General features: G+C 34.6%; 2 protein-coding genes and 1 long non-coding RNA gene across 4 annotated transcripts in view; all 3 read left to right on the top strand.

Annotated features, from left to right (window-relative positions):
- The first annotated feature begins 2,631 nt into the window (after positions 1-2,631).
- LOC111056668 (putative aminopeptidase W07G4.4) lies at positions 2,632-25,606 on the top strand. Of its 2 annotated transcripts, none has more exons than XM_039434865.1 (12): positions 2,632-2,948; positions 4,735-4,870; positions 7,486-7,628; positions 8,104-8,212; positions 8,687-8,811; positions 10,919-11,097; positions 13,401-13,588; positions 14,900-15,082; positions 21,292-21,387; positions 22,698-22,824; positions 23,077-23,189; positions 24,748-25,606. In XM_039434865.1, the coding sequence occupies exons 1-12, from the start codon at positions 2,764-2,766 to the stop codon at positions 24,880-24,882; spliced, it is 1,719 nt and encodes a 572-aa protein (XP_039290799.1). In that variant the 5' UTR covers positions 2,632-2,763; the 3' UTR covers positions 24,883-25,606. The 2 variants fall into 2 exon arrangements, with proteins under 2 accessions (XP_039290799.1, XP_022199748.2); XM_022344056.2 differs by lacking the exon at positions 10,919-11,097 and adding an exon at positions 9,936-10,114.
- A 1,993-nt stretch (positions 25,607-27,599) lies between these two features.
- Positions 27,600-62,481, top strand: LOC111056665 (frizzled-4-like). Its single transcript, XM_022344054.2, has 5 exons — positions 27,600-28,867; positions 29,824-30,278; positions 44,785-44,951; positions 50,849-51,108; positions 59,220-62,481. The coding sequence occupies exons 1-5, from the start codon at positions 28,466-28,468 to the stop codon at positions 59,448-59,450; spliced, it is 1,515 nt and encodes a 504-aa protein (XP_022199746.2). The 5' UTR covers positions 27,600-28,465; the 3' UTR covers positions 59,451-62,481.
- Positions 62,482-71,118: 8,637 nt separating this feature from the next.
- LOC120352753 overlaps positions 71,119-72,089 on the top strand; it is a 1,035-nt gene continuing 64 nt past the window's right edge. The window contains exons 1-2 of the long non-coding RNA XR_005572089.1: positions 71,119-71,544; positions 72,085-72,089. The exon at positions 72,085-72,089 is cut by the window's right edge and continues 64 nt beyond it. This is a non-coding gene — a long non-coding RNA (uncharacterized LOC120352753). The remainder of the gene's footprint in view (positions 71,545-72,084) is intronic.

Raw genomic sequence — 72,089 nt, 5'->3', positions numbered from 1 at the left:
TACACTCTGACGCCACTTTTTTCCCGCGCTAGCCATCTTGGATTGACCATTATTCAAATTATGTCATTCCAATTTATTCATTTTCTTATCATTATTTACGAATGATTAAGTTATTATTAATAGCTCTAGTTGAAAATAAGTATTTGGACAAAACTGATAATACCAATGTTATTATGTATAATATATACTTATAAAGCTGGAATATCACTGACTTCTCACTGATAACGATTTGTGGAAAACTACTGTAGGCTACCTTATGGATTGCAGTGATTGGAATATAGCTTTCTTATAGGCCCGCCCTAGGTGCTCACTAAGAAATAATATTCTCAGGATATTTTTACTTCACGTTATGATAGTTCTGAAGGATTCAAAATGGACCATATGCATTGATGAATTAATACAGTAATGTTGACAAAAGCCATATGATTTCAAACTAGTTTAATGCTTTGTAATTCTAATGCGATTCATGTTTGAAGTATGATGTAGGATAAAAGGAAAAGGTGGAGTCACCAAAACATAAAATATGTTTCCAACTCTGAGGAGAATCTTTGAGTGTTATTAATACTAGGATTTACTTGAGTAAATCACCCATTTAGGTGATTTTGTTTTGTTGATGGAATTACAAATCCGTGTTTATGTCCTCAATGGATTTGAACCCAGGCCTCTGAATCATAAAGCCAGCATCTAGTCCAATTGACTACGGCCAATCCATATCATGTTTAAGTTTCAACATACCTCTGTGCAACTTAGCATATGTGTTATTCAATCAGGAACATATGTGTAGTTTGTACTGTAATCTTGACTTACCTTACATACTTCAAAATAATTGAACATTCTTCTATTCTGCATGATACAGTATAGCCTACATTTAAAACATTATAATATAAAATAAAAAAAAAACAATTATTGCAGATTCACAATAAAAAGTATCTGGCTACTATGAATTTATTCGTTGAAGATGTCATTCCCATCTGAAGTTGTCAAATTTGATTTAAAAGCTTTACTAAAAAATGGTTTTACACAATAAATGAGTGAATCAGCTCCCCTATAAAAAATGAGAGGCTATTCAAAATTCATTACAAATTAATTATTCCTTAAAATCAAACAAGGCTTGGCCGAGCTATAATGTTGATACATTTGAATTCTACTTCTATAGCTTGGCCTTGGTTTAGGCATACTTATTGCAAAGACAGACAGACAAATGCCAAAGGCTCTACTTGAAACAAAGCTTTCACTTCTCAGTCAACTACTGTTTATTCATCCCATATGTTTATTATTCTTTTTATGTAATACCGGGTGATTTTTTAGTCCTGTTATTCTATTTTCAATACATGGTAATTTTTCCCTAATAAAGGGAAATTTTGTTTTGTTGCACGAAGTTGGTAGCCCTACTCACTCAGTATACACAAGGCAGTGTGAGTTTATTATCCTTAAGCTGTGTAACTTTGTGAAATTTTATGATGATTCCAGTCGTGTTATGAACAGAATGTCTTTTACCATAGAACAACGGGTTTTCAATAATAAGCAAGGGTTTATGGCCTCCAAGGTCTCCAGACCTCACATCCCCTGATTACTTTTTGTTGGGCCTTCAAGTCTGATCAAGGGCCTGATTAAGTCTGAGGCCTTCAAAAACAATCCTCACAATATTGATGAACTGAAAGCTAATATTACAGACTTAATCACGAATATTTCCAATATAAATCTGAAAAAGGTTTCTGATAATATGGTGAAAAGAGTCCGAGCGTGTATAACCTCAATGGGTGGACATTTTGAACATATGGTGTAATAATTTTAAGTAACTAAGAAATGTGAGTAGTAAAATATCAATTTTCTTTTGTAAATAACAAATATTATCTTTTCATTAATACCCAAATTTCCATTTATAAATTACATCAAAAATTGGGTAACAGGACTAAATAATCACCTTGTATTATATGCCATAACTAGATACTGTTCCAAGCTCTCTGTAATATCAGAATGAATTCATGCACAGTGAATAACCTGATTCTATGAATAGATTATTGGTAAAATGATTGATAAACAGAAAATGGAAATTTAGTGGAAATAATATGACTATGAGTGATATAGTATTGATACTGTGATCTGAACTTAATATTTGTTAATGGGAGTGTACCTATATCAACTCTAGCTCACAGCTTCGGCCATGCCTAAGAATTTTTTATTGTGTTACTTTTGAATTACTTGGATGGAACTTGTATTTATTGTATTTAATTTGTATTGTTTGCTTGAACTGGACAGTAAAATTATTTATCCATCGATCTAAGTGTAAATAGAAGGTATTTATCTAGGCCTATCTATCCATCTATCTACATGTTAACCTTAACAAGAGTGAACAAATTAGTGAATTTATGGATTATTATCTGTGGAAAGTCACTCCTGGAGTCTTCTTTGAATTTCTGTTTATACATCCAAATGCACAAAAGGTTACCGTTTCCATGAAAACTTTTATTTTATTAATCAAAAATCAATTAAATGAACACATTAGCACAGATTTCAATGCTATGACTGCAGTGCAAGTGCAATGTTTTGGTCAAACCAAGATGGCCGAAAAGTTGCGCAAGCCTGAATGCGCGCAGACAGCCAAACTTTGTTTTGCCTACTCCATGATCCTCCTTGGTCCAAGCCCGACAGTCGACACCAAATCAAAATCAGCTGAGTGCTAACTTGTAAGCTATGACTGTTCTGTGGTTCTGATTCTAATTTTTTTATCTATTCTCTTCTTCACTGACACGACCGCATCTGATGTCAGTTATTCTTCTGCATTCAGTTCATAAAATATTTACTGTTTCTGCTTTCAGTTCTGCAGCTCGTTTCAAAGCAGTAAAACCAGTAATTCATATTTTAAAACATTTAGAATTAACTGCTAGTTTTTGTGTATCATCGCATCTAAAAATGAAAACCGGTACTTATTTGATTTCAGTGCCTGGGTAAGATATATAACTATATATATATATATAATAAAGAAGTGGCCTGTTACAGTACTTTAACACTTATTTATCTTAGAATAGTTACTATTAACGTTACAAATAAATAAGTACAGAGTGTATCCGAACTCCCTATTCTAGAGCATTGTTCCTTGGTTATAAACAAAATAATTATGTAAATATCATTTCCAAAAGTCCTTAGTTACTCACAGTGTCGCCATTTAGATTAAATCTGAATTTTTTCATTCACAATTTTTTTAAATAATGATTAAATATAGGGAGTGAAACTGCACAAACAATTATTTATGACAACTAGACAGATCTACAGGACAATATTAATTTTGAAATTTTTTAATAGTATAACAAAATAGCGGTCCTTAAAAATTACATTTCTTGAATTACAAAAATAATTGCATGTACTTTTTGTAGTAAATTTAATTAATAATTGATTGACATCTTATATTTCAAGATTGTTGATTTAGATTATTTCAAAAAATGATGAAACGGTTTATAACCCTCTAAAGCTAGGTCATTTATCACTACAGCTGCTATATCTCACTTGGTATTTGTTCAATCATAAAACATAAACTGTCAATCAATTTGTAATAAAAGTTACTAAATAAAGTTATTCTTGTATTTGTAAAATTAACGGGTTTTCAGTTATTCAAGAAGTAACATTTTAATATACCGCCATTTTGTTTTATAGATTTGAAAAATATTTGTAATTTTTTGTAGCTCGTCTATAGTTGTCATAAATGTTTGTGCTAAGTTTCACTTTGTCATTCGTATGAAATTGACAAGAGTTGAGCGCTGATAGTAGGAGAAAAATTGAAATCTCTTGAAATTCAGTATGGCAAGCAGAACTTCATATTTTTAAAACTTTAGATGTAACCTTTAACCTTAATTCCATGTTGAAAAATGATGGTCTCCTACTTCAATTGTCCAAGTTATAAAAACCCTCTGATCGCCCCATCATCTGGGAAACATTCCTTGGAGGATTGAGCTGTTGTAACTTTGCTGAGAAAGAGTAGAGGTAGAGGCCTCGGGTCGGGACTAGTTTTGGTTGCTGGCCCCCCAAACGCCGAAAGAGAGCAAATAGAAGTGGGTCCAACTTTCTCACTCCTACATATTATCATTCGTTATTTGTTATCTCTCAGCGTGTCCGCAAATAAACATAGAATAAAACCACCATTGGGCTTGGAGGAGAGGAGTGGGCTGCCGAGTTCCTCAACCGAGTTCGCCCACCTAACAAAAATGCATGATCAACATTAAAAAATTTGAGATTTTACACAATCTGGCAAAAGCGGATACTTGGTCTACTAGAAGCATATTTTATTCAGACATCTCTCTAACTCTGGGCCAGAACTAAGTTGAACATGAGATCTCTAACACCTTCCACTAAGTTACAAGTAAAGCTCTCAAGATGGGAAACGCTTGAGTTCCATCCCTCACTAAGTTGGTTGCTGGAAAAGGGTGTCAGTCTCAAGTGCAAGTATTTCAACTTTTTGTTATTTGTGTTTATTATATAAAATTATCAACACATTTTAAATAATATAAATATATTGCCATTTAAAAGCCAAGGCCTTTCTATTAGGTACCTTTAAAACCCAATTGAACAGAACCTTTTAGATTATGCTCATCCATGGGACAAATTGAAACTCCCAGTTCAAATTTGAATCTAATATACTTTCAACAGTTATAGGATTAAGTCACCTCACACTAGCACCGAAATACTTATTATAATAATTACTCTATTAATAAGTGCTGCGGTCTGTATTATATTTTTCAGATTTCAATATCAAATAAAAGATGAGAAAGATATCAATGCAGGAGGATATGATTGTGTTGTCTACACTTCAGGGGAACCTCCAAACAGCGACAGTCATCCTGAAGCAATAAAATCGGTCCTTGCTCGAGCATCGAAAGTAAGTTCTATTTGACTTTGGGTCTCTTTGGTTATCATAATAAATAAATGGGTACTTTGATATTCACTTCCAGGTAGTACGAAATTTAATCCAAACTGAATCATAATCCGTGGTTTAGGAAAGGTACACCAATTGGCAGCATTGATTTGAAATAATTATACTACAGCAAACCAATTTCTAATTAACTTATTTTATTCCAATTATTATTAGTTTTTTTGTTGACAAGAAGGCCAAAGTAATAGACCAGGAATCTTCACATTTACATGACTCAATCAATTTTTTATCCCACTTCTAGCAGTGCTGCTTTCAAACTGGATTAAATGCTGAATAAGTGGGTTTGCCTCGAGAGACATTGCCCCAACAGCTGAAGATGCTGAATTGCTGAAGATTAAATTTCTAGGATAATAAAAGATATTGAATGCTCACTCCAAGTATTTTTGATAATAAGGGATTCGTGTAGTACACGATTAATTGTTTCAAATTCCACTCATTCGATTTAAACTTGACAAAATAATATTGAAGAAACATTTTCCATTATTGTTGAACGTATCTCCCAGTTTGAAAGTTGAATATATTCAGATCATAATAGGTGAAGATGTCGGCTTCTCTTTTCTGTGTGGCCTTAGTGGTGACTGGTGAGTGCCCCAGCCCCAGCTCAATCCGGCCACTACTCTACAACCTCACTTTCAACAAACCACAGTTGCAAAAAATGAAGATTGAATTATTCTTAATATATTTTTAAGAAATATGGAAATGCATACTGTCTTTGTGTCTTTGTCAAGAACTGCATAGGCTAGTAATCCCGAAAGCACGAAAATCATAATCAGTAATTCAAACTGGTAAATTGAGAGGATATTATTTATTATATATTTTCTCTTCTTGATAAAAACTAGAAATCATAACCTATTTATATCAGTCACTCGTAATTTTAACTTCGATTTCGAAATAATTTCATCATAGAGCTTCTGTCAATTAAAATAACTTAATTCTACATTCTTTGATAAATAGAAAATCTATTTTTGCTATCAGTAGAGATACAAATATGGTATTGTCAAATACAACTTGTAGACGCATTACATTATTTCGAAATCTAGCTATGTTGTGTATCCTAAAAATTTGTTACCATGATTTGTCTTTCAATTTCCATGGAAAAAATGTTATTTTGTCAAATTTTGCCCAGGTAAGCCTATTGTATTGTTCAATATTTCACAACTAGTGTACTTCATCAGCGTTATTGAAATGTTTATCTGCAAAATTGCATTCAATTTCATTTTCGGTTTTGAAATAACTACGATTATTGAAGGCCTATTTACTGGAATTTGATAGCATAGTAACCCGGAAATACTCTGTTAATAACAAGATTGTTGAAACCATGAAATCATTTTGAAACAGACCAAAGTACTAACTCCCCTTGGGATTGATTACGCTGCTATTTTATCTATAATTCAGTACATTAAACATTAATATAATATTTATTAGTATCAAACAAATTCATCATTATGCTAATAATAGGCCTGTTCTTATCGGGATAAATTCTAAATGTCTCTATTGGTTTCCTGACAGATTTCTTGAAGTTTTTCATTAGATATGAGGATGAATATTTAATAAGCTCTGTAGATCCAAAAAATTAAAAATATTAAGAATTTGAGTGAAATGTGGGAAATTGATTAATTACTATATAGAACAAAGTTTATGGCAATTTGAGGATAAAAAACTTTGCAATCTCGGTTTTTAATCATGAATTATGTTGACCTTTGTCTGTTGATAGGTAGACTTACGAACTATTTTATCAGTCAACAATTTCAGTAGCTAAAATTTTTAATCTAGAGATACTCAAAAAAGTTTTTCAACACCACTTCAAATAACAAGTACTGTACTTTTCAAAGTAGCTTAAACAAGTCTCAATCCTGGATTTTCCAAGTTTGTTGATTTAATTTTTATGAAAAGATAAGGGTTAGAATCTATTGTAGTTTTGCCGATAAACAATACATAGTAAAAGTTTGAACACTGGACGTAGTGATGATTATAAACCTTGTTAAATTCACGTATTCACATTTTTCCTACCGAAAGAATTTCATTTAATGCTTATTTAGTCTACTCCTAAGTGATAGTTTTATAATGTTGTTTCAAAGATAGGAGAAAGTTAATTCCTTAGTACTTGATACTGGTCAATGAAAAATATTATTTTTTAGATATTAAATTAATTAATTTGTGCTCAAACTTTTGAATCCTGCTATTGAAGTATACTTCTTAACTCGATATGATTCCAAACCCCTTTTGTAATATTTGCTGATATATTTCGAATTTTGACTTAGTTGATGTTTGTAGTGAGGTCAGTAGACATTGATTTTTTAATTGGGTTTGAATTTCAAATCATTAAAAATTTAAGGTACTCTGTAAATTTTTGAATTCTAACTAAACATGTATTAATATTCACTGATTCAATTTTAACCTCACATTCAGGAAGATTCAACAGTTGTAATTAATTTTAATTTTTTTGAACAGACCTTCCACTTTTGATGACTTATTGAAATCAGAAACGTTCGTACTGCACAAGTTCATACTTCAAAATTATTCATGGATATAACAGTTTGACTTATAAATTTAACTTTCAGTTGGATGAAGCCCTATCAACTGAAGGAGGATTATTTGAAGTGAACCTTACTGCTGGTAGATTGGTTTATTCTCCAACCGGACCTCTTTCAGACTATCATGATGTCCGAAGCTACGGTGAAGCTGTCAAGCAAGGAATTTTGAGGTAAATATTGAGAGTAAAAGCGTGAAATGGTTTTTAATCGAGGATCATGACAAATTTTTGTAATATGATTTGATATTATAATTACATAAATAATTTTCCATTTCAATTCATGAGCATTTAGAAAACTCAACACCACTTGAGTAAAAAAGCTATCTATAAACTTGATTTTTGTATGTAAACGAGTCAGTTTAATCAAGTTTCATAGATTAGGATTTACATGTTTGTGTGTTTGATTATTTTGCCATGAATAGTCTTGACAAGAAAAAGTCTGTTGCTCTATTCCAAAGCATTCTTCTCATTTCAATACCCAACGAAATATTAAGTCGGTTTCAAACTAAAATATTCAAGTTATTCTTAATTCAAAGTATAAGAGTATCACGTTTTCGTTTTTTTAGAAGAAATTGAAACCCATAACTGCATTAACAAACATGATTCAATTCACATTTCTCACTTGATGCTCTTTCACTGTTTTCAGAGCAATAAAGGCTGGATCTAAAGCTCCTCTGTTGGTTTTACCTCAGTCCTCAGCATTTACACACACACAACTAGTATCAGTTCTTGGTGCACTTGAAGCCCTGTATCTGGTAAGTCTATCTTCCGCTACTAATTCGTTATTTCGTTAATTAAAATATAACATAAATATTTCTCTTTCAATCTCAGGAAAATAATACGGTACCATCTTTGTATCACCTTTCTTTAAAGAATAATTGCCTCATCAGGCTTGGTACTTCACACAAAAAAGATAAATGCCTCAGATTATCTCTCCAAGATAACTTGGTAATTTAAAGGGATTGAGCTTTGTTAAATAGTTAATTTTTTATAACACATTAAACCTTAAATTCTCACCCAAGTTCTTGAGCCTCTACCTCACGTATGATTCTATTTTATGACCAGTGGATTAAGAAACTTATGAATGCTTTGCTTCAAATATTCGATAGGAAGCGAAATTCAGCTATTTTAAAAAAGAATGCCTCTATGAACCTGATCATTGTGTTTCGTTATTTAATCCCTTCAATTGTGACTTGATTTCTTCAGGTTAACACTTTTTATTATTCTAGAGCATCCAATACCGTGAAGACTGTCCAGACAAAAATCCAAAAATCAAATCCCTTGGTGTCTGGGGTTACAAAGGAAGCAATGCTGATTCTTTCTTCAAATATGTTGTTGCCTTGGAGAATGGAAGGTTAGTGTAACTTTCTGCCTTCTATGTAATGTATATGTATTGTGCCTGTGAGAATACATTTGATAATAGATATCAATCTCAATTTAATTAAGTATCAATCTTGGCTTCTCTATCTAAAGCTGATAAATTATTTCAAAAATACTTCTTCCAACATATTTTAATTTTAAAACTATTCAATATAGATTGGATTACCATAATAATTCAATTTCACAGGAGAGCTAATAAATGAATTAGAAAGCCTTCGTCCATCGTGGAGTTTGTTGAAGGCATTGATTTTTTATAGTCACTCAACTTATAACTTGGAAATTTTGTTTGATAATTTAAAATTCTGCTAGTGAACACTCTTGACCGTCGATTATAGATAAACTGTGACTTGAAAATCTAGAATAATTCACCTTTTCAAAATAAAATTGTGGAATTTTACATTTAATATATACTATGTACTATGATACTATTATTCAATTATGATACAGATTCAATTTGTTTCTAAATCTCAGTGCTTCTTGAAGTTACTCTATCGATTTCCGTCAAACTCCTTCTAGAACTGTGCTAATTATGAGAGTGATAACAATCTATAAACAAAAAAAAATTTGAAAGACATAATTATCTGAGAAATTCGATAAATCTGGACTTTTTGAAAGCAACAGGAACTTGACAGACTGAAAACTGGACGTACTGAAGTTGCCTACCCGGGCTGATTATTGATTAACTGAAATCTTGATAAAGTGAATCTTACCCGAATTGACTACCGTATTTGCACGGTACCATGCGCACCGGTTTTCTAAAAATCCAACGCAAAATTGGTGCGTATCATAAGTGAGCTTAAAAATACTGAACAAAAAAAAGGCAAAAAAGGAGACTCAATCAATACCGGCATGAACAGTTTGTCACAATTTACCGTGAGTCTGTCTACGATGTTATTAATTTTAGTTATTTTACTACTAAATACGGTAATTCACGATTTATAATATTGAATATTCTTTAGATGAATAATAATTAAATAGAGTTTTCAATAAGAGCTTTAATTTTACCCATATTTTGTTTTCCATTAAAATTTACACTCGTTTCTGGGGTGGGCGTGGTACATGAACAAATACGGTATATTTTGGATGATTTTGAATTAGGTGCGTGTGCCGTGACATTGGAGGAGGTGACCCCGAGCGCATGGCTCCGCCCAGAGTGGTCGACTATGTCAAAGAAGCGTTTCCAGCCAACTCGGGCATCTCGATCAAAATTGAAGATCAACTGTCTTTTTTGGAGAAGGAGTATCCACTCTATGCAGCCGTCAATCGGTGCGCCAGTGGTGAGTCACCCAATCATAACTCAATGATTTTTCATTCTATTTAAACAATAATTGATTGTTGAGTTTCAAGGTTATAGTGTTGAAGATGGCTGGAGAAGTCTTAACTCCACCTAAAAAAGATTTTTTTTAAATCTGTTCAGTTTATTATGGATAAGTGAAAGCTGAGTTCTTATTGTTTCTGTATTGTCAATTGATAGTTAACAAGACAATATTTTTTGCAGAAGAAAAATACAAGAAGAGAAACTATTTTTACTTTCCTTGCCCTATTACCATAGGTAAGGAAAGTATTGCTTTCCGAAAAAAATTGAGGTACCCCAATTTCTAAATTTCTATACGTTTCAAGGTCCCCTGAGTCCAAAAAAGTGGTTTTTGGGTATTGGTCTGTATCTGTGTGTGTGTGTATGAGTGTATGTGCGTCTGTGTACACGATATCTCATCTCCCAATTTACGGAATGACATGAAATTTGGTACTTAAGGTCCTTACAGTATAAGGACATAAACAATTTCGATCAAATGCAATTCAAGATGGCGGCTAAAATGGCGAAAATATTGTCAAAAACAGGGTTTGTCACAATTTACCGTGAGTCTGTCTACGATGTTATTAATTTTAGTTATTTTACTACTAAATACGGTAATTCACGATTTATAATATTGAATATTCTTTAGATGAATAATAATTAATAGAGTTTTCAATAAGAGCTTTAATTTTACCCATATTTTGTTTTCCATTAAAATTTACACTCGTTTCTGGGGTGGGCGTGGTACATGAACAAATACGGTATATTTTGGATGATTTTGAATTAGGTGCGTGTGCCGTGACATTGGAGGAGGTGACCCCGAGCGCATGGCTCCGCCCAGAGTGGTCGACTATGTCAAAGAAGCGTTTCCAGCCAACTCGGGCATCTCGATCAAAATTGAAGATCAACTGTCCTTTTTGGAGAAGGAGTATCCACTCTATGCAGCCGTCAATCGGTGCGCCAGTGGTGAGTCACCCAATCATAACTCAATGATTTTTCATTCTATTTAAACAATAATTGATTGTTGAGTTTCAAGGTTATAGTGTTGAAGATGGCTGGAGAAGTCTTAACTCCACCTAAAAAAGATTTTTTTTAAATCTGTTCAGTTTATTATGGATAAGTGAAAGCTGAGTTCTTATTGTTTCTGTATTGTCAATTGATAGTTAACAAGACAATATTTTTTGCAGAAGAAAAATACAAGAAGAGAAACTATTTTTACTTTCCTTGCCCTATTACCATAGGTAAGGAAAGTATTGCTTTCCGAAAAAAATTGAGGTACCCCAATTTCTAAATTTCTATACGTTTCAAGGTCCCCTGAGTCCAAAAAAGTGGTTTTTGGGTATTGGTCTGTATCTGTGTGTGTGTGTGTATGAGTGTATGTGCGTCTGTGTACACGATATCTCATCTCCCAATTTACAGAATGACATGAAATTTGGTACTTAAGGTCCTTACAGTATAAGGACATAAACAATTTCGATCAAATGCAATTCAAGATGGCGGCTAAAATGGCGAAAATATTGTCAAAAACAGGGTTTTTCGCGATTTTCTCGAAAATGGCTCCAACGATTTTGATTAAATTTATACCTAAAGAAGTCATTGATAAGCTCTATCAACTGCCACAAGTCTCATATCTGTAAAAATTCCAAGAGCTCCGCCCCATCTATGCAAAGTTTGATTTTAGATTCCCAATTATCAGGCTTCAGATACAATTTTAACATAAAATTTCAAGTGGAAAAGATTGAGCATGAAAATCTCTACAATTAATGTTCAGTAACATTTTTACCTTAAATTGAAAATAAGCTTGAAGTTCGAGAAAATAAGATTATTAAATTGCAAACTGTTGGCAACTGTTGATTCTATTAAATCATTCACTATGAAGAGATAGCAGACTTCGTGTGTCTGCAGCGTTATTGTCCTGTCACCAGCTGGCTTAGATCTTTGAATAGTAGACTCTAGATGCGCGTGAACACTAGCGTCAGTTGATCAATTTTCATAACGGCAAGGAAAGTTGTGTGAGTGCGCCAGATTTTTGTGTTTTATCTATCATCATATTAGGCTAGATCAAGGTATATAGATGTAACTGGATGGCACAAACCGCCAACGTGACAATTGTCATACAAGAATGAAACCGTAAAGTCATGAGCTAATCATGCTACTTACTTAGGCTGTGCAACAGGCTAAAAAAACTTTCTAATGGTGACAATTTTTAAAGTTTTTTGATTTGGATACTATCAAGTTATCAAAATATAAAAAAATTCTCAGGAATTTTTTTCTGATTATTATTTTTTGATATATGAGTGTCTAAAGTTTAAATTTTTTAAATTGATCATTTAAAATTTGGTAAGATATTAATTCATCATATTTAGAGTATACATTCTTCACGGTTGTTGTTGATTAAATAAGAAAATATTTTCTCAAAATATAAATATTTGAAAAATTGATTCAAATTTGAAAAAATAGGTCATACTAAATTATTTCAAGTAATTATTTGAAAATGGAATAACCTTTTCAAAAATATATATTAAAAAATTCTCTATTCAATCAACAATACTATGAATAATGTACCCTTAAAATTTAGTCGGCTCTTGAAAAATCCAAAAATTTCAAAAATTCAAACTTTGAGCGCTCACGCACTCGTATAAAAAAAAGTAATAATCAGAAAAAATCCCTGAAAATCTTCTCTTATTTTGTTAACTTTATAGTATACAAATCGAAAAACTTTAAAAATATCACAAGTAAAACGTTTTTTCTTAGTCTTTTACACAGCTTCAATGAAACTACAACAAAGCTAATGATATTTGACATAATAATAATGAAGCTATGACATCAAGAAAATATCAGGTTATCATATCATAGTTGAATGAAAATAATGAAAAAAATATTTATCAAATACGAAGTTACTACTTTGAAATAATACGGGGGAATGAAATTCTTGATGTGGAAACGTTTTGGACATAACATTGGTTTGGAAAATCAATCTTGGACAAACAATGTTTAGTAAAAGATATGAAGGGAAGATGAAAGGGACAAGAAGTCAAGTTCAACTTATGATGTAATGAGTGATGAGTACTAAACTCCTGCTACAAAATCTTATAATTTATAGTAATATAGAGGAATAAATTTGACTGGATGTGAAATTTCTGTGATAGAAGGCGTAATTAGACCTGAGCTACAATTCAGGCTTTGCAACCTTTGCTGAAGATTAGAATTTGTTGATTAATTCCAGTATTAGTAGCCCATTGTAAAAAGGAACACATGTTGACTTGCAGTTGTGGAGAGACACAACGGCCGAGTGGTTTACCTGAGCTACGACGGGGGCAATGCGACCGAGAGCCTGCTGCTGGTCGGAAAGGGCGTGACCTACGACACGGGTGGCGCCGACCTCAAGGTCAACGGATTCATGGCCGGCATGTCACGTGACAAATGCGGAGCCGCCGCTGTCGCCGGATTCATGAAGGTCAGTTTTCAAAATCAAACTTCATATATAGGAGGCCAGCAACTGGGCAAAAAAGAAAAAAATGTATTTTATTGTATGTTATAATTTATTATGCTAAGATTATTTATAGGTCTTACTCCTCTGAGTATTTTTATTTGTGTTATCAGGAATAGTAGGCCTACACCCTAATCGGGCTTATGCCTAGGGTTGACGTTGTCCACTTTTATCTAAAATTTTTCTTGGTTATTATTATGTATTATGTTTGTTTTTGAAACAAATGAATTGATTGACAAAAAAAGTGCGGGAATTAATTCTGAACTGAGTGATCTTTTGTACAATGATTCTAGGCTATGGGGCAGCCAGGTCATTTGATATCATTAATATTATTCCTGACTATGGGGGACCATTACTCTATTATATGTTTTATAAAAGGTCCTCGATAAAGATGTTTAATCAACATCTAATAAAAATAAATTTGTTCTAATGTACAATACAGTAGAACCTCGCTAATCCGAACACGGATGGACCGACCGTGCCGCCGATACAATAGCCTTCCGCTAGACCGACCATATCCTTATCGGCGTTTTGTTTAGGTATCCGGTCGTCGCTCCGTTCAAGTCGTATATTATCATGATTGTGCAATAGTCTACTGATTGTACTGTATTGTTGTGATATGCAAACTATCACAATAAAGTCCATTTATACAGTACTACAGTATTAGGCGTCATTTATGAGTTTTAGTACAATATTTCGTGTTCAAAATTCAGTTTTACTATGTGCTATGTCAATAAACGCGTTCCTCTGATAATCCGACCTTTTTGCTGTTCCGACCATGCTCCCGGTCCCGTAGGTGACGGATTAGCGAGGTTCTACTGTACATATCTTCAATTGAAGGTTGATGTTACAGCCTTCTACTTACATTACTTGAATCCATGAGAAATGTATTTGCAAATAATTGTAATATACTATTGCACTAACCAGGATCAGCTATCTGGTATCAGTATATTTATATTTGATAAAACCCTCTCGATATGGAGCTGATCCCTGATTGAAATTCATCTTGCTTGGTACAACCTAATGTATTAAATGTTTAAAAAATGTCTTCAATAAAATAATTATGTGATATTAAATGCAATATCTAGAAAAACGTGGTAAATGAACAAGAAAGTATCATTCTTTAAAACGGTTTTATTTATTTTTAACTCAGTTTTCAATTAATAAATGGTTTTCACTTACTGTTTTGCAATCTTCTTTATCAAACTTCAAATAGATTATATTTTTACTTTAATTTTATTTTCACTTTACTGCTGACTATTGGATGCATGTTGAAAGGTGCTGTCGGAGTTAAAGCCAGCTAACTTGAAGGTGATCGGTGCGCTGAGTTTGGTACGGAACAGTGTGGGTTCCAACTGTTACGTCTCTGATGAAGTGATTGTTGCTCGCTCCAAGAAACGGGTCCGCGTCAACAACACTGACGCTGAAGGTCGCATGATTATGGCCGATGTGCTTTGCCATGTGAGTAATCTATGCAGGACTAGCAGCCGGTAGCCCGTACTTTATAATATCATAGAAGGTGGATTACTATAAATGAAAATCTGCCTATCCTCGGTAAATTGTGAAATTTTTTTTCAAAATTTCAAGTTAATAATTCAAGTTTGTAACATATTGTAATTTGGATAGATAAATAAAAATCCCTAGCTGAAATATTTATAGGTCTAAGTGAAGTAATTGGCTAATATCGCCAAAGAGATATTTTCAGACGTCCTGGCTAAACTGTACAACAGCCTAAGAGGGATGGAAATAATTTTTTGCTAATATATAATATTATATAAAATATTGAAAATTGAGGTTAGGCGTAAACATTTAGTGATCGGCGACCTAACGATCGACCGAGCCATACAACGTAGAATCTGACCAAACACCTTGGCAGAAATTTATTGTGGCAAAACGGTATGCAATTTGAGGAACTAAAGGTCTCACGTGGCTAATTATTATGATGTATGAAACAAATAATAACCTATAAAAAATCACTTAGCATTAGGGATGGGTATCGAAAGATAAAACATCGATGTTTTGAACATCGATGTTTTTTTCATCCTAACATCGATAAGTGAAAAACATCGAACAGTAAACATCGATGTTTTTAAACATCGTTTATTGCCCTATGTTTTTTTGGATGATACTATTCCAGTCAATATAGACATAAAAAAGGGGGTGTGCTTGCAATTTATATTGTAGTTCTGATTTTTTAATACATTATTTGGGTACATAAGAGAAGTCCAGAACCAATTTCTTCATGCAAGATTTCCTTGTGCTAGATACAAGATAGCCCAAAAACCTCGTTTTTTCGGCTCATTTTCCAGTTTTCAGCTATTTCTGCCAAATCTCTCCCAGATTATATAATTCTGAAAAAATGAGATCACTCGGAACTCTCTATCTCCAATGAGTACTTTGTTATAATTTTTCAAAAATGAGTAAAATTTGAAGAAAAAATCAATTTTGATGAATTTTAGTTTTTAATCAACAATATCTTCCGATTGTTACAATTTAGATGTATATTTCAAAATCCCTCTAGGCGTATTTTTGTGCTATACAATCTGAGATCAGGTAGAGCGCTCTATGTCATATAGATTTCCAGATACACCTGACAACAATGCTCCTTGTATTGTGGAAAACACCTAATTTTCAGCTTCAACCATCATCACCATCTACTTTGTCCTCACATTGATATTTCGCACAATGACATAAGTTCATGGGTAAGAATCACCCGTTAGATGCACTTAATTTCAAAGCACACTTATAATTTACTTTTGACACAATGCTCAGATTTCATCGTACTACACTTCATTCTTCTCGGCTCGCCAAGGCGTTCAAAACCATGCATCAACAGTCAAATTCGGTCAAAAATAGAAAATTTATTGTTGAGTGTAGGTACTTATTCATATTCAATACATAAGCAATGGCCAATTTCTATATTCAAAGCTATGTATCTCGGTAACCCCTTATTATAAAAATTATTACTTAATCTTGAAATGTACAATAGAATTTTCTATTTCATCTGCTGTAAACAATTCATGAAAAAATATGTTCGTAAAGTGAGATTTGATTGTTGAAAAAAATCCGGAAATTGTAGATATTTTTCTCATATTAACGTATTTGGCAGTTCTATGATAGCGAAAAGTGATTCAAGATGAATTTTAGGCAACTGAGCTCGTAGAGGATGAATTTATCTACAATTTGTAATCAATCGTAAGTTTCTATGATTTATCAGACTCGTTTTAGAAACTCTTGATCAACAGTAAAATTACGAAAAAAATGTAAAAACTGAAATCGCCATTTTTAAAATCTTAACTTCCAAATTGTTTTGGAATCGAAAGTATTATTTATTGGAGTGGGTAGAGGGGGACAATTATTTTCACATTCTCACTAGATTTGGAAATTTTATCAGAAGTATTTCACAAGACATGCAACTTTGAATATAGAAATTGGTCATTAAGTACACTCAAAAATAAATTTTCCATTTTTCGACCGAATTTGACTTATTATGCATGATTTTGAACCGCCGTGACGAACCGAGAAGGATGAAGTGTGGTACGATGAAATCTGAGCATTGTGTCAAAAGTTATGTGTTTGAGATTTTGATCCTTGAGGTGTCCTTAAGCGCGCCTCTCCACTAGGAAATACTGAAATGAAGTGTATCTTACGGGTGATTCTCATAGAACATAATCTCAAGAACTTATGTCGTTGTGCGAAATATCAATGTGAGGACAATGTAGTTGGTGATGATACTTGAAGCTGAAAATTAGGTGTTTTTCACAATACAAGGAGCATTGTTGTCAGGTGTACCTGGAATATGAGATAGATCGCTATACCTGATCTCAGATTGTAGAGCACAAAAAGAGCTTCTAAAGTGACTACAGTTTTATCTGGAGCTATTGTTCCAATATTTCAACAGTTAATAATTCAAGTTTGCAACATATTGTAATTTGGATAGATAAATAAAAATCCCTAGCTGAAATATTTATAGGTCTAAGTGAAGTAATTGGCTAATATCGCCAAAGAGATAACATAAAGATTAGATAATATCAGACGTCCTGGCTAAACTGTACAACAGCCTAAGAGGGATGGAAATAATTTTTTGCTAATATATAATATTATATAAAATATTGAAAATTGAGGTTAGGCATAAACATTTAGTGATCGGCGACCTAACGATCGACCGAGCCATACAACGTAGAATCTGACCAAACACCTTGGCAGAAATTTATTGTGGCAAAACGGTATGCAATTTGAGGAACTAAAGGTCTCACGTGGCTAATTATTATGATGTATGAAACAAATAATAACCTATAAAAAATCACTTAGCATGTAGAGAGCATATTTAAAAACCCAATAAAAATAATTAAATGTATTAAGGAAGTAGGAGGTTACCGGGCGCATGAATACTGTAATAATTTGCATGCACCAATCAAATAATGGCAATTGATAGGCGGCAATAGTGAGCCGATTCAAAAATATTTGTATATATTTCTACAAATAAATAGAGTTTATGAAAAAATTGTTGTATAGTCTATGTTTTGGATATGGCCCGAAGGCAAAGAAATTATTATATATATAACATAAGTAATAGTTTAATATTTTGGCACGGTCTATTTGAGCCTTGAATGGCGGAGGACTAGAATATTCAAATTTTATGCAAATTTGAAAATCGGAAATGAGAATTGTAAAATTGAGAAACGAGAACGACACTCGCCTGCCAACTGCCACCATGAGAGGTCACTAAAAATTATAGAGCGTAATACCTTGCTATATCTTGTAATAACTTAAAGTTAAATTGAATTACTAAATTTCTTATAAGACTTTGTGATGCTCTTATAAAGCAAAAGTCATTTTAAATAATTTTGTAACCCCTTGGAAGAGACGACTCCGGCTACAATAATCCAGGACCACCAGGAGTTGGATCGACATCAGCAGCTCATAAGAAAATTTCGACACGTGAGTGAAAAATATTGAAATAGTGATAGGGCGCCCTCAGTGCTTCGAAATTACATAAGAATCAAAGCTAGCTCGTCGAAAGGGTTTTCTTATAAATTAAGAATTTGGTAAAAAATACTTGCGCAAGTAAATGTAGTATTAAAGGTATCTTATTAGAAAGTAACGAATCAATCTACATATCAGAAGATCTATAAATCAAAGAAGTATAAAATCTAGGCTGTTAATACACATTCATATGGTCATTAATTTCTGCAATATAATTTGCGATAGTTTGTTGTAGCTCTGATTCACTAGATGAATTGCTCTTTTATTCCGTCAGGTGCCGAATCTTGCACCCTGAGATAAAATATATATTTATTACAAAGAAATCTATTAGATACTATAGAATTTAATATGTATATTTGGATTATTAGTTGTCAATTTATCAAGTTGATTTCAGCTTTAATGGAATTGTCCAAGTCGACAGGCATTAGCAAGCTGATATCGCAGCTACATGCAAATAGATGCATATGATCATAAAAGTAAAAGCACATGGTAACGTTTCGTGCTGTAGAATTTAGAGAATAGTATTTAGCCTGTGATATTTTATTGATTTCGATTATTGTTCTATTTTTATATTATATATTTTTTATCGCTCTATATATTTTTTGCTCTGATTTATTTTTGCAATATTTGTTAATATATGTATCAAATTGTTTATGGTGTACGATTTATTTTTTATTCCTCAATACTATAGGATAAGTACCATATATATATTTTTTAATGAATTATCAGAATTATAGTGGAAGCTCATATCTGGGCCTATAAAGATTTTTATGAGACTGTATCCTATGAAAAACCACGACCTAATTTTTATAATTATTAAAATATTTCATGCTCTACCGACTGATGCCAAGCAGGAGGCTAATCGTTATTTAACTATAAAAAATAACGTGACAAGTTATAAGTATTTCAGACGTGGTGATGCGTCATTCGTGTATTTTGTATATAGTCAAGGCAATGAATGCTCAAAAAAGGGTATAGTGGGAAAAGTTGGGAAGACAATTTTTTGACCCCGCAGTTCTGTTTATGGTAGTAAGGAAGTAAACATATCAAAAGTCCCCACCCCTACCCCTTGTGCTAAGGGGGTGGGGATGGTTTAAAGGTACCATTTTTTGGTTTCTCTCATGAAACTCAAAAACTATGTATCCTAAGGCCTTGACTGTCATATAACAGCAATACAAACTGTCTATGATTCAAAATTCAAAAGCACAAAATTCCACTGAACGAAAAGTGTAGAGAATTTATCAAGCTTCATTTTGGAATTTTTAGTTATGGCGGTTGAATGCATTGTTCTCAAGATATGAGCGTCGAAGCAAAACGCTGAAAAATGCAACTTTTAAACCACCCTCATCCCCTTAGCACATGAGTTAGGAATGGGGACTTTTGATATGTTCTCCTCTTAACTAGTCTCAACAAAGCTGCAAAGTCAAAATTTTTGTTTGAAACATCCCCTTCAAATTCCTTTGTCAATTGGTCTATTGTTGCAAAAATGGAGATTTCACACTCAACCCTAAAGCTGCTGCAAAAGGTGCAGGGAAATTCGTAAAAGTGTGAAATTATACATCAAATTGAAGAGAAATCAATGCTCTATAAGCTCATAATCAGCATGGATTTTCCCCATTGATTTTTAAAAAGTTATAAGAACAAAAATATAAAAAAAATGATGGCAAACGTATTCTTTTCAAAAATGTCACAATTTCAAGAGCGGATATCTCGAAAACTAGAGAAGATATTAAAAAAACTTGTAGAATGAATGTTGTAGGAAAGTATGTGAGCTTTAATTTGTTATATGACAGTCAAGGCCTTAGGATACATAGTTTTTGAGTTTCATGCGAGAAACCAAAAAATGGTACCTTTAAATCACCCCCACCCCCTTAGCACAAGAGTTAGGGGGGGGGGGGCTTTTGATATGTTTACCTCCTTACTACCCTAAACAGAACTGCGGAGTCAAATATTGTCTTCCCAACTTTTCCCTCTATAACCTTTCCTTGACTGGACTAATCCCGTAAATGTATAAGTCAATTCCTTCCTTTATAATATACTGTAATAGATTTTCAAAATTTTGTCAGTAGAGAGAGTACATGTTTATTCTCCGTCTTTCTGCAAGTCTGTTTGTGATATCTCACTTTTATTCATCAAATCACCACAAAACCTAAATAATTATTATTAATATTTTTGATTGAAAATTGTGTGAAAGTGACGACTTTTACACAATTTCAATAAAATTTGGACTAGTTTGATGTATTTCAACTTTGAACTTTGACAAGCTTTGAAGGCTTTATATTTCAAATTTTTTCATTAAGCTGATTTCAATGAATTTGAAAGTCTTTAACTCTCATTCCTAAACTTGAAGCCCCTCAAACTTGTTATTCAATGTGAATATAATTGTGACATAACGGGTGTAGATAAATCGTCATATGAGATGAGCAACTGTGGGAGGAATTCAAAGTATGGCACTTATCTTGAAAGACAGGTAAGATTGGTCAGATAGCATGCATGTTCCGTTCATGGTCGAATATTCATCTATAATAAATTTTATTATTTTGAAAAATCTTGGTTCGCCACTGGAACTAAGAAAACCTTTGTTGTATTTGGATGGATTCAAATTGAGCCAGTTTTGAAATTAAAAAGTTCAATTATTGGTGAAACTTAATTAATATGGCAATGTAAATTTGTTTTTTTTTTAGATGAAAGAGCTGGCGCAAAATCTGCCAAATCCGCACCTGATGACGGTGGCCACCCTCACTGGGCATGCCTGCCTGGCAGCTGGTAACGGATACTCTGTAAGTATCTACTTTTCAATACCTTCTACTTACTTCTTGGCGCTACAGCTTATTTAGAGTCTTGACGTCCTTCAAAAAGCTCTCCACTCGTCTCTATCGGCAGCCTCACGTCTCCATCCCCTGACACCCAGCACCCTGATATCGTCCTCCTCATCCTCCAGCCAACGCTTTCGCAGACGTCCTCTCAGCCTTCTCCCTCCTGGGTTGTTTCTGAAGTTTTTTCTTCCACTCTTGAGTCACTGATCTTCTCAACGTGTCCCAACCTACTCAATCGCCTCCCTTTTATCTCGTCAACAATTTGACATTTTTGGTTCAGATCATGCAGCTCTTGGTTTGATCGTATTTATCATTCACCATCAACATATACTGGGCCAAATATCCTGTTCAAATCCTTTCACTTCCAAATATTCAATAGATCTTCTTCCTTCTTTGTTAAAATCCATGTCCATTCAACACAATTGTTTCATATATCTGTATCTCCACTTTCCTGGACAGGGTTTTGGATCTCAAATATTGGATCAGAGCACTATAGCATCTGTAATTTCACCTTTATGTCAGTCTCAACATTTTCATCATCTGCTATGACAGAGCCGAGATATTTGAAATTTCTCAACCTTTCAAAGTGATAATTGCGATTCAAAGTTTTTCAAAGTAATAATTTGTTTGGTGGAGTGTCATTTTAGTAAGATGTATGAGTTTTAGTAGAATTTTAAATTCTAACATAGTCTGAAATAGACAATTGTCTTTTGTCAAATGAACAATTTGACAAAAGACATGAACTCAATATACTGGAACAATTTGACAAAAGACATGAACTCAATAGACTGGAACAATTTGACAAAAGACATGAACTCAATAGACTGGAACAATTTGACAAAAGACATGAACTCAATAGACTGGAACAATTTGACAAAAGACATGAACTCAATAGACTGGAACAATTTGACAAAAGACATGAACTCAATAGACTGGAACAATTTGACAAAAGACATGAACTCAATATACTGGAACAATTTGACAAAAGACATGAACTCAATATACTGGAACAATTCGACAAAAGACATGAACTCAATATACTGGAACAATTTTAAATTTACAAACCCCTAACAAATAAAAACAAACAATAATAAACTCAATGAACAGACTCACTCCAAATGTCATAATCTCTTCTACCTCCTACTCAGAGTGAAATTCATTTTTATAATACCGTACTCATATGGTGCAGGTGACATTGCAAATAGTTCCACTTTGTCCTTTTTATCAGTTGCCGAAGTATTTTTCTTTTTAAAATTATGTTTTTATTATTTCAGATCGTGATGGATAATGCAGTGGCTAGAGAGCAAAAGTTCTCTTCAAAACTCCAAGAAGCAGGTCAAAAGATTGGAAATCCGTTTGAGATAAGCTATTTACGTAGAGAGGACTTCAAATTTCATAAAGGTGACTTTATAATTTATAAGCAGTTAACACGTACTCGAGAACGCAAGCGTCTGTAAAAATAATAATTATATTATAGTTTTGTAGTTCCATGCTGAAAATAATTGTATTGTCAAGTATAAATCAAGTATTGTCCTATCGTCAACTTTACATGGTGATTGCAAAAATTTACAACAGAAAAATTCATTCAAAACATCTACAAAAATAGTTATTTATTATTTTTTTAAATTGTTATTCATGTTTGTGTATTTCTAGGAGTGGCGCCAGGTGATGATTTGAGACAATCCAATGATTTACCTTCCAGTAGAACTGCGCGAGGACATCAGACTCCCGGAGCCTTCCTGATCATGGCGTCTGGATTGGATGAGGTCAGTCAAACTCAACTTCAACTTGTGTCTTTAATATTATTTTTGACAAAATTGTTTAAAATCTACATTTTACATTTACAAATACATTTACATTTTGTTTAAAATAAATGAATCATTATTAATTTACGGTGAAAGTGTATTATTAATAATATAATCAATTCACATAAATACATTATCATGAATTTAAATTTTGTTTTACATGAATGAATCATTAATCAATATAATCATTAATTTACGTTGAAAGTGTAAATGTTCTGTTTATAAAACTGCTGAACCCAATATATAACCTATAAACCTGAGTGTAAATAGGAAATGACATACGGCAAGGCAGAACATACAAAAGGATCTCTCTGCCAATAAAAGCCATATAAATAAATAATTAATCAATCACAAAAACGTGAATAACGTTTTATATCAATCAAAACGTATTATTATTTTTGACAAAATTTTTAGAAATATAATCGATTCCGACAAATACATTATCATGAATTTACATTTTGTTTTACATGAATGAATGATTAATCAATCACAAAAACGCAATCTCTGATGCTTTCTCATCGTTTACTATTTCTTCACCCTTATACAAGGTTATAGTTATGTATTATCCATTACTAATCTTTGATCTTACATAATTTTAAAACTATGTATTCTGGAAACTTTGTAATTTTCAACAACTGTATTTATCATTTTTCATATTCCATCAATACGAAAATTCTGGTTATTTTGCGAATATTTTCTTGTCTTTAGGCTATATCAAAATATAAATATATTTTTCTAGTATTCTCTTTGTTTTCATGCACTGTCAATTCTCAAGCATGAGAGTGCTTGAATTAAGGATGACCTGTCGAGACTAATCTTTATTCTTTAGTTGTACTTGAATTATAACTATCTATCTTTTAAATCATCTGGAGAGAAAAACTGAGGCAATCCTTTGGTTATTGCACTTACGAAAATGAGATAAAATCACGACAGGCTTGCGTATCATACTTATTACTAACAGTATATGCGTTTTTATGGTTGTATCATTTTATGAGGTCCACGTTATAATGGCCGTATTTGTTGAATATTACTGCTGCTATCCTTGTTTATCATTCAACAAAACAGATACTGCTATCTTCTTCTAGCTCTTCCACATTGCCAGATCGTTTTCAACAATGCAGAAATATAATTAATTGACAAAATATTTAATCTCAATTATAAACATATTATTTAATAATTGAAAAATATATTTTTGTGACTAAAGATTGTGATATTTTTGATCATTGTAAAGAAGAATGAACAGATAATTATTACATGAGACATACCGGTATCAGTCATCCTCTATATAAGGCAGTGATAAAACACAGAATCGGCAACGCTGTTCTCCTATCTTTCTCCACTGTCATTGTAACGTGGACCTCACTATATGTATCCTGTATCTTGCAAATAACATAGTATCTTGAAATAAATTAATATTGAAAAATTGATTGCATAATTCGTTAAATAATATTATAGCCTCGACTACGGCCACTCCAATATTATAGCATCTTCCAATAACGAATTTGTTTGTGGTTTTCAGTGCGATTTGAGTTCGGACAAGCCGTTGAAATATTCGCACGTTGACATAGCTGCCTCGGGAGGCGATTTGCCCAATGAGGCCACAGGAGCCCCAGTCTTGGCATTCGCCGCTCACTATCTGCCAGTTCCTGCTTGAAAGCGTTCAAAACAAATTTTGATAAAACTGAATTGAAAGCGATTCAATGCCTTTCCATAGCCAACTATCTGTTTTTATTATTCATAGCACACCTATATTGTTATACATTACAATATTATATATTTTAATAATAATAATAATACATCAATATCATACATTACAATTAAGTTATATTAAATAGTATATTTTATCATTTTTATTAGCTCATCACATACCTTCCTTTAATTACTGATATATATATATATATATATCATAGCCAGTATATATTCACTAGCCAGTATATATATTCACTATTAAATCTTTTTTAAAGAAGTTCTTTCTGGCAAAATGTGTGTACTCACTAAACATTCTAAAGTTATTTTCTGGAGTTCATCTCTAAGAAAACCCTGAAAAATGTTGTAAAGTGTTGAGGGAAATTATTATATATATTATGAATACATTATCATAATATAGAAGATTATCAAAGAAAGTCAATTGATTAGTAGTTTATTTATAATTTAATTATTTGAAAAGGGTTTTTAATTAAGCACAGATTCAGTAATTCAGTTTTCAGGTGTCTAAGTAGAACCTAGAAATGTTTGAAATGGTATTCATGGGAAAAATATGTGGGTTCACAAATATGAGATTTATGGATCTTAAATACTGTATAAGGGAATATATTTTAAATAGAAATCATATTATATACGTTTAATACAAATAAAACTTGAATTTTATATCATCTCAATACATTTTTCTTCTTTCTCAATTCGCCAATGAATAAATCCTACACTGCAATTATTTAATATAGTATTGGTTTAGCCAGTAGAAGAATAATATTATTGGTTATAAAAAAAACGATAACCTAAGTGAATTTAAATGTGACAAGGAGTATTTCAATGTGCACTCTATTCAATTAAGGCTGTGCGAGCGGCTAAAAAAACTTTTTACTGGTGATATTCTTTTCAAAGTTTCTCGATTTGGATACTATCAAGTTATCAAAATAAAAACTTTTCTCAGAAAAACGTTTTTTATTAGTCCAGTCAAAGAAGGTTATAGAGGGAAAAGTTTGGAAGACAATTTTTGATCCCGCAGTTCTGTTTAGGGTAGTAAGGAGGTAAACATATCAAAAGTCCCCACCCCTACCCCCTGTGCTAAGGGGGTGGGGTGGTTCAAAGGTTCCTTTTTTGTTTTTTGGTTTCTCGCATATTACTCGAAAACGATGTATATATTACTGACATAACTGTTATTTATACAAACTTGAAGCTCACATAATTTCCTACAATATTTATCCCTCAACTTTTCCTATATCTTCCCTAGTTTTTGAGATATCCGCTCTTGAAGGTGTGACATTTTTGAAAAGACACGTTTGCCTCCAATTTTTGCTCTTATAACTTTTTAAAAATCGATGGGAAAAATACATGCTGATTATTAACTTATAGAGCATTGATTTCTCTTCAATTTGATGTATAATTTCACACTTTTACAAATTTCCCTACACCTTTTGCAGCTACAGCTTTAGTATTGATTGTGAAATCTCCATTTTTGCAACAATAGACCAATTGACAAAGGAATTTGGAGGGAATGTTTTAAACACAATATTTGACTTTGCAGCTTTGTTAAGACTAGTTGAGAGAAGAACATGTTAAAAGTCCTTCACTGCTGGAAAAATCACTCTTCACACAACATTTTGTACACCTTAGCTGAACCTATGTACCAGATTCCAACATCTTCTGTCAATCAGTTTTTGAAAAAACTGATAGAACGCAGGAAAGTGATGGAAAACACTGATACCTACCGATTTTCGGCATATCTTTGGTGTAATTTATCTCAAATCCCTTCTCAAACAACATTTACACACCTTAGAAGGACTTTGGTACCGAGTTTTTATCATTTTATGCTAATTTTTTCTCAAAAAAGGTGAGAAAACACAGAAAAATGTCGGAAAACACTGAAAACCCTCTGGTTTTGAGCATATTTGACAATAATTCGAAGCCCTCCTATACAACATCAATTATTTTACAACTCCTGTACCTCCAGTACTAAATTTAAAAATTTTCTGTCTATTTGTTCTGAAAAAACACAGAAAAATGCTGAAAATCCATCATTTTTGGGCATATCTTTGGCATTAATTTCCAATAGAATATTTTTATACCTTGGCTGAACTTCTCTACCAAATTTGAAAACCTTCTGTTCATAAATGCTTTCGAAATAGCTGAGAAATCGCTGAAAAAGGCTGGAAAACGCAGATTCTAGGCGTATCTTTGGAATTTTTTTGAAATCCGTTATTAAAAGCCCCTTCCTCAACTTCATCTAATTAGCCCCACCCGTAAACAAATGCTGGCTAACCCGTGCCTGAGCAACACGCTCAAGTATCGAAGTATTTTTGCTTGTTGTCTACACAACCCCGTGTCGCATCTTATATTATTATGCCTGATGTACTAACTATTACAAGTTAGGTACTGAGTACTGTCAAATCAACCGGCGGCGGCAGACTGAAAACAAGCGCGAAGCTGAACAAGGCAAGCATGCAGGCTGCTGTAAGATTCACGCCAAACTGTCAGCATTCCTTATAAATAACATCAATAATGCTTCCCATTCAAGCAATGCTGGCAGTATACCGTGTATACTAAAGAGACCAACCAGTTGATGTATACAACGATATATATAGATCGTTGGATGTATACAAGAAAAGTGGTGGGTTGGCGGAGGGGGAACCGAGCCAACAGTCGTTGACTCTTAAACTGGAAGGCTCGGAGTTCGGAACTTGGATCTCAGATTCTCAGCTCAGTTTAGTTTAGTTCGGTTCGGAGTTCGGACTGAGACAGTCCGGAACGGATTGATAGACTGTGAGTAGTTACTACACGCTTAACTAGCATCGCTGCAATTTTAACTGGACGTTTACCCGTTACTGTTTTTAGTTGATCACTGTTGTCTGGAATTACGATAAGTGGACCCCTATACTGTTCTATAGTAGTTAGTTATACCGTTGTTGTCATGTGCGGTTTGTATAGGATAAGTTGAACGGTAGTGATAAGTGATAAGAGCAAACCTACCCCGTGCATCAATGAACCTGGAATTCTAAGTAGACAACACATTTATCTGTTACTGTTTTGATATCTGTACATTTATGGTAAACATGGACCTCACTAGAATTATATCCGTTACAATTCTATATAGATGTTAACAAAGCTGTAAATTCCAAGTCCACTAATTACCGGTGCAGTATTGTAAACCTTTGACATTGATAAACACATTACCAATCTGAAATTTCAATTGCACATAAATAAGCTTATCTATTAAGCTACTCTCTATTGTTGACTAACTTGGAATTATAACCGGTTACCTGTATTACTGTAATCTCGTTTAACATTGAAACCTAGTAGCCTAGTGAATTTCCAAGTGGATACTTATCTATTGCCATAGAGAAAAGATACCTTTATAGATAGAAAGATTACCATTCGTCTATGCTATTACTGATTGAAAATTTATTCCAGTATAGGCTACACAAATTTTAAAAATGGGTGGATCAATCTATTTATGCATTTGATTGAATATTGAAGTGTACGGTACATATACTGTAGGTGACATTTGTATAGTTGACAGGATGTGGCGGCACATAGCGTTGTTGTTAGTGGGGGCTGCACTGGTGACAGAAGGGTGTGAAGTTGTGCGCGTGGAGATGTGCCGTGGCCTGGGCTATAACATGACAGGCATGCCGAACCTGGCCGGCCACGAGCTGCAGGCGGACGCGGACTTCACGTTGCAGACGTTCGCGCCGCTCGTGCAGTACGGCTGCTCAGCGCGACTGCACCTGTTGCTGTGTGCCGTCTATGTGCCGATGTGCACCGACAAGGTTGCCAGTCCGATCGGGCCGTGTCGGCCGCTCTGCGAGTCCGTGCGCTCCCGTTGCCTCCCCGTCTTGCAGGGCTTCGGCTTCCCGTGGCCTGCCGCTCTCGACTGCGCCCGCTTTCCCGCCGACAACGACCACCGGCACATGTGCATGCAGGTAATGCACCAAACAATACTCCATATCTTTCCAATAAATAGTTCACACGAATTTTTTTAATTCTGTTCCTTATAGTTTTAATTATGTTCTTCCTTTTTCATAATATTTAAAGTGATAAATACACAATGAGCTTAAGACTCCTTATATAGAGAATAATTGGGCGATGGCGAAGTGTCGGTAACTTGAGATGCTCCTTCGCAACATAAACTGTTTATCTATTTGAAAAACATAAATACAGGTTTGGAAACCTCAGGCTTTGACAACTCAAAACTGTTCCCGATTCAGAAATACAAACTTCAATAAAGAAAAACTAAAAAATACAATACATTATAAGAATCAAATACAGGGGAGTTGAATGGTTGTTTATAGTGAGATACTGTATCAGCAATGCCACTATTTAAAGACATGGAAATCAAGGAGCTGTAATAATTTTTATCGTGTTGCTATCACCAGTTACACTCTGCATGTGAACATACTCAAAATTATGGTGAAAGAAAGTTAAACGTTTTTATTTAATTGATTTTTCATCCTTGATCCTCTAAAAAGTTATTCAAGCATAAGTTTAATAGGTGTTAGCTGGCTAGTGCAAAAAGTGTTGCAAATTGCTATCTATCATGCCAGTATAGGACTGAAACATCTTTGCAAGACAATTACACAATTTTAGTGTTCCATCTTTGACGTTAGGCACGCAGAAACGTGTACTAAAGAATGTATTAAACCAGTATTTAAGAAAATTAACTCCATCTTTTATATTTCATGTTATAAGCTTATGAGTGAAATAATTCTCAGATAAGACAAAAATATCGTCTGTTTCGATGATAATAACACTTTGATGAAATGAGTAATATTTGTTGAGAAATGAAATATCTGTATTGAAGTATTTTTACTCAGTAATAAATTTATTTATTTTTGAAACTTGCAACTTATCAACTAACGATACGATTGTTTGGTGGTAGGGACCACCGGAAGCGAGCGCTGCCGCCATTCCACCGGCCGGCCCCAGACCGGGACCACTGCCCCTGCCGCCTCCGTTCCCCCGCCCCCGATCACCATGCTCCTCCAACGCATCGGAAGTGCTCTTCAGCCCCCAACAGCAACACATGGCCAACGCCTGGCTCACTCTCTGCGCGCTTCTGGCTACCGTCTGCCCCCTGCTGGGGCTGTTCGCTCGCCTAGCCGCCCCTGCGCCCGCCCCCACGGCCCCTCAGCCGCCTCCAGCCCTGCTGCTGCACCTGGCCGTCTGCTACGCGGGGGCTGGCCTTGGCTGGTCCGCCCGCCTTCTCATGGGTCCCGCCTCCGCGTCTGCCGCCTTCTGCCACCACCGCCTCCTCGCTCACGACTTGCCCGCCGGTCATGGCTGTGTGCTCGTCTTCCTCCTCCTCTACTACTTCAACAATGCCGCCTCTGTCTGGTGAGTCACTTATCCTATTATAACAATTTCTGTATTTATATATCTGGTTATTTTTAAAAAACACTTCATTGACATGGGCTACTTTTTAATTAATAAAACAAAATAAAAAATAAAATATTATAGCACCCTTTATTTAAAAAAAAAACTTTAAAATAGTTTAACAACTAGTTACGGTGATATTACACCATCGTCAGGTTATAAAATAAAATAAGAAATGTTATAATTTTTTTTTATAACCTGACGATGGTGTAATATCACCGAAACTAGTTGTTAAACTATTCTAAAGTTTTTTTAAAAATAAAGGGTGCTATAAGATTTTATTTTGTTCTACTGGATATTTTCATATCTGGTTATTTATGTTTAACGGATCTCGAAAACGGCTCTAACGATTTTCACGAAATTTGGAACATAGTAGGTTTATGATATAGAGATTCGATTGCACTAGGTCTCATCCTTGAGAAAACTCGCTGAGCGACATTAAAAGGATAATTCATCCTTGGCTGAAACAGCTGTGGATAGTAAAAAAGTGAGTATGTGAAAAATCAAAATATCGCATCTTCAAAATTCATAAGATGACGTATAGCCAGCTGTGAAATATAAACACGATCATTTTAGAGAATTGTGTTCTATTTATCAATAAATAAAAATAACGAGCAAAGCTCGGTGCCCCGATATTATCTATTAAACTGTTTAAATTTTACTTATAATATTATGTCATATCTCATTTTGGGCAAAATACCTACGAGTAGGCTACACACACATTGCAGACGCTTACTGTAATTTTTTAATTGCATGAATGAAAACTATAATCATTAAATGAATAGAAGGTCTTCCATTGAAGAGAGATGTATTCAATAGTCTAGTTTCAGAACAGTAATAGGATGACGTTAAAAAAATAAAAAAATGTTATAAGTAGTAGAATGATGTTAAAAATTGAACACCGCAGTGCGTTTTAATCATCAACACTTCGGTTGTATGAGAAAAATCATTTCTGCTGAGAATGATGCGTGATGCGTAGGTAAGCCAGTTTAGCGTGTTCTAGGTGATGACAGAATGATATAATTACAGTACAGTTTAGGTTTAGGTAGTCTAGTTACCGTACCGTAACATAAAAATACCTAATGGATACTACGTAAGGTTATTTTCTGCGAGTCTGTTTATAAGCTCTTGTACGATTTGGTCTGAATGCCCATTGATCATTTGCACATGGTTGGACACGAAATTTTCGCTTCGAATTTAAATAATAGAATTCCATAGAAGAAAGCTTTATTCAAAACGTTTGGAAGTTTCGTTATCATGAGCAGGGCAGCATTCATGAAATGAACATTCACGATGAAAGAGTGAAGAGAGTCTATTTCCCAACCAACAAGAACATGGGCCTACATTGTGTAAACATTGGCAGTCTGTGTTTAGAACTATCCCAGAACCATTGCATTCATTCAATAGGTGGTGACAGATGTCACTCCTTGGTTATCCAAAGTGATTTACAGGGGCAAAGTAGCCTACTTGCACAAAAGAATACCGTTTGGGCGACAACACTCCCTATTATTGTGTTTGATCCTATCACATCACTACAGGAATGAACCTTTTATTCGAAGGGGAAACTAGTCATTTCAGAACAAAACAACTTTTGCTCTCCACCTCAAAGCCTGGTAAAATTCCCATTCAAGAACTGAAATATTTTCGAGAAACGAAAACAAAAAAGTATTTTATTTGCTTTCTAGTACTCTTCCAGCGAGGCATTTTAACTATTGACCTACTATTGTCATCCTACTCTTTCATGTCAAAATTTGACATTATTCAAGTTGTTGATAGTACGTGGTTATGTCAATGGTTGAAGTCTTAGACCAGTTATAGAACTTCTATAATTATTGGTCTAAGGTTGAAGTTTAGTGGAGAATCTGTCAAATTTTAAGAGAATTATTTTAAGATCCCAAGCTGAGAAATATTTCTTTTTTAACTGGACATCATTTTTCCTCTTATGTATATGCTCTTCATGATAATATCCTGTAGGTACAAAAAACGTATTTTTATGAATTTTGAATGGAATCGTAATAATAACAAAATATATTTTTTTACAAAATTTTCTATTCCGACTAATTCACTAATTGAACTAACCAACTATATTGATTCAACTACAATAATAAGATTCGTTTAATTACTCATCATTATCCGAGCAATGGATGCTATTATGATTCATTTTTTTCATTAAATTAATCTTGATTAATAATATGATAGATCCAATTGGAAGAACATCATAATTGCTGCATTTAATATTTGAGCAATCATGTGATGATTCTGCAATTTCAATAAGTAATTATGATAAATCTATATTGTGCTCTACATTAGAATTATAGTAAAATTTTCACAATGTAACACAAAATACACACCTAGTGTAAACACCTATTAACCTCCATGCAAACACCCAATTTCATCATTGAACAAATTAATTTTAAACCTTTGAAATACTATTTTTTAAACATAGTGATATAAACTATTTTTTTCTGTAAAATGTCTGAGAGAGCTGATTAAATGAAATTTATAAATATAGGCAGAAGCCTACTGTTTTCGTTACGGTACGCACCGGTACGCCTACGCCGTACCGGCATCTCTTGGGTCAAAGAAAAAAATAGTTTCGATTCTTTGAATTTTTAATTGTGCCAAATAGCTTTAAAACACAATATTTAAGAATAAATTAAAAAAGTTTTCCCTAGGGCGGTTCTTCTTCTGAATATTCTCCAGAAACTCCCCTCCCTCCTTCACCAAGGAGCATCACGTACCAGAACCTTTATTGTTACAAAAACAGCAGTGGTTATAGGTATTAGATAAAATCATTGACAGAAAGTAGTTCTTTTTTAACCATATCGCAATAATATTTAACCTAACCATATCGCACTCGAACAGGTTCTTATATTGTTGGCAGAGTTTAATAATAGCTTGTAAAAAGCTGGTGATTGCCGCGTTCCAGGCGAATTATATGATCAGGAATTGTTGTACTGCGAATTGGTATTTGAAGCACTCGACGTATGATAGAAACGGACAACCAGCGCCGGCTGTAATTGCTCTATCTATGGCCAAGTTCCCCACCCTCTTTCTGTCCTTGTCACACGCATGCTGACAGGTGCCATTCGTCAGACAAACCACCTACGCTCTCAGTTTACATGCCGCGATTATAATGATGATGATGATGATGATGATGATGCCGGTGATGATGATCATTCATCGTTGTGATTGGGGTGAGACCTCGTCTTGAAAGACATCATAAATCCTGTGGCAGTTAATGAAAATTGCGCTCGTGACGGCCCAAAGAACTGGTTTCTCAGACCCACCAGCAAATAACTCATCACGGCCCGCATTCTTCCACTCTTTTTATTTATCAAATAAACACTACGATCTTGGGCCCTGTTCCTTGTCTGCCCTTCCTCCTCATATCCTCCTCTTTCCTTCACATAATTCGTCTTTGATTTTCGTGATTATCTCTTCCCACAGGTTGTTTTACATGCTCCAACGCATTATAATCGTGCCTCTTTTGCTTCTTCTACTCCTCCAAGCTTCTTGATGTTCTTGGTCTTCTTGCTCTCTGTCTCATTCTCCTCTTATCAGTTCTACTCCTTTTTCTCTATTTTATTCTCTTTATTTCCTCTTTCTCCTCATTTCCTCCACCTCTCATTCCCTCTTTCTCCTTCATCCCCTCCTTAAATATTTTTGCTTCTCCTTATAATTTATTATCCACCTCCTCTTGCTTCTATTTTTTATTCTCTTTCTTTTTATTTTCCTACTTTGTTTTCTCAATCCTTCCTTTTCCTTTTCCTACTTATTCATCCTCTTTTTTCTCGTTCTCTACTCTTCTAACTCTTCTTATTTTCCTTCTCATTCTCCAATTTTACATTCTTCTTTTTCTTCTTCATCTTCTCTTCCTCCTTCACATTCATTTACTTCTCTTTTCCACCTCTCCTCTTCTTCTTTCACTTCTCCACTCTCTTCCCTTCCTATTTCCTCCTTTTCTTCGACCTCCTCTTCATCTACCATCTTCTACTCCTCCTCAATCATAGTAATTACCTTGCTCTTCATCCAAACTGACCTCTCTCTCTCTCTCTCTCTCTCTCTCTCTCTCTCTCTCTCTCTCTCTCTCTCCTCTCTCTCTCTCTCTCTCTCTGTCTCTCAATGTGCAATTTTCATGTGCACCCTCTCCAGCACCTGCATGCTAATTAGCTTTGTTATTGATGAGTGGTCAGATCAGTTTGAAGTTGGCTGACCTGCCCTGCCATGCTCTCCTATGTTGCGATTCATTTGAAACTGTCAGCATCACTTGTTAACATCAACCAATCAATGTTGTCAGTGTGAAGTGAATCTCAGTGTACCTCATCTAGAATTGGTTTGATGATTGACTAGCTAACAAGAGACAGAGAGAGAGAGAGAGAGAGTGAGGTGGCGTAGTGCTGCGCACCCATAGGCTATAGAATTACCTGGGAAAGCCACACACGTCGATAACTAACCACTTGACGACTGCTGGCTTCAACTTTTTGCAGCCTCCAATAATCGACCAACTACCTATTTAGTAGCCTATCATCGTTTCCAGGAGACTAAATAGGGAGTCGACTCCTCTTGTTTTATAGTACTCTTGTTTCCTTTTGTTTCGTCAAGCAGATGATTTTGAATAGTTGGGACTTTCTATTGCCGTGATGATATTATTAGTTTATTATCTTTATTTTCCAACCACTGATCAAAATAGTTAAATTGAATAGACTGATTGAATGAGAAAGAACAATAAATGGTTTTCACAGAACGTGAATATAAAAAATGATAAAAATTATGTTGAGATATAATTTAATAATTATTATTAAAACTAATTAATCCATTTCGCTTCACTCATTAAAAATGTATCATTCAACATACTGGGGAGGGGAGAAGACGAATTGAAAATTAATGAAGTAGAAGAAAGTAAGATGCTTTTTGATAGTGAAATTATTAAATTTGACTAAATATGTGTTGTTTGGACTTTGAAATATGGATCATAGTCTTCCAAAAGATGGGTGAATTAAACATCAGTGAGGTAGCAATGTTATTTGATTTTGGATTTATCATCATCCACTTCCAAGTCCACTCTTGACTTCCGGTTTATACCCAACCACAGAGGAAAGAAGGAAAGACAATATGAGTGTTCAATCTTCTCTAACCGAACTATACAGAACCATCATTTTATTGAGATTAGCACACATAATTATATTTTATCGTTTTGAATTTTTAAATTAATTAATTATTAAATTCAATTAATTAAGTCGTTGCTTGAATTATTAGTTGAATATAATAATCAATAATTAAACATAAATATTTGGTTACCGGGATTCATTCAACTTTGTTTGGCAACGTAAATAAGCTTCGATGAATGTTTGAAACCTTGTTGGAGCAACCCACAGAGTTGGCTCACAGGGATTCTTAGCTAAGCTGAGCTGGAGGAAGGTGGCAGTGTGGCTGGCTCTCTTATCGGCTGGGTTCATCACCCAACCTACGCGTCCGCTGCAGGCGAACGTATTCAAGGCTAACATGTTCGCCAGGCTATAGAGCCTGCAAATTTATGTCCAGTCTATAATTTTGTTCGGAACAAGCAACTTGGCAGGCTGCGACTGTCTCCTTCCTTCTAACAAGCTTGCTGAATGCAAGAGTTATCATCCTGTTCTTTCTCTGTATTTTTGCTCTTGTAGGTGATGCTAAATTAAAACACCTGCTTGACTAAACAGAGACCAAAATGATTGTTGGTTTCTTTTTTTGATTGAGCAACTAGCTCGTCTGTCCTAAAAATGAAAATGATGCCATCATCCCAGCCCAACATCCGATCATTGACATTTCTCAGCCGTTCCCAGCTTCCCAGCATTCTTCTTAGGTAGTCTAGTGAGGTCTAAACTTGTTTTGTGACTCATCTTTTATGGTATTCATAGATCATTTGCTGGTTTACTATCGTTGGGTGCGGTAGTGCTCTTCTGGGAAAATACCTAACAATAACAATCCATTTACTTTTATTAATTGTTCTCACTTTCAATTTTCTCACCTCATTAGGAAAAAAAGAAAGAAGAGTTTGTATGTTGTTTCTATTTTCAAAAACCCCCAGGGAAGGAAAATTGGAAGTCAGAAAAATTGAGAGTAGTAAATTGCTTAGTAGGGGTTTCCTTCATCAAGTGCAATACTGAGTTATTCACTTTCCTTAATTCTTTATATTTCTATTTCTAATTCATAAAATTAGAAATTCTTTGGATTTACTCTTTCCTGGAGGTTCTTGCTGATTCAGGGAATACCTTGCTATTTTCATTGTGTGTATTTTTCTTATATCTAAATACATGAATGAATTTTAGCGAAAAAACTGCATAGTTTTCAAAATTGTACACTAGATATGCTATTCTATTTAAATGCTGGATATTAAAATGTGAAATAGAAATACAAACTATCTATCCAAAATGTCGACAAAATCTTCAAACAAAGTTGAAATTATTTCCCTCTGAAATCAATGATGACTTGATTTGGTATTACAGATCGATTTTCTCAGTTCCATTACATGATAATCCTACACCTTTTGAGCTTGAACTCCTTACCAAGTTATTCAAGACAAAACTCTATCTTACAAGCACTAGTTAAATCTTATTCATGGTCATACTACATTAGTCCAGTCAATATAGACATAAAAAAGAGGGTGTGCTTGCAATTTATATTGTAGTTCTGATTTTTTAATATATCATTTGGGTACATAAGAGAAGTCCAGAACCAATTTCTTCATGCAAAATTTCCTCGTGCTAGATACAGGGTGGCCCAAAAACCTCGTATTTTCGGCTCATTTTCCAGTTTTCAGCTAATTCTGCCAAATCTCGTAATCGGACAGAGAAATTTGCTCTCTCCTTTTTTCTAGAACATGAAATTCGGAATGAAATGAGTTCATTCGTAACTCTTTATCTCCAATGAGTACTGAGTTATGATTTTCAAAAATGAGTGAAATTCGAAGAAAAAATCAATTTTGATGAATTATAGTTTTTGATCTTCCGATTGTTACCATTTAGATGTATAATTCAAAATCCCTCTGGGCGTATTTTTGTGCTCTACAATCTGAGATCAGGTAGAGCGCTCTATCTCATAAATATATTTCCAGGTACACCTGACAACAATGCTCCTTGAATTATTGTGAAAAACACCTAATTTTCAGCTTCAACCATCATCACCAACTACATAGTCTTCACATTGTTATTTCGCACAATGACATAAGTTCATAAGATTATGTTCTATGAGAATCACCCGTTAGATGCACTTCATTTCAGTATTCCTAGTGGAGAGGCGCGCTTAAGGACACCTCAAGGATCAAAATTTCAAACACTTATAACTTCTGACACAATGCTCAGATTCCATCGTGCTACACTTCATTCTTCTCGGCTCGTCAAGGCGGTCCAAAATCATGCATCATAAGTCAAATTCGGTCAAAAATGGAAAATGTATTGTTGAGTGTACTTAAGCCCTTATTCCAATACACAAAAAGTGGCCAATTTCTATATCTCAAAGCTCTATGTATCTCGGTAACTCCTTATTATAAAAATCATTACTTGATCTTGAAATGTACAATAGAATTTTCTCTTTCAACTGTTGTAAACGAATCATGAAAAAATATGTATATATTGTTGAAAAAATCCGGAAATTGTATATATTTTCCTAATATTGACGGTTTTGGCAGTACTATGATGAAGAAAAGTGATTCAAGATGGATTTTAGACAACTGAGCTCGTAGAGGATGAATTTATCTACAATTTGGAATCAATCGAGAGTTACTATAATGTATCAGACTCGTTTTAGAAACTCTTGATCAACAGTAAAATCACGGAGAAAATGTAAAAACTGAAATCGCCATTTTTGAAATCGAGGAAGAGGGGGACTATTTTCACATCCTCACTAGATTTGGAAATTTTATCAGAAGTATTTCAAAAGACATGCAGCTTTGAATATAGAAATTGGCCACTTTTTGTGTATTGGAATAACGGCTTAAGTACACTCAACAATAAATCTTCCATTTTTTGACCGAATTTGACTTATGATGCATGATTTTGGACCGCCTTGACGAGCCGAGAAAGATGAAGTGTAGCACGATGGAATCTGAGCATTGTGTCAGAAGTTATAAGTGTTTGAAATTTTGATCCTTGAGGTGTCCTTAAGCGCGCCTCTCCACTAGGAATACTGAAATGAAGTGCATCTAACGGGTGATTCTCATAGAACATAATCTTATGAACTTATGTCATTGTGCGAAATAACAATGTGAAGACTATGTAGTTGGTGATGATGGTTGAAGCTGATAATTAGGTGTTTTTCACAATAATTCAAGGAGCATTGTTGTCAGGTGTACCTGGAAATATATTTATGAGATAGAGCGCTCTACCTGATCTCAGATTGTAGAGCACAAAAATACGCCCAGAGGGATTTTGAATTATACATCTAAATGGTAACAATCGGAATATATTGTTGATCAAAAACTATAATTCATCAAAATTGATTTTTTCTTCGAATTTCACTCATTTTTGAAAAATCATAACTATAACTCAGTACTCATTGGAGATAGAGAGTTACGAATGATCTCATTTTATTCCGAATTTCATTTTCTAGAAAAAAGGAGAGAGCAAATTTCTCTGTCCGATTACGAGATTTGGCAGAATTAGCTGAAAACTGGAAAATGAGCCGAAAATACGAGGTTTTTGGGCCACTCTGTATCTAGCACGAGGAAATTTTGCATGGTTCTGGACTTCTCTTATGTACCCAAATGATATATTGAAAAATCAGAACTACAATATAAATTGCATGCACCAATGTATATAGTGACTGGACTACATGTGAGAAGTAAAGTTATAGCTACTTGCTAACTCATGCAAAGCAAAACAAATGCGAAGACAAAGCCGAACACGATGACAGCTCATCATTTAAAGAGGTTTTATGTACATTACGTGGACAAGTATCGTTGGGGGATTGTACCTTACCTTACTTGGAGAATGTTGATGGGGTGTTTGGCTTTTGCCAACTTGGAATGAATATTTCTGCACAGCCACAAGTTTCCTTTGCCTCTTCACACGCTAGCCTACACTTTGTGAACAGGAACACCTTACATCATACAGAGCACATCGTAAGTCAGAATTGAAGTCCTAGGACCCCTGCTATGCTTGCAATGATTTGCAATCTCTCACACAACTTACGTTTTATGGTAGAGTGAGTAACCTTACGGAGGTGAGAAAACTTATTTCTCGGTGAGGCTCTTCAGTTCTTCTCACTCATAAATTGCAGTAAAGAGAGTGTGAAATTGTAATTTGAATCTGCATGATCTCACGTAGCTCTATGCTTAAGTACTGGTAGTACATTTTAAACGTCCGACTGATCTTATTAATTTCATAAAATAAGAAATAAAAATTTACTAGCCAAACGTTTCAATACAAATAGACATAACGTAATGATGTAGCCTATATACGCGAGTTTAATAGTAATCAATTGCAGTTTTCCTAGATATAATTTCTGATGGAAACTATTACATATATATTTATATATACTGTCGATGTCTCCGGCCTCACTGAACTAATGATGTTCAGTAAATAACAATTTCGATGTATTGTTGGTCATTGAGAACACACCTAAGGGTACTTATAATGAAAAATATTCATTACTATATATTCAGCAATCTTCATTTTTTCATTTTTGCTTAGTATTTTTCAAGTTCCACATCAAACGCTTCTCGAAAAATAATGTACAGATATGAGGCTGATTCTTTGTTTTGAATCCCAAGTTTTGCATACTTTACAGAGTTTAGATATTGCATATTGCTGTAGATGTGCTAGGTTTTTCCGAAAACCGTGTTAGCTTTGGACAATAAGTTGTCTCCAAATGTGTGACTAGTTGATTGTATGCTGCCCGCTCTATTTTTTCTAATGATCAGTATATTTGCTATAGGTCTGTAATTTTTTGGAGTTGGATTTGTCCCCTGTTTCATATTTTAGCTATCTTCAGTTTCTGTGGAAAAGCTGCCTGTTCTTAGTTTCCTCGACCTTCCAACATCTCTTTTCCCAGTTGGTGCGTAATATGGGGCTTCAAAAGGGATTCAATGGCTCATTCACTATATGCAGTAGTGGTTTGCTTACTTCACCTTCACAGTACTTTACGATTTTACCTGATATTTCATCATGTCCTGACGAATTGATTGACTCTAGTCTCTGGAAGATGCGACATCAGAGATGGCGACCAATTTATTCAAAGTTCGAGCATTGTCTGGTTGTTCCCTATCCTCTGGGGTGTTGTCACTATCATTATAATTTTTAGTTCAATGATTCGCTGTTAAACATGTGTGAAACATGTATTTAGAATCTTACTGATTCTACGGGGGTCAGTTATTTTTTTCTCATCCACAGTCAGGCATAAGTTTTCTTTTGTGTTGATTTTGAAATTATTTTTTTTATCATTTATTGTTCTTGTTTTGTTTGCTGACTGGTATACTTTTGTTTTTAGTAGTAGTTTTCTTTTATTTCTACTTCCTGGTCTTATGGAGTCTTCTTTCCCAGATATAGTTCCAGATATTTCATGTTTTTTTCTATCAGCAGATACCTATCATATGCCTACTGTGTAGCACTCTTTAGTATTATATTTTTTTATCTTAGATGATGCAATTTCTAGTTACTTAGATTCTCTTGGCACAAATTATTAGGCCCTACACAGAAGAAAGCCAGCTATATAAAGTGAGTAGAGCTGGGAGTTATCCTCTGCTTCTTACCATAAATTTATTGTTTCGCAGTCGTCTTATCTGTTACGAAAACCTCAAGTACATTCCAGCTCAATTACGTGAGAGCGAAATAGGTGGTTGGAAGTGTGATTTATAAACGGTTTACGAGCCAGGACCGGTCTCTCACTCGGGGCTCTGTAGTTCAAGTGAATAAGTACCAACAACGCTCGTTTGAAGAAGTGCCTCGTATTCTCAAGCGAACACTACACTACTTATGGAGTTCTGAAACTTCAAAGTTGTGTAAGTTGCTCTTGAAAGTAGAGAAAAGCAGCAGAGTCTGGCGCCAGTACTTTCTGAGCTCTTCAGTTATATTATGTTTATTCCCTCTGAACATACAATTGTTTCATCAGAGCTACTAAAAGATATACCATAGCTTTTCGAATAAGCGAACCAATACTATGGTATTATCGAGGAATACTGTAAATTTCATAAGTACATTCTGTATACTCACTAAAAAGCTAAATATAAGTAATAATTGGAGTACTTATGCAAGTTACAGGAAACAGCCTATTCATTTCTATGAATATTTATATTTTAATGATTATTTATTTGATAATTGTTTGTATTACAGAAATAGTAGCATTCATTAATGAATTGGTGGAGAACTGGAGCTTTGAAAGTATGTTAAATAAATGGTTTTTACATCTAGTCTACTAGGAATCTCATTTCTAGACTTTCTAGAGGTAAAATTTCATTTTCCATTCCTTGTTTGTGCTAACGGTAGTCTTATCACCAATATCTCTCTGATGATTACAGAAAAGTTAATGTATGAATACTATTGGAGAGTGTGAGATGTAAATCTAGTACATTTGATAGAATCTAATAAATGTTGTACTAATATTGTAATTGTACAATTGAAGTCATGGTAAACAAGTTTCAAATCAAATATAGAGTAGCTGTGGTAGTTGTGGGAATAAAATCAGTACACAAGAAATATTTACAAGAGATATGAAAAAACTAACTCACGGAAAAAAAACTTGTAATTTAGCTGTGACTGTGGGATATGAATTTTGTATTTATACAAACTGTTGTATATAGGGCCTGAAATGTAGAATCTAAGGAAATAGAATTGGTACATGCCAGTGCTTAATTTGTAAACTATGAGGTGCCGGAACTCCGGCTGGCCCGACTACATGGGGTTTTGAATACCCTCCAGGGGAAGGGGGTCCGGGGGACCACCCCCGGAAAAATTCTCTAAATTTAGCCTTAAAAAACAGTTTCAAACGTAAAACAAATACAGATTTGATCAAATCAAATGGTAAAGGATAATACTTTAAATTGCCAAAACCTTAAGAAGGGAGAGAAATGAGAATGAAAACTAGCTTGAAAGATAAAATGTAATATTTTTATTTATGTCTACAATATTATTACAAAACTTGTTGTTGACAAAACTGTCAAAATTCAGATAGAAAATGGAAGTAGTGAAAGTAGGCCTTTTTGGAAGTAACAGTTTTAAGAAAATATTTCCCACAGCACAATACTATCTTCATTGTAAGTTTGCTCACTTCGACTTTTTAAATTTTTGTCGAGAGCAGAGTGGTGTCCTCTTGCCAGCCAAGACCTGACGTGACGTTCAGATTTGTATCTTGCCACAGGAGGTCCCAGGAGGCGGATGCGCAGAAGATCACAGACCGTGTTTATGTAAAGGGAAGATCGAAGGGGTGTCATAATTAAGTTCATTATTGCTGAGAAGCCTCGTTCACACTCAGCACTAGACACTGCAATACTGTTTATTAAAGAAAGTAGCTTTCTGAACATGGGAGGTTCCTCAAGAATGGACGGTTTCTCCCCGGACGGTCATATTAATTTACTCATTCAAATGCGTGTGGACGCGAGTTTTGATATTTTTAGCTGCAACTACATTACGTTCCGGTACGTTCCAGTCACCCTGGGAGGTACCGGAACGCCGTTCCGGTGCGTTTTGGCACAAATTAAGCTCTGGTACATGCACAACAAAATTTTCAATAAATTGAGCAAATTCAAGAAATTTACCGCAAATTCTCACCGCAATAAAGCTTAAATTAAAAAAGAAGTTGAGCGTTGAGGTCATATTATTATAATGGCCAATATGCTCGTTGCACTAATGAAATTGATACACAATTCAGAATACAAATTTGAAAAATGCACCTTATTCTCACATTAGATGCGAATCAAAATAAATAGGTGATTACAGACAGCACAGCTGCAGAGATAAGTGTAATGGAGAGCTGCAGGGATGGATGCAATGAGAGGGGAAGGCAACTGGCAACAAGCATGCTCTGATAAATAACTGCGGTAATTACACCTGGCAGCGATCCTTCCTTCTAATCCTCGGACTCGACTCGACCGAAACGAAGAAGGACAATCGAAGAACAATGATGGAGATTTCGTTGATTGGCCACGAGTTGGGTGGGGGTGGGGGCGAGGGTCGGTTTGGCAACGCAGACTCCAGACTCCAGCTCCAGACGAAGGGAAATACCTGCGGCGACTGTACACATTGTTATTCTAACTAGGTACGATCCACATTGGTTCTTTCTCACTCACTCACTTTCTGTCTTTGTTCTCTCCTTCGTCATGCACTCCTTTCTATGTTGTTTTCTTGCCCTACACATTCCACTTGCAGCTTATCTTATTCGATTCTCCTCGCCCTTTCGATGCGCCTCTTTTAAAACACCCACTCCTTCTTCCTTCTCTACTCACACTTTTGATCCGCTTTGTTAAATACTTTCTACTGCTCTTTTCTGTCGAGCATTATTAACAGTTGTTACTTAAAAGCAGTTGTATGTTCAAGCTGCCCAGTAAGTAGCAGTAATATTGTTGTTGCTGACTTCAGGTTACTTGGGACAAAAAATGTGTCTCCATATATTAATCTCCATAATATTAATCGGAAAAATTGCCTTGAGATTTGAAATTTTATCCAAAGAACAAATTATAAGTTCTGAATCTAGTGAAAGTAGTGATCGATTGTGAATTTCTTCTATAAAGACTCTCTATCTAAAAGAAAAATAATAAACGTAAACGATAATAAAATCTGGTTAATAATTTTGTTATAGAAAGAAACAAGTCAATAATTACCCTACATACAATTGAAATGTCTATTATATTGTGAACAATAGGTCTTGTAGTTTAGTGTTTAGTCTTCTGCTCACGAGGTGAAAATAATATATTGAATGTTTGAATATAAATAAGACATGATATAAAATAATCCAATATAATAAATAATATTGCTATAAAATAATACCTTATAGTTTTCTAATTTCTAATTCCAACACATCATAAACTTAGGCCTTATAAAAATGTTTCATTTCAATATACAGAACTATGTAATAACATTGAAGTTGTTTATGAAAATAGGCCTGTAAAAATTTTATACTAAGATCTGTGATCTAATAATTTACTCTCCAACTTTATAGATTAATATTTATCAATAAATTTATTTCACTCTCCCTTTTCCTGGTTTACGTTCCTCTTCGTGTTTGATTGCTATAAATTATATTGTGTTACATTCCAAGTTTGTTTCATGTCTTTTACTACATTATCTGCTGTCTTATACTATTTTACAAATTGTTCCATTTGAATCTCTGATCTCCTGCAAACCCTTATAATCTATCTACTTTGTCTTGTTTAATTAATGATGTTTTGAGTTCATGGCAAATATTCCGCATCACATGTGTTTCAGTTAATGATTTTATCGACAATGTTTTTGTGTCTATGGCTGAAAATATGAATAAATGATGAATTGCTTGTTGTTAGGTGGGTGATGACAGTGCTGTGTTGGTTCCTGCAGACTGGCCTCGGCTGGACGCCTGCCAGAATACAAAACTACACAACGTTCTTCCACATAACAGCATGGGTGCTGCCCGCAGTCAACACAGTGCTCATCGTATTCATGCGGAGGATAGACGCTGACGAACTAACAGGTACCTATATTATTTTATTGAAAATCATCTCGAAACAAACTCAATTTGGTAGAATTCATTTAAAGAGTAAAAAATATATCTTTCTCTCTTCTTTTTTCATTAGTGATTCAATTGACGTTCAAGAAATCATCAACTTGATTTAGAATTGTTTTTATTATTTTTATTTTCACAACAAAGCACTGAATGGGAGAGAAAAACTAAGAATACTGAAATAACACTTTTTGAAAGCATTTCGATTTGTAGGATGTTTTGTAATACCTATGGAGATATACTTGAATTATTCGAACGTTTCCCATTCCATTAAAAAAGCCAGATGAGTTCCACCATTGCATCAACCCTAGGAATGAGTTCATCAAGTGCAATGGAGGTTTTTAGCATTTGGAGTGCTCTGTAAATATACTCCATGAAAAAATCATTCATGATTCATTTAGATTTTAATTTGTTCCGGAAATAGTATTTCCAGAACCCGAGAGAACATTTACCATACACTCGTTTAGTAAAACAAACATTTTTCCAGTAGCTTATTTTTGTTGTGTGGGATGCATTGCAAACAGCCGGCTGATGAGTAAACAGCAAACAGGTCTCTGGCTCTGCTGAGGTCTGCTCTGAACATTCTGAAGAGGTTGGTTAGAGCACAACCTCAGACTCAGTTCAACAAACAGATAAGGAGTTGCTGACACTGCTGACACTTCCAAGTGAATCACACTATAGCTTACAGTAAATAGTAAGACTAGAGCTCGAAAAGTTTAGTTCTTGCCAGATCTGACAAGCGTAAACAAACAGCAAGTACATTATTTCTTCTGAAAAAATACATGTTCAAAAAAACTACCAGACCGCTACGTTAATGGTTTCATGCACTTCATTCTGGTGCTTTTGCATTCTTTTCGAAAATGCTTTTGTATGAAATTTTAAGTTTGTTCGGCCGTTTATAAGAAGGTAGAAGTCTGAAAGCAATTTAAAATGCAGTTGCATGGTTTAAAATATACTTTAATGGAAATCTTAAATATTGACCAAGTTGGGGCAAAATGATCTTCTCCACTACTGTACTCAATCTGAAGAAAAATCGCCTTGAAATTATGTTATCTGTTGCTGTTCGATTAACCGAAAAAAACTTATGAAATGGCTAAAAATATTGAATTGCCCGCATACAATAGAGACAGTGTAGGGAAGGGAAGGGAAGTGTATGAGAGTATGGACATCAACTGTTGACTTCGAATTTATAAATACCAATTAATATTTTTATATTTTATCATGAAGCGAAGATATTGAACATACAGAGTGATATCATTCGTATCTTCCACCCCTGAAAAAAGTGATAATCAGCATTTTAAAACAATATACAGTACATAGAAACGTATAAAATGAAGATTGTCTTGTAAAGGAAGTATTTCTACTCGTTCCAAAAGTATTATAAGAGTACCAAAGGCCTGTGTGTGGTTGGCTTGAGGAGCATTGCTAGAGAATATGAAGAGCTCTCTTAAAGATGAAGATATCAAATAATCAAATTACAAGAACTTCGATTTGAAATCAAATCAACCAGATTATGGTTTGAATTAAATATCTAGTAATATCATATTCGTGGGATTTTCAATGAAACATCCAAGGACAACATTTTTTCAAGCAATTAAAGTTGACCGCTGTGATCTGGAGTGACACCCGTCCTATCCAAGTGAAATGAATAGCAGTCAGAAAGGAAGAATGAGGACGTATTGTGAATTCTTCCTCTTTTTTATTCAAGTCTCAGATTATACTCCATATCAAGTTTCAAATTCCAAACTGACAGGTTCAGACACTTGTTCGTTTCCATCATCTCTCATTTAAAAACAAACAAGAAAGTGCTATGAACTGTGAGATGGCGTACCGGTAGGCTACACGTTCATTTTGTCGGTTCTAACACTATTCGCTATGACTCATTTTAGGCTGACCGGCATATTTCAATTGAATGCTTCCGTCCATTAAAGTACAGCCTACTTTTTATCATAATGGTGGTACGTTTTTAGTTTTCTCTGATTTTATAAAAATATGCTGCTGCTCATATATACACCATTATAATTATATAACAACAGTTCTAGATGTTTACGATAATACAAATGAAAAGTACATTTTTGAAATTGAATCTTTTTAGAAAAGAGATTTATGTAATATATCATAATGCTATGAATAAATAAAGTGAGTAATAATTGATTTGTGATACCGTTAAACAAAGATTGGAATAATACTTCTGTTTACTGTACTTGAAAACTCATTTGCTGGTTTTATAACTAGGAATTATTTTTCAAGTAATCAATGTTGATAGCTACTGACATATTAAAAGGGGCTTATGATAGACTACAAAAAATTAGTCAATGTAATCTAGCCGGCTCAAAGACGTTATCTTTAAAATTGTACATTTGGGATCTTGAAATATGATTGGTGTCATAAAATATTGAATAGAAACTTATGCTGTAACTTTCGACCAATGAGAGAAACAATAATACAACGTTCAGAGACTCGACTTGATTTCCTATTTTATTAATGTTTAATGCAATATCCTATAATACAATATTTAGTGAGATATTTGTGGGCGCGAATTCCTAGAAACACCTTCAAATAATAATTTATACAGCAGCAGAGCAGCAGTTTGCTAATAATATTTATACTTGCCATCAACTTGTTGTTACAAAAAGCCTCACTTTCTGACCGCACAGCCCACTTAAATCCCCAGTTATTTTCTAGACAAAGTCTAGAATCCCCACTTAGATACACATACCCAACTTAGACCAGCTATATATACTCTTTTGCTTCCCCTATTAATAAGCATCAACACAAAAGATTGTTTCTGTAGGGAAAATCTATATTGCGATTAATTTTCAATTTCTCTAAAATGTTAGCATTCCTTACACTAACATCCATTTTTCTTCAATGCTGAAAGTTTCAAGTGAATCTCACTTATGGAAACAGAGGTGAGCTTCCGACGAGCAGCGTCTGGAGAATCGTACGAAGGCCATTAACAGGCTGAAGGAGAAGAAAGGAAGATGGAAATATTATAATAATAAGCGTTAGAATGAGATAGATTGAGAGAGAATGATGAATCTCGGAACTGCGCTGTTTGCCCGCCTCGCCAATGATCGCGCGGTGCACCAAGCACCAACCAATTTACATATCCACATTCTTTCAGCTGGGCCTGTCGCCGAGACTTAGGGTCCATTGTTTTCAGTGTCGCTGAAAGTCTTTCTGCTCTCAATTTACTATTCACAAAGGCAGCGACAAGTCGAAAGCTGTCCTGCGTCTGCGCACTGACTTATTTATTCGCGTCGCTCGGCCGGACAATGCGATTCATTAGCAAACACAAACCCACAAACAAAAACAATAACTGGCCACAAATTAATGAGACACTGTTCTGCATTTGCATGCATTGACGAGAATACAACTGAATCACTAACTGCAGAAGGGGAACATGTCCAGTTCTCCTAATTTTACAGGAGAAGCAAAAAACTACTTTATAGGAAAACTAACAAGTATAGAATTGTTTAATATTTTATGTGAATATGTATAGTTATATTGTACATGATATTATGTAATTACTGACCTAAATTTCATTCTACAGAAGTTTAAAAAAAATATTTTTTCAATTGGACATGTTACCTTTTTGCAGTTAACAGTCATAAGTCAAAATAAAAGGATTATTTTCTTGGAAAAAACAAGTTTATTTTACACAATTATATGTGAGTGGATAAATATATTCTTGATTAGATAAGTATTGGGTTTATTTGTTTGGTTCTTAAACATGCTCTTCATTTCCATCCCCTTTTTCTGTTGGAAACTTTAAAATTCCATTCCAAAATTCCATCTTATAATCCAGAACGTACTTTAGACATTTTTTATGTCTTTCATTTTAAAAAAATTGATGGGTAGCTTGTCCTTGTGTTCCTTCGGAAGTTGTAGATTCAACTGGGTATTTCTTAAACAAAATTTATCAGCATGCAGACTTATAGTTCAGTTTTAATGATAGTTGTTACTTGGTTCAGCGGCTAGAATGACATCATGGAAAAAATCATAACTCCAGAACAAGAGATGATAAAGACTTGAAACAAACGGGAATAGATGATAAATTTCATTCCAAAGAACTTTTGTTTAGCACTTTATATCTAAAAATCGTCATTGAAAGTAGTTATTCAAAAAACATACTCTCGAAAAATGAAATGTTTTTGAAAGAGTGCATTTTTGTAGGATAGTTTATTGTGATTCGATTCGCGTTCAATAGAGGTCTCTATCATGAATGGTAACCATTCTATGGCCGTTTTAATGAACGCTCGATCCGCCATTTTGAATCAGCAATTACGCGGCCCAGTCGCGACCCCCAAAAGCGCATCAAGTGGTTCGGACAAATCAGATCATCTGTCCAATATTTGAACATTATTTATGCTAGCGTCGCTAGCACTACCTACAGGAGAATTCTTCTATTTACAGCAGAAAGGTAACATGTCCAGGACATGTTCCCCATCTGCAGTAAGTGGTCAATATCACATGTTACTATTAAGGCTTTATTGACTGTGTAGAAGTTCCATTTCTACAGTAAATGATACATCTATCCATGTAAACTTCATTCAGCCAATAAAAAGAAAATTTAAAATTTTGGACAAGTGTCCCTTCTGCGGTTAGCAATTCAACTAGGATGAATGGATTTTTCAACTGAATTTGAAGAAAGGAATTTAAATTAGAGCCCATCGATAGTATTCTGTTCAGTGTAAATAATTGTACTAGCCCAAGATTTTATTGAATCATGGTATGCTCAGTGAAAAAATTGTAACCATATTTATTATTACGGTACCTAAACAAAAATTTGGTAATATATTCAAATTAATTTATTAGTTTATGACCGGTCCAACCTTGCTTCAATGTTTTATTCTAAATTAACAGTCTCAATAAGGTTTATATATGTTATGTTTATTTTCATTCTTTTCAATTCACATGTTATTTCGCCAATACTATATTACAATATATTTTTTAATGCTTGTTGCAAAAAATCATGTTACTAAGTCATCCATTCCAACAAATAATCAATGAAAATAAAATGGAGTATCCGCGATTCTGTGTGAAAAATATATCTTTCAAATAGATTTATTTTCGTTCTAGTAGAAAAGCTTCCCTTATCAACACATTGAAACTTAAAACACGAAGTTCGAGAAAGTAATAGGTGAGAGTTTACCTGTTTTCTCCCAATTATTCTGATCGTACGTGGATGAATAAATTAATAAATCTCTATATTGAAATTTGCTATTTTTTACTAAATGTAAAACAAATGAATATTTCATTTGTGAAACAGCAATAGTACAAATAGAATTAAAAAGTATAATTTGCTTTCCATTCAAAGCTATAAGGAAAATATGGCAATAAATAGCTCACACAGTGGCCTACCAGTAAAAGTTATTCATGTTATTTGTTTAATAAGTTTACTCATTTAGAGAAAATAAGTTTTGGCAAGCTTGTTGCTGTCATAACTACTTATATGATTTGTAAATTTTGTGATTGTTTCAATAGATAACAAAATATTTATTATACAGTCTATTCATTCATATGAAATGACACTTCAAGTAGCTGAAGTAATGAACAACATTCTTCTACACTAATATGCTACTTCTCCAATTTAGTATACGAATGTTCATCATATTAACAATATAATTTATAGTGGAAATTGTTCTGATTATGAATGACAGACAAAATAAATGAATGGATTTGACTTTAGAATCTCTTGTTTAATATTTTCATAAAATTTACTGTTTCATTCTGCCTTACTGATATGATAGATAATGACTTTTGTTTATTTGTAATATGATCGACCCCGCACAGTTCTCTTAGTGGTGGCATTCTTTATTTTTTCAAACTGTAATATTTTTTTCGAAATGTTCTGTTTTCAGGCACATGCTACGTGGGCAACCAGGACTCAACTTCGCTGATAGCATTCGTGCTGGTGCCGCAGCTAGCCTGCCTGCTATTGGTCGGCTCGATGCTCATCTTGGGCTTCCTGACGAGCATCGGTCACAGCCGGAAGGGCGGCCGCGGAAGTGCTGTGCTGGCACTTTTGTTCCTTGCCGCCAACAGCTGTGTCGTCGCCACTTACTTCTACGAGCTGTGGAATCGCGATGACTGGATCATGGACGGGCCTCCAACGGGCAAAGTATGTTAATCACACTCAATCAACATTAATTTATATACACTATAGAAGTATTTTCCCACTATTTTTACTTTCCTTGCCCTATTACCATAGGTAAGGAAAGTATTGCTTTCCGAAAAAAATTAAGGTACCCCAATTTCTAAATTTCTATACGTTTCAAGGTCCCCTGAGTCCAAAAAAGTGTTTTTTGGGTATTGGTCTGTATGTGTGTGTGTGTGTATGAGTGTATGTGCGTCTGTGTACACGATATCTCATCTCCCAAAATTAACGGAATGACTTGAAATTTGGAACTTAATGTCCTTACAATATAAGGATCCGACACGAACAATTTCGATCAAATGCAATTCAAGATGACGGTTGAAAAGGGCGAAAATGTTGTCAAAAACAGGGTTTTTCGCGATTTTCTCAAAAACGGCTTCAACGATTTCGATTAAATTTATACCAAAAATAGTAATTGATAAGCTCTATCAACTGCCACAAGTCTCATATCTGTAAAAATTTCAGGAACTCCGCCCCTTCTATGCAAAGTTCGATTTTAGATTCCCAATTATCAGGCTTCAGATAAAATTTAAACAAAAAAATTTGAGTGGAAAAGATTTAGCATGAAAATCTCTACCATTAATGTCCTGTAACATTTTCAAAAAAAAAAATTGAAAATAAGCACGAAATTCGAGAAAATGTTATTATTTCAATTGCAAACTGTTGGCAACTGTTGATTCTATTAAATGATTCACTATGAAGAGATAGCAGACCTCGTATGTCTCCAACGTTATTGTCCTGTCACCAGCTGGCTCAGATCTTTGTTTATAAGTAGTAGACTTGAGATGCGCGTGCACACTAGCGTCAGGTGATCAATTTTCATAACGGCAAGGAAAGTTGTGTGAGTGCGCCACACCAGATTTTTAATGTTTATAATATTTATATAATATTCACTTTAAACTGTCAGCATTGGCTGAATGGGAAGTCTTTATGTAATTTATGAGGAATATACTGACAGTTTGAAGTGAATCTTCTTACAAATATTTCTAGCGCATTCCCTCCACAATACTATTAGATCAATATTAATAACCGTGTGGGATACTCCAAGAATGATATCTGCTAAAATTATCGCCCCACTTGGATGTTATGAGCTGGTTTTCGTGCGTCATATGGAGGCCGAAAGTGATTGTTTTCTGACCAGGTCGTTGAAATTTTTACGGCCCTAGGGCTGTAATAGTATATTTCGCACCTAGGGCCGAAAATGAGACTTTTCCGGCTCGAAATCGGTTTTCAAGTCCGAGGCCGTAGGCCGAGGACTATAAAAGATTGATAGCTGGAAAAACATTTTTGCCCATGGTGAGAACGTTATTTTTCGCCACACAGAAAAATAAACAATATAAATATGAGAATAATTGTTTATTGGGCACCTCCAAAAGCAAAACAGGAAGGTCATAGCTCTAGTAAATCTGAGGTTATCTGAATATCAGGAAATTGTCCAAGTACTTTTATTTTTATTCTGATTTGTCTAAATAACCTAAAAGATTATGTTCAATTATGTAAGAGGTTGAGTTTATACTTTTTATTCTTCCAAATGACAATAAGATGATATTATTATAAATGTTTTGATTCTTGAATAATAAACCCAAATGATGAAAAGTTTTTTGATCAGCTGTTTTAGCACACTTGAAATTTGGCCAATCTGAATGTCAACATCAACAATGATTATTGTCATTGACTTCGGAAGTTTAGGTTAGAAGTTCTATCCTACTCTGAAAATCGAATTTGAATAGTTTATAATATATATCTTATCTGTAATTTATTCATCCAAATAAAATAATAGTATCTTATTGCAGAATACTTATTCAATTCTAGAAGCATAAACTGATTCCTTTTCATAAACCATTTTGTAAACACGTTCACATCAAATCAGAATCAGCTGACTTCAAGGTTATTTTACAGCCCTAGGGCCATAAAACTTTTACCGGCCTGGTCAGAAAACAATCATTTTCGGCCTCCATATGACGTACGAAAACCAGCTCATTACATCCAAGTGGGGCGAAAAATAACCTTGAATTAGTTGATTCTGATTTGATGTGAACGTGTATACAAAATAGTTTATGAAACGGAATCAGTTTATGCTTCTAGAATTGAATAAATTATTTTGCAATAAGATACTATCATTTTATTCGGATGAATGGAATACAAATAAGATATTATAAACAATTCAAATTTAATTTTCAGAGTATAATAGAATCTAACCTCAAACCTCATAGTACTGCGTTTATCACGAAACCTGGTGGATAATTTCGGAATTACTAGGGCAATATCCATGGTGCTGAACGTTTTTACAAATAGTTTATGGAACGGAATCAGTTTATGCTTCTAGAATTGAATAAAGTATTCTGCAATAATATACTATAATTTTATTTGAATGAATGAAATACAGATAAGATATATAAACTATTCAAATTCAATTTTCAGAGTAGGATAGAACTTCTAAAGCCGCGTCCACACTATGTCGATCGACTCTGTCGACCCGGTCGATCGATAAAGTCGCTCGACACCTTCGACTGTGTCAACTCGACAAAATTGCCTCAGTACATGTGGACGAGTCGACCGACAACCATCATAAATTTTCATACATAATCGAGTGTTTTATTTTAAATATAAATCAAGTTTTTATATAAAATGAGTGATGATGAAGATGCTGGAGCAGCGGCTTCTGCTGCAATTCTTATTGCCATCTTGGGAAGTCAAATAGATTGTCGCCCGCGGAGATTTTGGGTACAGCCTAGCCTTGTTCGAGGCAGAAAAAAGTATAGTACGGAGGAATTTATGGAAGATTTATTGCTGGATATGGTTGACGAATTAAATCTAGAATATAGATGTGACGCGGGCTTTAAAAACTTTTTTAGAATGAAAAGTTCCGATTTTGAAAATGATTGCGCCTAACGTAATTAAAAAAGATACACCATTCAGAAAGCAATTCCAGTAAGCCATCGCCTTGCAGTAACACTGCACTTTTTGGCAACTGGCGATTCATACACTTTTTTTGAAAAAATTAGAAAATTTCTAATTTTCTTTTCCACCTCCACTTTTTCAATGCCAAATGACACCGCAATTTCCACCAAACCATCATGCCGTTTGTTTCTGTTTTTATAGTCAACATCACTTGAATCCCATAAGTAAGAACGATCATGGTACATTTCAATAAAATTCGACGTTTGGGTATCACTCCAATTCATTTTCAATAAAAATGTAAGCATTTGAACAACAGTATAGCACCATTCTATTTTTTAAAATGGCAGTGACAAGATCGACACGTCCACACTGGTGCCTTCGACTCGACTGTCTTTGATCCGGACCGACCTGATTCGGGTTGCGTTCGACTCGACTCGACAGCGCTCAACAATGTCTAGCGACACGTCCAGACTTGTTCGACATTGTCGATCGACTTTGTTGATCGGTGTCGATTGACATAGTGTGGACGCAGCTTAACCTAAACTTCCGAAGTCGACGACAACAAGCATTGTTGACGTTGACATTCAGATTGCCAAATTCCAAGTGTGCTAAAACAGCTGATCAAAAAGCTTTTAATTATTTGTGTTAACTATTCAAGAATTAAAATATTTATAATAATATCATCTTATTGTCATTTGAAAGGATAAAAAAGTATAAACTCAACCTCTCACATAATTGAGCATATTCTCTTGGGTTATTAAGGGCCGGTTTCGGAGCTCCGGATCTATAAGTTCTGGACTTACAGAGTCCAGGACTGACATAAGCTCTCGGGTCTAAATTGACTTTCTGAGTCACGATTTTATCTTCTAAACTCTGGAGTCTATCAAGTTCTCGACTTATTTGAGTCCAGGACTTTAACGCATTAAACATGAGGGAAATTCACAATAAAATTTTGCTGTTGTTTTGTTGGCATTATAGCAAAACGGAAACAGCTGTTTACAGCGGGACAATTCAAATGAGCATGCTCTCCAAACTATATTGTAAAAATATGTTCTGATTTCTTTGTTGGCTTATTCAAAGCAAAACCTTTAAGCTTGATTATTGCCTAAGATCAGCTGGTATTTTCAAAAATCTTTTTCACCAATCATGTATATATAGATTCTAGGCCTATGCTGCAACGTTGCAGTATCGTAGGCCGGGGCCTTGTATTAGAGGTGGCTATGACACAACCCTACTCTCTCTTATTATATAGATGAAACGGAATAAGTTTATGCTTCTAGAATTGAATAAAATATTCTGCAATAAGATACTATCATTTTATTTGGATGAATGAAATATAAATAAGATAATAAATTATAAACTATTCAGATTCGATTTTCAGAGTAGGATAGGACTTCTAACCTCAACTTCCGCAGTCGACGATAACAAGCATTGTTGACATCCAGAATGGTTGAGTTCAAAGCCACTGATCAATTCCATCGGTTTTTTTTTACGTTCAGTAAAAAACCTGATCACAGATTAGTGATCACAGATGAACCACAGAATGGAGGCTAGTATCTTGACGCCATAATCCGCCATCTTGAAAGAAAGTGTAGCATTGTAATACAGCAGTAGTTTTAATTTCTAACAAGATGATGCAGTCATGTGTCATGGTCTTGGTGCACTCAAATCTTGGTTAGATTGATACCTTCCATTTTGTGTGTATTCTGTGGTTACTTGAAATTAGAGGTTCCATTGAGGTATTTTAGCGCTAGATATTATATAATTTATATTTTTTGTAATATTATAGATCACAAAAATCTTCAAGATCTTTAGTATGTTATAATCTTCCAGGCTGTCCCCTTAATGGCCGATTTCAATTCCAAATAATCTAGCGCTGCATGTGAGTCTATGCATCGTTCAGTGACAAAACAGTACATCGTTCAGAGCCACGTTCACTCACCGATCTCATCGTTCACTCACCGATCAGTGGCTTTGAACTCAACCATTGTCCAAATTTCAAGTGCGCTAAAACAGCTGATCAAAAAACTTTTCATTTTGTGTTCATTATTCAAGAATCAAAACATTCATAATAATATCATCTTATGAGATTTGAAAGAATAAAAAAGTATAAACTAAACCTCCCACATTAAAACATAATTGATCATAATCTTTTAGGTTATTTAGACAAATTGAAATCTACCCAAACCCAGCTTAATTACTGCATCTACCGGTACCACTAAACCTGGTGGATAATTTTGGAACTACTTAAAACTATTAAAAATAACCTATTTTTTCAGACATGTTATTCATTTTCATAATAAAAATTTGGGAACTGAATAGTTTTTGGCTATGCATGCCTGTTGTTCTTTCCCCATCATATTTACATGATTTGTAATTGCATCCACTGAAAATGAAAGAAATAAAGATACTTGGACAATTTCCTGATATTCAGATTACCGTACCTCAGATTTGCTAGAGCTATGACCTTTCAGTTTTGTGCCCAATAAACAATTATTCTCATAAATATATTGTTTTATTTTTTGTGACGAAAAATAGCGTTTGCACCACGGGCAAAAATGTGTTTCCGGCTCTCAATCTTTTCTATAGTCCTTGGCCTACGGCCTCGGAAAAGTCTCATTTTCGGCCCTAGGTGCGAAATATACTATTTTTTAATATTACTAGTAAGAATGCGATCATCTTTTTGCACACATTGTTCAAGTCTGAAATTCTCACTAACACGTAAATAGACATAATTTTCGGTATTGGACTGTAAAACTCCTCAAGAACTTTATGAAAGACGACTCTATTGGGTGAAAGTGACTGTCTGGTAAGCGATGTCTTGGAATGGAATAATTGGTTCATATTTTTTTGAGGATGACAACAGCCAGGCAGTTACAGTAACATCAACTCGCTAAGTTTAAATGCTGAAAAATTTCCTCATTCCTGAAATTCGATGATTTAATATGAATGAGAACTCTCATTTTCAAAAAATTCATCAACTAACCATACGGCCAGAGTATGAATATTTACCTGAGAAAACTTTTTCGAACCGCTTGATGGGTAGTGATGAAGGAAGTGGGGGAGCATATTCAGTGACCACCCCATCACCCCTTCTGAGCTCGTCTGATCTTTTTATGGGGATACCTCAAGTCAAAGGTTTTTGAGACTCGTCCAGCAATATTACAGGACTTGAAAATGCGGATAAAAAAAGAAATTATTGCAACAACACCAGATGTGATAGAAGTGAACAGTATGACACAGAGAAGAGTAGAAGTATACAGTATGAGACTTGAACAATGTGTGCTAAATGATGATCGCCACCTTGCTGGAGCAATATTCAAAAAGTAACGAATTTTCTGTGTAAAATCAAAATTTCCATTTGTTTTCTTACAATTCTTGAAATATACGACTTACAATATTGTCTTTAATTTTATTTTAATACCTAAAATAGTGCCGTTTGACTGCCCCATCTTATAAAGATAATAAAGATAATGATAGATAGATAAAGATAATAGAGAAAGTACAAGTTACTGGCGACCAGCGCTTCCTATTACTTTCCATGCAGACAGATTTTTAATAAAAATTGCTTGAAAATGAGCTCATGGAAAGCACTTGCCTCTACTTTTTCCGCTTTCAGAACCATATTGGCGATGGAAATTTTGTTGCTCATACAAAAGTCTATAATATTATTCATAAAAAAACACAAATTAAAACTAGCATTACTAGAACACATGATAAGCCCAGAAGACGATTATTTGATCGTGAGCTTATGTAGATGAATAATTACTTACAAAAATAAAAGAGAAAGATGATTGATTATAAAACAAACAGAAGTTACAATAGAGTTACGAAGAAGTTGAAAATTATTAATAAACGTTTTTGATGTTTTCTACATCGACGTACAGTCTTCAGTTTTCAATTGTTGAAAATTCTTGCCATTCGAAAGTACTCCAGTCAGTAAGTCAGTCATGTTTAAATAATTGTCTTCACGTCGTTGTAAAAAACATCAAAATCATGTAATAAAAAATCGCAGTTTAAAATGGATCAAGAAACCATTCTCTTTTTAATTTTTGAAACAATACAGTGTTACTCGATTCTTACTAAATTTGTATTTTTTGGAAGTTTAATTAGAAGAAGTAACATAAGTTTTAAACATTAAAAATTACCACTTTGGTAGTGCTTTCTGGTGTGAGTAGAAGTAGTGTATAAAAACAGTGCACAGGATTGAGTACAGTGAGACTAAATCTAGATTGGCACATATCAGTATTCAGTATTAGTGTATGTGTCCGGTACAGTAAATATTATATTCTTCCCACACTCAGCCCAGCCGAGCGAGTATGAATATTCTTTTCAGAATTCAGGGGAATAAGTTAATATTTTTACTGTACCGGACAAATACACTAATACTGATATGTGAAAATCCAGATTTAGTCACTGTGCTCAAGCTTATGTAGTGCTTTTTTACTCTACTTCTACTCACACACTAGAAAGTGATAATTTTATGGAAAATTATATTAGTCCTGTCACTATAATATACATTAGTGCTTGCAATTTATATTGCAGTTCTGATTTTTTATATATTATTTGGATACACGAGAGAAGTCCAGAACCAATTTCTTCATGCAAAAATTCCTTGTGCTAGATACAGAGTGGCCCAGAAACCTCAAATTTTCGGTTCATTTTCCAGGTTTCTGCTATTTCTGTTAAATCCAGTAATCGGACAGAAAAATTTGCTCCAGCCTTTTTTTAGATTATAAAATTCTGAATGAAATGAGATCATTCGGAACTCTCTATCTCTAATGAGTAGTGAGTTATGATTTATCAAAAATGAGTAAAATTTCAAGAAAAAATCAATTCTGATGAATTTTAGTCTTTGATCAACAATATCTTCCGATTGTTACCATTTAGATGTATAATTTGAAAACGCTCTGGGCGTATTTTTGTGCTCTACAATCTGAGATCAGGTAGAGCGTTCTATCTCATATAGATTTCCAGGTACACCTGACAACAATGCTCAATTTCAAAAAATGGTCAATTTCTATATTCAAAGCTAATAATTCCATATATAATTTTAAGGAGAATTATACTTGGAGTGATACTTATTTGAGGGGACCCAGCTTTTTATACAAGTTTAATATCTGAGATGTGCTAGTGTATAGATTGTAATGTAATGTGATTTGATGTGGTTATAGCCGCGACGAGCCAAGCTGTGGGTGCCGCTGGTGAGACTGTCGCTACCGGCCGTGCTAGCCGTGGTCGTCGGTCTGTGCGTCTGCTTCTCCAGGTCGCAGTCGTGGTTCTGGTCGATGGACGCCAAGCAGAAGCCCACCATCCCCCAGGACATCCACTACTTCCCTCCTCCCAAACAGCGTCTGCACAAAACTCGCAGTCACCGAAAACACAACGGCGAAACGTTGGTATGAGTTGGTGTAAAACCAAGTAAATAACGGTAGAATATAAATATTGGGCAGGATTCACAGATCCTAATAATTATGATCGTTGGTTACTCTTGAAGTAGGGCCTAATGTACTATATCTAAACCCCTATTTTCCAACGAAATTTTGCTCTGATGGGCTGAAAAAACACCAGCAGGCCTTATGTTCAAAATTTACTACAATGAAATTGCGTGTATTAAACACTTGCATATAACTTAATATTATTAAAAACAATATAAAAACATGAAGTACCCTTTTATTTAGAACATTTCAAACAACTAGTTTCGGCCTAACTAGTTGTTTGAAATGTTTCAAAGTTTAAAATGTTCTAAATAAAAGGGTACTTCATGTTTTTATATTGTTTTTAATAGTTGTAATAAAGTAGACCATACAAGTGAAGTGATTTTAATATTATTTGTGTGGACACTTATTGTATTGCACACTCATGATAGTGTTCACAATTTTATCATTCTTGCAATGCGAAACATTCTTAGAATCAATGGTAGGTATTCTTTTTCTGTCCAGGGAACCAGAAATTCATTGTCAATTGGGGCTTTAGAGCTATATTAATTATAAAAGTTGTTCAGTCTAGGCATACAGAAAAAATAGCCTAATACGATATCCCATGGTATAGGTCGTTTATGTTCCAAATTTCAAGCCGATTTTTCGTCAACTCAAGCCGATTACTATTGTCGATTATATTGGTGTTTTGGCCGTGTTTAAGTATAAGAACGGCACAGTATGAGAGTCAACTAGCGTCACATCGCTTCACAAAAAATACCTACTAGGAATATCGGCTTGAATTAACAGTGAAATTCGGAACATATAAACGCCCTATATACCGTGGGATATCTTCTTATGCTTTCTTTTGTCTATGGTTTAGGTTACTAGGTATTTTATTTGCTCAGTAACAGTGCTTGAATCGAACCAACCAATAGTACGATTGTTAGAACATCCGAACTGTACGAGCTTACTTGCTTAGCAACATTCCTGAGAAAGCCATTCTTTCGATTAAGGAAACGTTCATAAAAGCAATCCTATAAGAAATTTTATGATTAAACATGTTATATATGAAAGCTGTTTATTGATAGGAGTTTCATTGGTGGTTATTGAAAATTACATAATTTATCTGACTGACAATTTCACATATATGTACTAAACTTGTGGCTCCTGCCATCTTCTTTTACATAGCCTACTGTGGTACCAATCGTACATTACGGGCAACTAGTCATTATTTTAAGATAATAATTCACAATTGCCATATTATTATTATTATGAATCAAGGAATGTAGAATAGATACATTGGTATGAATGATTGTATGCCAACTTCCCAAAGAATGTGTCAGGTGGCAAATTCAAATGTACTCTCTCGTGGCTATAGTTTTATTCAAGACTAAATTTCAAGCTCAAAGGCCAAAAACTTTTGGTATAAAAATGTAGTGACCAAGTTTGAACTTTGGGCCAAGATCTGTTGCTTTTGAGGAGTTGTTGGTTTTCATCCTTGTGAATGTTAATAATTAACAATTATTATTCTACTCAACTAAATATTATAATATCTAGTCTAAAAAATGTTCATGTACTGACAAATAGTGAGGTTTCTAACTTATATTTATAATATTTAATTTTTGCTAATCAATCTGCCATAATTATGAATTTATCATAGATCTGCAATCATTAATCAAACATTGCAGAAATAATCTGATTAAGTAGATATCAATTTTGTTATCCATCTTAAAAATAATATCATTTATAATAATCAGCCACGTGATTATGATTATAATTCATTAGATGTCAATAAAAAAACGTGCCATAACAAAACTTTCATAGTGGAACGACCGAAGTCTTACGGTGCGGAGTTGCTCACTTGCTACCTTAGTCCTATGTATATTATTGGAGTGATTTATTAGCCAGTCGAAAGACCGACCCACTGAATCTGTTTGGCGTCAGTTTCTCTCAAAATATTTCAAACTTCCAGTACATATTCTCCAAATATAATCTAAACTTGATACAATAGAGAAGATATAAATTTGTATAACTGTAGTTATTTAAAAACCTCACTTCTCATACAGAAAGCCGTGTTGAAAACCATCAGCTAACATAATGTTCTAATCCGCCCTTGAGAGAGAGCGCAGAGTGACATATACTCTACCTCTCAACCCACTCCAATACAAAAGTTACATCACTTCGATTATAGCTACTATGTATTATATCTATGATATGTATTAACTCCACAAAATTATAAAAAAATATATTGTCATGAAATTGTGACTTGCATAATGAATCTTAGGTGGTCTTAGTCACGATCATGACAGCTCGTTCGTTTATGACATCTTACATATCGATTTACAATTTTTTGAAGTATTTTGAAAAACAAACTTGATAAGCGTAGCTGGCGAATTCATGATACTACTCAAGCCTTAGTCAATACGATACTGTAATTCATAATTGAAGGTGCAAGTCACCTTCTCAAACGTTCTTCAAGAATTAAGCAACTGGATAGGTTATAAATTATTCAAATAAACTGTATTCTAGATTCTGAATTTTTCCCATCATTATGTGTATTAACTATTAAAGTAGTTCATGTGTTTTCCACATATTCTAATAAATGAAAAAATAAAATATTTTGTAGTTCGAGCGGAGAGCAAGTCAATGGCACTCTGCTCCAGTTGATTAGCCATTCATGTAGATGACTCTTCAGTAAAGACTATACTTCTGATTCATTAAAAAATCTGCTTACTGCCATCAAAATTAGAATTTTATAAGCGTACCTTGAACATCGCAAGACTAATAATTTTATTGAGCATATTTTAGTAGTTGATGGATTGTAAGATTGTTGGTAATTGAATAATATTGTATGTTTGTAAATGACTGTACATAAGACTGGTTATATTTTAGTATAATATAACATATATGCTATTAATGGAAGTGTATATGAGATATAATAATATTATTTCAATATGTTATACTATCCAATCTATTGATGTGTACATAAAACATTAAACAGCTATTTAATTTGAAATGAATGTTTTCATTTTCAACCACTTTGCTCATTTTCATAAATGAACGATATAGTGATCTGAATATAGAGTTATGTATATTTTATGAATTCCCAGGTTTATCATGTACCAGGAATTATTCGACAATAAGAAATTCAATTCAAGATGGCGGAAAAAATGGTGGATAGTTACTAAAAAAAACTATGTTTTTAACGTTTTTCTCGAAAACGGCTCTAACGATTTTCTTCAAATTTATACCACGGATAGCTATTGTCTAGATCTACACTTACTGATTGCTTAATATATGGTGAATTTGAAATTTAAATAGTAATATGACAATTTGATAATATAAAATTTGAAATTTATAACCCAGGCGCCACGTTAATTATTAGGGAACGGCCCTCGAAATTTGAATAAACAACTACCACAGCATAACTCTTTAGCAGAGACATGAATTCATTTGAACTATATAAAAAACAATGTACATTACTTTATTACTTTTAATAAAGACGCAGTCCAGCAATCAATGAATGTAGAACTACACATCTTTCCCAACTATATTGCTTCATTCCATGATTAAAACAATAAAGAAAGGAGGGGATCTAATGATACTTGTGAAATAACAACACAAAGTAATTTTGAATCATTAGATAAATATAATGAAAATAAGCAAAAGGCAAATGAAATTGACACTTTACAAAGAAACCAATGAGATTTTCAATGTTGGTTAAATATATCAAATGTCCTTTGGAATTTTAGTAATAAGTCTATTGAGCAGAACACCGAAATATGAAATATGATTTTACCGTTTATGAAATATAATAATAATGTTTATTAAGAGTCTCTATATTCAAATAGGATAATGCACAATAATACTACGAATCACAAAACCTAAACCCTATTTAAACAACAATAATACAATAAAATAACCAGTGTGGCAAACAAACAACAACTTAAAATTACACTAACCTTATATGTTGTATACCCCGCGGACCATGGCCTTTTCGCGCACTTTTAAACTGCTCACTTTACATTACAAATTATGAATTTTAATTATTTTTCTTCAATGGTGGTTTTTATGTGATGGTGTTGATGTGGTGGTGGTTTTCCGGAAACAGGACTCCATTTCAGCCCCTAGGGCTGCGGGCTGCACGCTGCTCACTCCTCAGACATGTTACTCCAGCCGTGGTTCACCGAAAAGTGTCCTCGTGTTCCCAACTCCACGTGCTCGCCAACCCTCGAACCATTGTTCCTCCTTGGATCACTGCCCCAGTTGGTGCTGCCCCCTATCTGATGGCACTCCACTCACGCCTGGCGTCTGGCTGCCACCCTTTTGTCACTGGTCAGCGTCGGTTATTTCACCGTTAGACTTTTGACCATCATTGTTTCAACCTCTACCCCTCTTTGCCATAAGCTGGTTCCTTTTGTACGTTTTGAGGCAGAAAGTTGCAAGTCGAAAACTGTCTTGGCCTGGCTTGTAGCTGTAGAAAACCAAGGCCTGAGATGATTGTTACACTATTCATAAGCCCTATCAACTGACATGAGTCTCATTTCTGGGAAAATTCCAGGAGCTCCGTAATATTCTTGAGAAAAATGGCGGATATAATGACTGAAAAATCATGTTTTTCACGATTTTCTCAAAAACGGCTTCAACGATTTTCTTCAAATTATTACCATGTATAGCTATTTATAGGCCTTATCTATTGGCATGAGTCTCATTTCTGAGAAAATTTCAGGAGCTCCGTTATATTCTTGAGAAAAAGCGGATAATGACTGAAAAATCATGTTTTTCACGGTTCACTTGAAAACGGCTTTAACGATTCCCTTCAAATTTATACCATGGATAGCTATTCATAAACCCTATCAAATGACTTGAGTCTTTTCCCTGGGAAACTAATGGGGTCCACCCCATCCTTGAGAAATGGACTTTGTGAACTCCTTCTCGTGCATGAAGTAGGTAGGTAGAGCAGTTCATAAAAAAACACATAGTTCAGATATTTTCATAAGTATTTGAAATCTTTGTATTTTTCATTTTTGAATTAGGTGGTATTTTTATTGTTTGTATTATTTATTATTGCATAAGTTCGTATTATTTTATTTTTTCTTTTGTATCTGTACCATTTTTATTGTTGAGGAGACATATTTGGGGAAACCCGTTGTCTCCATTGTGAATAAATAAATAAATGAACTATTGATTGCGTGCAATAGCGCATGCAATTAATAACTAAAATAACATAGTATTGTCTCTCGAACTTTCTCTGCTTTGAACTTTGACTGTCCTGTTGACAGTATGTCTTGAAGGAGATTAGCTTTTGATGTTAGCATTTTTGATACACCAACCCCAACAGCCATTAGCCGTTTTCACACCGATATCTCGCCGGCACGACATACAGACAGGATTTACTCTGATGGACAGTATAAGAGGAGGCTGCGGTTTATAACTGCGAGAGGTCTACTGTTCACAGAACTACTAGTATCTTCACTTCCTCGGCTTTTAATAGAACAGCGGACAGAATTTCAGCGGCATTTTGATTGAGTTCTCCAGCCCGTGGCGGGGCTTACTAGATATTGAATATAATAATAATTTGAGACTTGGACAAAATATCCGTGTGTTGCCAAATTGTGCGAAATTTAAATTCTGTTATTTTTGTCATAGACATTCAATCTCAGCTGTTTTCCATGTATGAAATCAAGCCGGTACACAGCTGTTTGTAGAACAAATAAACATTCAAATTCAAATAATCTTTATTCATACAAAAAAAAATACAGCAGCAGAGGCAAATAATTATGCGTAATGAATATCCCCCACAAAAATGACAAGTCTGGGTGTAGGGAATGCGTTATTTGAACTGCATTATATTAACAATAACAGAAGATTTACAATTAATAATAAAACAATAAAACAAGTATAAGCTACTGTACAGTAGATAACATAAAAAAGCTTCTTTAAAGGATGCGGAGAGTACTTAATGCTGTTAACCCTAAATTACTGTAGTATTAAAAAAAATTATATATACAGAGTGGGTGAAAAGTCCGAGAACGGCTTAATATATCATACACAAAGGTTATTTGACGGTGGGTGTGATTGGGGATCCTACTCAAATTGAAAATACTACTTTACCATGACTTCAGAAATCTGGTCCGCCATCTTGGATCCGCCATATTGAATGCAAATTTATTTTTTAAAATAGGAAGGTGGTCATGCGATACATGATTTCGATACGAAATTTCAAGAAAAAAAGAATGGCGAAAACCGCATATCGATATCTCAAACTATTTAGAAGATATTCACATTATCAATCAATACTATTCAAAGCAGAAAGGAGAGAAAAAAGTCAGAGAACGGCTTCATATGTCATACACAAAGGTAATTTGATAGTGGGTGTGATCGGGGATCCTACTCAAGTTGAAAATGCTACTTTACTATGACTTTAAAAATCTGGTCCTCCATATTGAATGCAAATTTATTTTTTAAATAGTAAGGTGGTCATGCGATACATGATTTCGATATGAAATTTCAAGAAAAAGTGAATGGCGAAAACCGCATATCGATATCTCAAACCGTTCAGAAGATATTCACATTATTAATCAATATCATGCATATTAGAAATGAAATACATAAGTGGTATTGATTAATAATGTGAATATCTTCTGAACGGTTTGAGATATCGATGTGCGGTTTTCACCATTCATTTTTTCTTGAAATTTCGTATTGAAATCATGTATCGGATGACAACCTTCCCATTTAAAAAAATAAAGTTGCATTCAATGTGGCGGATCCAAGATGGCGGACCAGATTTTCGAAGTCATAGTAAAGTAGTATTTTCAGTTTGAGTAGGATCCCTAATCACACCTACCATCAAATTACCTTTGTATATGAGATATTAAGCCATTCTCGGACTTTTCACCCACTCTGTATATATATGACATGGTATTGAAAAAATGTAGTATTGATGTAGTATTAACTGAACAATTTTAAGGGACATACAGAGCTCTTCATATCCAGACGAACATCGATAACAAGGATTGATGTTCAATGGATATAGGCGGTTTGGATGAGCCGCGATGCGGCGTCCCTAACAATTTCAAACAGCCACCTCTTAAAGGGCACGCCACACCAAGCTCGCTACCGCGGCGGTAGCGAAGTTTTAAAAATCGCTAGCCATGTATTCAGGTTGAGCGCGCCACACCGAGCTCGCTACCGCGGCGGTAGTACGGCGCACTACCACCTACGACCGCCTGCTAGGCGATTCAACAAAACTTCGCTGAGAGGTAGTACGGCGGACAAAGCGAGCTCAGTGTGGCGCGCTCAACCTGAATACATGGCAGGCGATTCGAAGAGGTAGCGCATGCGCACCTCTCCTCCTTGCAACACAACGCAACTAGTACGTCTCACCCCCCACTACTAGACTCACTACTCGGAGACTACCGCTAGCGGACGTTTTTCGGTGTGGCGTGCTCAGCCGAGAAAACTACCACCAGCGGTACTACCTCGGCGGTACTGGCGAGCTTGGTGTGGCGAGTCCTTAAGGCAGCATTTAAAGGTGATAATGCTGACAACATTTTTCATTTGCTTCAGATGGTTTGTGATATTCCTGTACTGAATGTGACATAGATAGTGGCTGTTAGTCTTTGTACAATTATTGAGCTGGCGTGGCTGCACAATGCCAATGTTATTTTGATGTCTGGTATTGTAGCTGTGATTTGATGGAATGAAAATTGTGTTTTTATTATGCCAGATGAATATTACTAAAACTTTAATATAAATCTGTCTGATATCCAATACATGGAATTCCTGGTAAACTAACTCCGTAGGGTAGCGACTATCCCTGTTCAGGCAGTTTTTAATAATTGCACGCTGAGCTACTGCCAGGGGCTCCAAGGTAGCTGATGAGGCCCCTCCCCAGGCCAGGATACCATATGCAAAAATTGATTGAATATATGAAAAATAAACTACTCTGAGTTGAGAAAGAGGAAGAACCTCTTTTAGGAGTCTGAATGCATATATCATTCCTCGAACCCGCTGCCTTAGGTATATGCAACATGTGGAGCCCAACTCAGTCTGTGATCTATTATCACTCCAAGACACTTTGCTCCACAAGTTGCAATACCCCACAGCCACAAGTGGCCGACTTATAATCATCGCTTGAATGAAGGACAAGGTCCTGGCTCCTGCAATGGGGCACTATTGATTTTGAAATATATAGGTAGATATAGGTATTGATTTTGAAATATATAGGTAGGTACTTGGTCTAATCAACGTTGAGAGTGAGTTTATTCTGGTCACGCCACTTCTTGACCTGGAAAAAGTACTTGGTCTTATCAACGTTGAGAGAGGTTTATTCTGGTCAAGCCACTTCTTGACCTGAAAAAGTAGCCGTTTTGAAGGCATCCTCCCATGTAGGCCCAAATGAAACAATTTCTGTGTCGTCCGCGAATAAAAATAGCTTACTATTTAAATCAACTTTAGAAATGTTATTTATATATACCAAAAAAAGCAGCGGGCCTAAAGTACTACCCTGAATGACTCCATAGTCAACTCTCTCTGCCTCACTACAGACTCCATTAATATAAACTGTCTGTTTACGGTTAGCCTACATAGATAGTTCTGGAACCATTCAAGAGAAATCCCTCTTACTCCACTGCATTTCAATTTAAGGAGCAGCTTATCTCTATCTACAGCATCAAATGCCTTGGCAAGGTCAAGGAAGGTAATCAATACATGATCACCCGCGCCGACCTTCTGCACAATCTCCTTGGTTATGTAAAACATTGCATTAGACGTATTTCAATTAGATCTGAATCCATATTGATTGGGTGTTATTAAATTAGTAGATTCTAAGTATTTTTTAACTGTATTTTTATGACTTTTTCTAGAATCTTAGCAAAAATGCCCAATAAAGATATGGGTCAGTAATTATTGATGATGGATTTGGAGCCAGATTTAAATAAAGGAATAACTTTGACGATCTTGAAAGCATCCGGAAATCTACCAGTATGAATACTCTTATTGATAATATAATGGAGAGGCTCAATCACTGCGTTGATGTTTTGCTTTATGAATCTGCAACTAATACCATCCAGTCCTGGAGAGGAGCCACCCCGAAGGTCCTCCACAATTGTAAGGATATCCTGCTGAGTTACAGGCATCAATTCAAATGTTAAGTTAGTGCCATGAACTGCATCACCCACAAGGTCAGGGCCACGCTCCGTTATTGCACTAGACAGGTTTGCACCCACCCTGGAGAAAAAATTATTGAAAGCATTAACAATTTGTTTTATGTCAGAATCTGTTGTACTGTCCTGATGAAACTGATCCAGTGGGAACCGCCCCGCCACCAACGGCCTTCCCGTCAACTCGTAGACTATCGACCAGAACTTTTTGGGGTTACTGCCTGAATTTGAAATTTCTTCCTTATGAAAGTCAACTTTGGCTCTTCTTATTGCAAGATGCAACAAATTCCGATAACTAACTAACCATACTGGACTTAACTAAACCTTGTCTAATCCAAGGCTTAATCTTCCTGTTTTTGGCAGTCACTAAATTTAATTTGTGTACATTTCTCAATTGTGGATTTTATTATATTGATGAATGTGGTAGTGCAGCAATCAATGTCGTTTAGATCATTAGTGACACAGTTCCAATCTACTGCCAACAATTCCTCCCTTACAGCATTCCAATCAGTAACCTGGTATGTAAATCTAAAAAAAATATTTTGGAGAGAGATGAAGAAATAGTTGACCTCAAGCGTAATACTCCGGTTTTCCAGTTAGAACCTGCTAAGAGGAGAAATAAATTAAGAAATAGTCTGCCTAGCAATTTTAACGTCAAGTTACGTAACTTTTACCAGCCTCTACAAGTAAATGAGGAGGATATAGATGCAAATATTGCTGCAATGGCTGAAGAGATTGCTTCCGCAAAACGCAAACGACCTCACAATAAAAAAAATGCACCAGAGTTGGTAAAAAACAATCTCCCTAAAAATAGGCTTAATACAACAAAGAAGATACTGTTGTTATCTGATAGTCATGGAAGGAATTTAACGTGGCATTTGAATGGTAGATTGAAACACTCCTACGAATGTATTGGTTTTGTAAGTCCTGGCGCTAGGGCTGAACAGATTTTATGCCATGATAATATATCTGGTGAAATTGCAGATAATGATATTCTAATTATATTGTGCGGTGCAAACGATGTTGCAAGAAACGAGGCAGAAAAGGCACTAACGGGCATCGAGGAGACGATTAATCGATTTCAAAAAAATAAAATTGTCTTAGTGGATGTTCCAAACAGACACGATCTTGTTGAGTGGTCTTGTGTAAACAGGGAAGTGGCGCGGACGAACTGTTTACTCAAAGTTCTTGGCGGGAGGTATGAGAGTGTGATACTTGTAGAGGCAAGTCTGGCAGAAAGATTTCACCACACTCGACACGGCATGCTCCTCAACCGTTGGGGCAAGGGCTGGCTGGCTGGAAGGATTTCTGCGGCTATTGAGGGCGGTGACTCTGTGATTGTTGACTCTCCTGTTTCTCTGGCCGATGGCGGCTCACCTTCGCGGGGGGCTGCTTCTGATGGCTGCGTGGCCTCTCCACCCCGGTCACCAATTGGGTGGCTCGGCGACGTGCTGTCTCCCGAGGTCGAGTCCCAGTCTATCGCTGCAGCTCCTACGGCAAATTTGGGAAACGACTGCCGCTTGGTGGAAACTACTCAACCTTAGCTACAGGTGTCTCACAGGCTGGATCCAGAAGAATATCAATCTTACATCAGAATGTTCAGCACTTGCCATCCCGTTTAGACTTGCTGAGAATTAATTTAGAGGAGCTAAAACCTGACATACTGGCAATATCTGAGCACAAGATGTCAGAAGCTGAAACTGCACTGTTAAATATACCCCAACTATACTATAAGCTCGAAATTCTCTAGGGGTAATAATATGGGAGGCGGGGTCATGATTTTAGTTAGTAATAAAATCTATTCAAGTTGCAGGCCCGTTGAACTGCCGGCAATAAAGTCTATAACGATGGAAAAATAATTTGAGTGTTGTGTGACTAAATTTTCAATTAATAGTTTCTCTTTTGGCCTGTTTGTACAGAACACCCCAACATTGTTTCTTAAATTCTTTTTTAGAAAAACTTGAAATATTGCTTGAAATTCTGTGCAGGAAATACAAAAATGTTGTACTAGCTGGTGACATAAATATTAATGTACTAGAGAAGAATAATGTTTACCACAAGTTCAGAAATATTCTAAAAATGTATAATATGTCATTTAAGGTCGATTTTCCAACTAGAATAGCTACAACCTCTGAAACTGCCATTGATAATTTTATTACAAATATTTGTGATGAGAACTTAAAAGTGTCAGGCATTATAACCCATATATCAGATCATGATGCTCAGCTATTTGAAATTCTTAATGTTAGTAGATTTCACAAAAAACCAATAAGAGGTCTTAGCAGGAGATTTGACGACTGTAATTCCAATATATTTTTCAAAGATTTAGAGAGCTTCAATTGGATGGGTGTTTATCAATCTTCAGTAAGTGATAAGTATAATGTATTTATTAAATTTTTTCATATTATTTCAACATTAATTTCCCAAAGCTATTTATTAATGAGAAGGAAACAAATAAGGATAAATATTCGAGCAGCGAGGTCATTAGGAAGAAGAGAGACTTATTAGAGCTTGAAAGAATATTTAGAAATACAAAGAGTGATGATTTAAAAGATCAAATTAAAACTAGAAAGAGAGATTTAAGACATGAAATATCAATAAATAAACAAAAAGTCTTTGACAAAAAAGTCGCCAATGCAAGAAATAAAAATAGAGTTATCTGGAAGATTGTTAACGATAATGTTGGTAAAAACAAAAATAAAAATTCAAATTCAAGTGTTATAGATAATGGAATTCATGTAACAAACCCTCTTACTATTAGTAATATCTTTAATGATTTCTTTGTTACAGCAGTAGATAAGTTTGCCATACCAAATATTCCTGATAGATGTGAACCTGTTGAAACCCCGATTTATCCAAACTGTCAATCCACACTGAGATTCAGATTCAAAACTATTTCAGAATATGAGTTAGTAATAGTTATTTGTGCAACTAGTGCGCAAAGTGATAGTTTGCTGCACCGAAAGAAACGTTTACGCCCGAGCCGTAGGCGAGGGCGGAATGGTTTCTTGAGTGCAGCAGAGGAACTTTGCGCACGTATTTCACATTAAGTTTTTCCTACAGTTACCATTGAATATAAAAAGTGGGTAATTATGGGTAAAATTGCCTGAAATGCATCAAATGTTTTTCTGTGTAATTTTATTATTGATCAAAACCTTAATCCTAAAATCCTAAAGTCCTCGTTGTCCTTGGTTATAATATAATTATAATGAATAATAATTAGCGCGTTGTGCTTCGTTGCACCTCTGCTCACTATAGCAGCCACAGCAGTCACTGTTACCAACTTCATTTTGATTTTGCTGCACTGTTGCTCCATATAACCTACTAAGTATTTTGCGTTGCCATGTTGCAAATCTGGAGTGCAGAAAAATTTTTCCCGCACTAGAGCGGAAAAGTGATTCTTTGCGTTCTGTAATCAGTGCAGCAATGGCCACTTTACAACGTAACTGTAGGAAAA

The sequence above is a fragment of the Nilaparvata lugens genome, chromosome 1 (assembly GCF_014356525.2).
Source record: "Nilaparvata lugens isolate BPH chromosome 1, ASM1435652v1, whole genome shotgun sequence".
NCBI classification, from domain to species: domain Eukaryota; kingdom Metazoa; phylum Arthropoda; class Insecta; order Hemiptera; family Delphacidae; genus Nilaparvata; species Nilaparvata lugens.
Note: the sequence above shows the minus strand (reverse complement) of the source record. Positions and strands in the feature narration are given on the sequence as shown.

Bases quoted from the DNA above. Each gene is read 5' to 3' on its own strand.
- LOC111056668 (XM_039434865.1), top strand. From the start codon at position 2,764: ATGTCAGTTATTCTTCTGCATTCAGTTCATAAAATATTTACTGTTTCT. The intron at 8,213-8,686 runs GTAAGTCTATCT...TTATTATTCTAG, and splicing joins CACTTGAAGCCCTGTATCTG to AGCATCCAATACCGTGAAGA. The intron at 11,098-13,400 runs GTGAGTCACCCA...GTTGACTTGCAG, and splicing joins CGTCAATCGGTGCGCCAGTG to TTGTGGAGAGACACAACGGC.
- LOC111056665 (XM_022344054.2), top strand. From the start codon at position 28,466: ATGTGGCGGCACATAGCGTTGTTGTTAGTGGGGGCTGCACTGGTGACA. The intron at 28,868-29,823 runs GTAATGCACCAA...GTTTGGTGGTAG, and splicing joins ACCGGCACATGTGCATGCAG to GGACCACCGGAAGCGAGCGC. The intron at 51,109-59,219 runs GTATGTTAATCA...ATGTGGTTATAG, and splicing joins ACGGGCCTCCAACGGGCAAA to CCGCGACGAGCCAAGCTGTG.